Consider the following 71456-nt stretch of genomic DNA (forward strand, 5'->3'; position numbering starts at 1 on the left):
GGAAAATATGTATGGGGGGGACGCTTCCAAATGGGACTCTACGCAAATTTAAAGGGACCTCTCAGTCCCTATGATGGCCGGGCTGTCTCTTTAAGAGAGCTGAAGATGTCTCATGGGCTCGGAGACCCTGTGATTGTGATACGAGAGGCGCTCTCCCCAGAGCTGTCTGTAGTTAACGCACCGTCTGGCTCCGCGCCATAGTGGGATCCATGCTTTCATCCAGTGTGGGGGGGGGGTTAGAGGCCCCTAACAGAGAGAGAGATTCTGTAACCCCTTACCAGTCCTGCTCAATGGTTGAAGCGTTGAGCTCCTAGGAGCCGGTGTGCGAGACCTAAAATAGTCTAAAAACCGCCCCCAATCTTATAAAAATAATAAATGTTCAAAATCTCTCAGATTAGAACATTTTGGGTTGTTTTCTCCTCCTTCTCATATATATATATATATATATATATCTGTACGGTGTACTTTGTAAGCGATTCTGTCCGTTCCATTGTAAGGGCCACAGTGAGTCAGAATTTATATGTTCTGGAGTCGCACTCTTCAAAGGGATTTGTGACCTCTTCCCAATTTAGAAGGCCTCCAAGAGGGCCAGACGGAGATCAAAGGGGTTAATAATACCTTCAATATGTGTCTGGCATGAATTCCTGATATTGCAAAATACAATCTCGTGGACGGTTGGCTGCGTTCACCAAACGCTATAATTTTTATTATTAGATGAAAAATAGGTTTTTACAAAAATATCGCTCTGTTTTCTTTTTTTACCCCAGTTGCCATTTTTGCCCCGTGATATGTTTTCAGGTAGCTGCATATCAGCCATTTGTATGATTCTCGCTCTGTTATCTGATCCCCAATCTACTAACCCCCCCGACTCCTTATCATACTGCCTGTGGGGAACGATAGAATGGCTCAGTCTTAATCACCCAGCCGGACTCTCTGACTAATGAAAGTCTATGGAGAACAGACTTCATTAGCATCGCCATAAAGAAACCAATAGCCTTCTTCGTAGGGACACTTATCAAAGCCTCCATACCTGATGATGTGAGACAAGGCTTTGTAAGCCTGGGCCGCGCAGGGACTGTTTAGTTTTTTGCCCTTAAGTCTATATTTAATGATCTCTTATATTTTTCTAAGCAATCATTTGTCATAATATATTCCCATCTGTGTCACTTCCTGTCATTAGCTCTGTCACTTCCTGTCCTCAACTGTGAGAAAATACATCACATCCTGCATGTGGATACAGTAACAATTAGAGGTCATTTGACAAGGTCAACGCTATATCTTGCTGGCTATAGGACTTTTATCCAAACAAACATGATGATGTCATGGTTTGCCGTCGTTCGCAAATTCTCTGCAAATCAGAAATGAATTGTTTTAAAAAATATAAACAAACACAATGAAAAAAAAATATATACATATATTTAAAATGTTTATTTTAAAAAATATATATAATTATTCATTTTTATTAAAACATTTTCTTGATTTGAAATTTTTACTACATATTGAATAAAATTGTAGAAATGCTAAATAATTGTGCAGTATTTCATTAAAACAATAAATAACCATATTGTAACATGATGGTTAATTCAATACGTTTTGGGGAACATAGAGTTAAATATAGTTTTCTGTATATAGTCTCTTCCTCCCAAGAGATAAAAGTTCAGGTTGTGCCCTCAAAAACACAGCTCTGCATCCGCTTACGTGTTCACCAGAACATAAATACTTAAAAAAATGATACATATTTAGATTTTCTTTGTTTTAATCATTTTTAAAGAGGTTTGATGAATTCTGAAATAAAATTTTAAAAATCTAAATACAAATACTTCATTTTCAGACGGATAAAAATACCGGTATATATTACTTGTAACGGAAGAAGTATCACAAATTCCTCAAATTTCACCATAGTTCTTCAAGTTTGACCGAAATCAAAATTCCTAAAATTGTATCAAATCAAAATTCTTAACATTTGGCCAAAATCAAAATTCCTGACGTTTGGTCAAATCAAAATTCTTAACATTTGGCCAAAATCAAAATTCCTGACGTTTGGTCAAATCAAAATTCTTAACATTTGGCCAAAATCAAAATTCCTGACGTTTGGTCAAATCAAAATTCTTAACATTTGGCTAAATAGTAAAACCCTTAGATTGTAAAACGTTTCACCCCGAAAAAAACCTTTTACATTAGAACATGAAAAATGTACCTTACGTTACAGCGTGAAGAACGAAATTGATTGAATCCAAGTTTTTTATCTTATAAATAATGATCTGTGATAATAGCAGATCAACACCAATCTGGTGTTAAATTTCAAGATCTCACTTCTAATAATTGTACAAAATTATTTCCATTATGTAATAACTTTTAGGCAATTTTTTCTTAAAATAATTCAGTAAATACATTTCTACACCTGTAATTTTTTTTAATAATATCCTTAAAAATTCCATACATCACGGGGAAAATATAAAAAAAAATGACATTATGAGATCATGGAAACATTGTGTCTGTATTTAATATTTTAATCCACGCAATTTTTCATCATTTTTATAACTGGATATTTCTGGAATATTCTACGAAATTATCTTCTCCCTGAAATATGTGAAATTTGCCCCGTTTTCGTGTGCTTGAGGGTTAAGTTGTTTTTCTGTTGTGTCCTTGGGGTGGATTTCTTTCTCTGCCCGCAGATGGTTACGCTTGTCTTACTCTACCCAACTCTTCCCTTATTCCTCCCCATTGATATTCCATCGAATTTACTCAGACCTCAGCCTCCAGCAGAAGGTGATCCGGGTGAAACTCTCCCTCCCTGCAGTCTATGTTACTCTCCCCTCCATCTACTGCCGACAACAGGGGGTTCAAACGTCGCAGAATTCAGGAATTAGAGAATAAATATTTGTGTTACAGAATTCAAAGGAGTCAAATTCACCTTACCAACTTTTGCTTGGGTATAAATCCAGGCGCTGTATTCAGTAATGTCGGTCGGTGACAAAAACCTGGTTTTATCTCATTTTTCCCCAATAATCTCCCTTTATCTGCAGACCTGGAGCCGCCGTTGCCGTCGGTCATGGGATAGTTTGGGGGACTTTCCCGGCTTAAACACCGCACTGAGCTGATGCTTTATGGCGATGCTAATGAAGTCCGTTCCTCCATAGACTTTTATTAGTCTGAGAGTCTGGCTGGTTGATTAAGACTGAGCCATTCTATTGTTCCCCACAGGCAGTATGACAAGGAGTCGGGGTGTTTAGTAGATCGGGGATCAGATAACAGAGCGAGAATCATACAAATGGCTGATATGCAGCTGCTTTTTGTTTGTCGATCCTGTTACTTTGTTACATCGGAGAACCTTCGTATAAATGCTCTTCGCTTCCGCGAATTCAGAATTTTTTTAGAACCTGATTAAAATGTTTAAAACAAACATATTTTGGGGATTGTGTTTTGGAATCAGGACTTTGTAGAAGAAAGAATTCCTTGAATATCAGCGTCCTCCGGCGCGGGATCCGTCCTGAGCTCTCATCTCCCAATATCCCTGACCGGTGCGTTATTAACCCCCAGACTCCCATATCTTATCCAGGCAGAGCCTCTGCCGTTGGCCGGTAGATTTTCGATCATCGTTAAGACCAGGAATGTCGGCCACGATTAATTACCGAGCTCCGAGGTTGTACAAGGACTTCGACCGAGGTTCCTACCCCTCTACCCCTGAGAATCTTAAAATGTTAACCCTTTAATAGCCCCATCACAAAGATCCTATTCATGACTTGTGAAGATATTCTGAATGAAGTCACCTGTGTTCAAACAGGGATTCCAAGGAGAATATGAAGGAGCCTCGATAATAATCGTAATAATGGAGACAAGCCGAGATATGGGCATCGGTTTCCAGTTAGTTGATAAATGGATATTGGCCCAAAGTGGTCTTATCGCTATAGCAACAAATGGAATACAACGATCCGCAGGAACATTCCGTTGGAAGTCCAGCTTTCCAATACTTCACCAAACACTGGCACCGAGCCTACTGGGTCCGGTGGCCCAATCCGCAAGGACAGGACCCTGGAGAAGTGTTATTGTGGGGCTCTCCGGTTTAACCCTTGGGTTTCCTTACTCCTTGGCATGCAGAAAGCCGCGTTGTCGTCTATCGGATGAGTTCCATGCCCTGCCAGCTTTAGTCCCCCCCGTTACTATGGTGGGTATGCTGGGCTTTAGTGGACCATGATGGGAGATTCCTAGGATAAGTCTCTATAGAGTGAACCTCATAGGTCTCTCTAAACTTCAAACTCAACTCAGTAGAGTGAGATCCTTCTGAGTTGGGCATCCGATTTGGACCTTAGAGAAAAACGTTTGGGTTCTCGTTGGCTTGTTTGCCTTGTCTTTCCAAAAACATATTTTGTTACATTATATCAGAGGCTTTAGTGCAATGTAAGGAAGATTTACTTTACTGAGTGGGTGGTAGATAAGTGGAACAGCCTCCTAGCAGAGGTGGTAGAGGGTAATACAGTGAGGGTATTAAACATGCATGGGATAGACATACGGCTCCTGAATCTAAGACGAGACCAACGTTTTTTACAGCAGAAGAAACGAGGGGCTAGTCGGGGGCCGGATGGGGTTGGTGAATATTGAAAGATTCTAAACTATTCTCATTTCGTCTTTTGTTTTTTTTGCCGAGAAGGATCAGGAATTTGGTTTGTTTTTGGAAGTCGGACGCAGTTTGCATGTAAATTTGGTTGCATCCCCGGGGGCCGCAGCGTGTCTCGTCTGATACGTTGCGTAACAGGCAGGGTTTTGTGTGAATTCGGTGAAGTGGCACAGATTGAGGTTTCCGTGGCGCGGATTGCAATTGTTAGGGATTTGGAGTCCGCGCTGTGCCCCGCAGCATGGAATTGGCCGGAACGGGGTCGTCGGGGCACAGAGAAGTATTTGGCAGAGACGGTCGTTCCAATTCCGAACTCCGAGAACCAGGAACCGAGACACGTTAACACCGCGGGGCCTGTCCGCGAAGCCGTCTGACCGTCGGAAATCTGATTCACGTCCAAGAGCTCATTGGGAAGAATCAAATAGAATGCAAATGGACCTTATCAAATATAGAGGCACACATGCCTCCCAACTATCCCGCGTTATGCAGGACAGTCCTGCGGGGGCAGTTGGGGTCATGAGATATTTTTTTTCTTTCTTTGTACTTGAGGCGTTCTGATAATGTCTTCACTTCAGGAGCCGTATGCCCATGCATGTTTAAATGCCCTCACTGTATTAGCCTCTACCACTTCTGCTGGGAAGCTTATCTTTTTGGTCGGCGTCGGCGACTGACACTTTTTCTTTCTTGCCGCAGGGGAGCAGGGGCGCCGGCACATGCTGACACGATGACCGTGAGACGGACGGCAGAGGTGACCAGGAATAAGGGCCGCTCGTTGCATCAGTCCAGCCGCAGGTATGCCGCATCTTGGCTACGGTTTTGGGTGTTCGTGGCGGGGTTCTGGGTTACCTAATGATATCACCGCGACCTTCACGCCACATTTCGGGGTCCCTTCAATCTCTCAGCTGTAACTCAGAAATACGCTTACATGAGGTGCCCCGATTGTCCAATTTTTACCATGCTTAAAAAATGCATCATTCGGGGCAGACATATGGTTTTTGTGAATGCTGCTAATTTAGGGCTTTTGGATGAAGCAGTGAAATATTCTGACCCCCCCACCTCGTTACTGTCCATCATGTTAATCCCTGAGGATTTTTAAAAAGCCTACCCCGCCAGAGGTGTATTTACTATGGGCCCTGACCCAAGGAAGCTCCCCAGCAGCCCCGTCCGAGTCTGCTGTCCTCACGGTGGAGCGCTGACATATGACATCATATCCTAGCGCCCCGTGACATAAAACCGTCTATGGAGGCTCAGTCTCCATACTGTGAATGGGCTGTGTGGGGAGATCAGAGACCCCAGTTGTCACCAACCCAGCGAGCAGCGACACGCGAAAGAGGGTCCGATTGCCCAAAAAAGGGGCAATCGGACCCTTTCGTGACGGGGCGACTGCCGCCTTAGGCTTAGGACGCCGCTGCACCCTTTTTTCATCCAGAATATCCAACCGGCACTGAAAGGGTTACAGATTTCCGTTCACGGCCCCACCGGACTGCGCGTATCTGGGTGGCGGGAGCTCTGATCGCTGCTGGCCGTGCCTGTGGCTTGCGTTTTTTTATGTTTTTTGTCTTTTTTTTTTCTTCCTTTTTCCACTTTGTCCGCGGGTTTCGTGCCAGGAGATCCGGATCCACTTTCTTCCGAGCGCTTTGTGCGGCTTCGTTGGGGATTTTCTTTAATGCTGACTCACAAGGAGTGAAACTTAACTTAGCGTGCGACGGACACTCCGTCCTCTGCGAGTTCTGGAATAACTTCTCGAAGAACTTTCGTTTTCCCGTAGAAGGGACAGGAAGTCTTGGGAAAAAGAGGACTCTATCCATAGATCGCAAGCTCCTGCTTTGTGGGAGAATAATTTTAAGAGGACAATTAACCTTTTCACTGCATTAGGGCGTTGAGTGGCGCATGTACCTCTGTAAAATGGGTTGAAAGTGACACTTTTCATTAATCATTACGGTCACTCTTCCCAAAATCCTACAGTTCCTGGCATGGGTGGCCCAAGGATAGCAGGAGTGACCACCCTTGCACCACTTTTTTTGATCTTCAACCCCACCATGAACCACAAAATCGTAGTCGCATTAAGTATTATTTTTCTTTTTCCACTTCTTTCAATTTCAAAACAAGGTTACGCATTTGGGAAGCTGGGTTTCCTTTGGAATGTTTGAAACTACAGCAGCGTATAAACTTAAGGTGACTTCTAATTTTTTTTTCTACTTCGCAGGGCAAAACTTGAAGGAAAAGAGAACTTTGCGGCTCTGGGAAAACTTGAAGTTTCTTTTCCTGGAAAAAGCGAAGGAGATAATATTTTTGTGACTGTGCAGGAGAACCGAGAGGGGCCTCTAAGGAACCGCTCCCTGGAAGGTCTGGAGAACCTTCAAGACGAATCGGACCCGGAACGTCTAGAACGGAACATGCTTAGTCGCAAAATGTTCATCAATGAACCGGTCATGGATCTGAATGTGAAGGAACACGGGCATATCCTTAAGAAACAACTGGGGGGCACGCAGATACCCCAAAAGGTCACACTGAAGAAGACCTCGAGCATCAAGGACAAGATTTCTGAGTGGGAAGGTAAGAAGGAGACTCATTCTCCCGTTCTCAGCAGGAAGGAGTCCATGCATGTGAAGCGCCAGGACTCGGTGGCACTTTCTCCCGGAGATGCGGTCGGAGCGGATGGAAAGCTTCGGCAAAAGGGAAGCGTTAAAAGGATGTTCAGCCGAGAGAATGAAAGCAAAGAGACGGACAAGAAAGAGACCTCAAAGGTGGAGAAAAAGACAGAAAAAGAAGCCGATCCAAGTAGAGAGAGACTCCAAGATCAGGTGGCTCCATCTTCTAAGAAGGACCAGGTGATAGTCTTGAGTCAGGTGAAAAAGTTTGAAAAGTCCTCCAAAGAAGGATCGGTAGAGATGCAACCGCAGCTGCCGGGCACCTATTACTCGCCACAGTGTCTCGAGACCGATAACCAGGAGCACAGAGCGGGGTCCAAGCAAAAATGGGGCTCGGACTCTGAAAACACCGAACCTATCTTTGGGACGGTGGGGGAGGGCAGAATATCTAGAAGGACAAGCAATGCTGAGAATGTCTATACGGAACCCGGGGCGCCAGAGAAGAAGTTGCCAATTAACCCACTGCCCAAACCTAGAAGAACGTTCCGGCACGAAGGAGAAGGGGAGATGGGGACGCGTAGGCCAGGTGGACTCCGTAAAATCGATCGGGATTTGCCCCCACTTCCTTGTATATCTCCCCCTCCTCTCCCCTCGTCGCCACCTCCTGCGGCCGTCAGCAGAAGGCTTTGGAACAGCAAACACAAGAATAACGGAGACCACAGGTATTATTTAGCAATTTATTCAATGAATTCTAATTGAATCCTTGTCTGTGCTGAACAAATTAAATTTATATATGAGATTCCTAATGAAATGAGGGCCATCTGCGGTTGACTTCATCGTCCACTTTCAGTTGGCTAAGCGTGATGGGAGTGGTATTTTCAGCAGATCCGGTACCAGCATTTACTTTGCAGTCAGTCCAACCAGAAGTGCCACATTTCACGGGTTTAACCAAAAAAGTCATAAGAAGAGTGAATATTAGCCCCCCAAGTTATTCCGTCGAAGTTGGGCCAATAAATGATCACTTGTGATGTCATGGTCATTCACCTCTGAGTGGGTTAAGGTAACTTTACATCGTTCCTGTGTTGGCCTGATACAATGTATCAACTTCCCGTAAAAAATGTAGCTTTTGGCCGTCAGCGGCACTTTGTATAATCAGCCGGCTGCTGGCCTTAAAGTGCCAGGGGCGCCCTGTCATAGCCAGTCTGACAATGCATGGCTGGCTCTCAGGGGCCAAAAAGACCCTTTCAGGTTTATTCTCCAAGCTGATCATAGGCTACTTTCCAGCCTTCCCAGCTATGTTGTACTCGGGGATAATCCTTGGGTTCTTTGAGGATCTAGTAAAAAAAATAAATCCATGTTTTACTAACTATCTGTAATTTGTGGACCAAAATTATAATTTTGGCATTTGTTGTGATAAATTGGATATTTTGTTACCTGGAACCAGTATAATAAACAAAGTATTATTTTGAAGATCAGCTTCACGGGTGTCCTATAATATCTCCCGCTCCGGCTATAAATCTGTCCATCAGGAAGGAAACTTGTAGGTTTATTTTGGTTTCCGGCCCCAGATGGTTATTACATGCAAACATCCCCATACAAGAATATTCCGTGGCGCTTTGAAGAGCTTGCCAGCACTTTAACCCTTTCCAGAGGTTGTGATAAATTGTAACAAAAAAATAAATAAATCTTTTTTTTTGGTGTTGTGTTGTTTTGGAACTAAAAGGGTTAAGAAAGAAAATTCCTAAAATAGTGAATTTTAAGAATTTTCAAAATTCTTCCATCGGTTGCTACCTCCAGAGCAGATAATAATTACCCCCTAGGTTGCTCTGATTTGAAGATTTTGGGGCCATAACTAAGATTTGAATCTTTGAGCTGATTCTTCATGGCAAAGCTAATGAAGTCAGAGTGTGCAGCTGGGTGATTGAGACTGAGACATTCGGTGCAGTTCCTTTTGGGAAATACTAGATGTTTACCTTTGTTTTTGGGGCAAACGGGCCAATTGTCATCCAACTGCTATGAACTGTAAAAAAATGTAAAAATAATTATTATTAATATTACTAACAATTAAATAATAATATATTATTATATTCATATTATGATTATTGTTACTAGTACTATAATACTATATCTAATATTAACTTAAAATATTATACATCACTCCTGTGTTCCAATGGCCCTTTATCACTCCCATCACTCCTGTGTTCCAATGGCCCTTTATCACTCCCATCACTCCTGTGTCCCAATGGCCCTTTATCACTCCCATTACTCCTGTGTTCCAATGGCCCTTTATCACTCCCATCACTCCTGTGTTCCAATGGCCCTTTATCACTCCCATCACTCCTGTGTCCCAATGGCCCTTTATCACTCCCATTACTCCTGTGTTCCAATGGCCCTTTATCACTCCCATCACTCCTGTGTTCCGATGGCCCTTTATCACTCCCATCACTCCTGTGTTCCAATGGCCCTTTTATCACTCCCATCACTCCTGTGTCCCAATGGCCCTTTATCACTCCCATCACTCCTGTGTTCCGATGGCCCTTTATCACTCCCATCACTCCTGTGTTCCAGTGGCCCTTTATCACTCCCATCACTCCTGTGTTCCAACGGCCCTTTATCACTCCCATCACTCCTGTGTTCCAATGGCCCTTTATCACTCCCATCACTCCTGTGTTCCAATGGCCCTTTATCACTCCCATCACTCCTGTGTCCCAATGGCCCTTTATCACTCCCATCACTCCTGTGTTCCAATGGCTCGTTGTGTTCGCGGATCCCAGTTTAAGTTTAAAAGGCTAATTGATGGTTAGAAAACACTTTTTGCAATTATGTTACAGCCAGAAATGTCCTTGTTTTCCATGAAAAGTGGCCCAAGCTTTTAAATGGTAATGATAGATTACATATCTAAAGCATCATAAAAATTAGAAATAAAAAATAGGAAAAATATAATAAATATCTATATAAAAGTTAACAATAAGCAAACTGATGTGGGTTTTTCTGTTACTGGCCCAAATACACACAAACTCTTTTTATTGGCAGGATGTTGCAGGAAACTAAACAGCTTCTTCTTCCGGTCACCTGATCGCTTTTGTGTAATAATTACTCCGTGATAATAACAACGTATTGTGTTCCTTGCTTCCATTGTCTGTTACAAAGTAACACATTTTCTATTTCTGCAGAACCTTCCATTTTTACAATGGTTTCCATATTCAATAAATGCCCTGTGTTTGCCTTGTTCTCATAACTGAGTTAACGTTCCGGGTCTGGGAGTGTGGTAGATATGTGGAACAGCCTCCCAGCAGAGGTGGTAGAGGCTAATACAGCGAAGGGAATTTAAACATGCATGGGCTAGGCATATGGCCCTGATTGAGGATTGAGTCTTTAAAGCAGATTCCGTGTTGATAACCGTCTTTCTGTTTCTGGTTTTGTGCGCCAGGAAGTCTTATGAATTTGAGGACCTTCTGCAGTCGTCGGAGAGCGGCAGAGTGGACTGGTATGCTCAGACCAAGCTGGCCCTCACACGCACTTTATCAGAGGAAAACGTCTACGAGGACATCCTGGGTAAGGCGTCCAGGGAGTCCTCACCTGTCCTACACAGATCCGATGGCTAGGGTGACCTGACTTACCCTTTAAAGACAAACTGCTACTGTCACAGCTTTCAGCGTAGAACCAGGGGTCAGCGTCTAAAACTAGAGGATCAGAGGCTTTGATGGACATTAAGGTAGATAAGTGTAACAGCCTCCCAGCAGAAGTGGTAGAGCCTAATATAGTGAGAGAATTTAAACTTGCTGTATACGGTAATGTCGGTCGGCATTGGCAAACAACCTGGTTTTATCTCATTTTGTTCCAATAAACCCCCTTTATCTGCAGACCTGGAGCCGCCGTTGCTGTCAGTCATGTGATATTTTGGGTGATTTTCCCGGCTCAAACACCACACTGAGCTGATGCTTTATGGCGATGCTAATGAAGTCCCTTCCTCCATAGACTTTCATTAGTATGAGAGTCCTACTGGGTGCTTAAGACTGAGCCGTTCTATTATTTCCCACTGGCAGTATGATAAGGAGTCGGGGGGGGGGGTTGTCTAGTAGTTTGGGCTCAGTTAACAGAGCGAGAATCATACAAATGGCTGATTTGGAAACATTATATTATGGGGGCAAAAATACAACCGGGGTAATAAAGAAAACAGAACAATATTTTTGAAGAAGTATTTTTAATCCGATATGAATAAAACACTGTGAGAGTTCCTACTTTAAGGAGGTTTTCTTTCCAAATGCAAATTTAAATGTCTGTCTGGCTAAGGAAGATGGGAATCGCTTCTGTCTGGATAGGAAAGAACTATATTTCTTAGCACGTGGAAGTGACTTAATTGTATTATTTGCCTTTTATTGTTTCTTTTAACGTTTTTCCTCCTCCGCTTTCCCCGCCCCTATCTGGTTGCTCTCCCCACTTCTATGTTTTTTCCCCTCCTCGATAGAATCAGCCTCCCTGGAAACTTCTCTTCCTTTGAACTGGAATAGAATTATCCTTGAGATGCATGATGTCAGAGCGAGCTTTCCTTAATCTCTTGTGGCTGAACCCGCATTAAGCTGTGGGAAGGAAACGTGACCTTTGGTTAAAGGGACAGCCCGACTTTAAAACATATCCGAGTATCCCGCTTCCTCCGCTCAGCACTTTGCACGTTCTTTGCACCGTTACTGATACCTAAAACCTTACAGCAAATAATTCTTTAATCGCGTAAAATTTGGTCCCATTGATCATGTTTGCCAGGAAGACTTAATGGTCATGTGATACAAAAGGAGGTATGGATTGGTTGTTGCCATATAAAAGTTTCAGTGTAGTTTTTAATCTGATTATTTAACATACTTAAGAGTGTGATGTTAATGAGCGTGTTTTGTGTCTGAAAAATATTTTCCTCCTTGAGCATAACCTCCAGCGCTGTATATAATCCCGAGCGCTGAATACAGTCCAACCCCCCAGCGCTGTATACAGTAATATAACCCCCAGCGCTGTATACAGTAATATAACCCCCAGCGCTGTATACAGTAATATAACCCCCAGCGCTGTATACAGTAATATAACCCCCAGCGCTGTATACATTAATATAACCCCCCAGCGCTGTATACAGTAATATAACCCCCCAGCACTGTATACAGTAATATAACCCCCAGCGCTATATACAGTAATATAACCCCCAGCGCTGTATACATTAATATAACCCCCAGCGCTGTATACAGTAATATAACACCCAGCGCTGTATACAGTAATATAACACCCAGCGCTGTATACAGTAATATACCCCCCAGCGCTGTATACAGTAATATAACCCCCAGCGCTGTATACAGTAATATAACCCCCAGCGCTGTATACAGTAATATAACCCCCAGCGCTGTATACATTAATATAACCCCCCAGCGCTGTATACATTAATATAACCCCCCAGCACTGTATACAGTAATATAACCCCCAGCGCTGTATACAGTAATATAACCCCCAGCGCTGTATACATTAATATAACCCCCCAGCACTGTATACAGTAATATAACCCCCAGCGCTGTATACAGTAATATAACCCCCAGCGCTGTATACAGTAATATAACCCCCAGCGCTGTATACAGTAATATAACCCCCAGCACTGTATACAGTAATATAACCCCCAGCACTGTATACTGTAATATAACCCCAGTGCTGTATACAGTAATATAACCCCCAGCGCTGTATACAGTAATATAACCCCAGCTATATACTTGTTATTATTGTCTCCGCAGACACCCCTTCCAAAGAAAATCCTTACGAAGATATTGAGACAGACAATCGTTGTCTTGGGAAGAAGTGCGTCCCGGCTTTTCCAAGCTCGATCCCCACCATTCCCGGAACTCCCACCAAGGTGAAAAGCGGACATATAGTTCGATTTTAGATTAAATTATTTACTATTAGTATGAAGTATGTAATATTATGCCTTTTTATTAAAAAAAATATTTTTATATAATTTACCAACTTAAAATCTCTTATTGAAATGGTTCTGCATGTGTAACTTTTAAGCTGTTTGCTACAAAGTATCACAAGAAAAAGATATTTTTTATATATTTGTTATCATTATTCTAGTATCAATTAAAAAATATTAAATGAGAAAATATTCTTTAGTGTTAATGTTTTTAAAATCTGCCAGTGGCAGCCATGATCAGGATGCGGCAGCCATACTGAAGATACCAGCATCGCAGGGTCCTTTATTAACCCTTCCCCTGTTTCTGAAGGTTTCCCAGAAGTCCCCCTTTTTTAGACAAAACTCGGAACGTCGGAGCTTCAAACTGTTAGACCTTCGGAAGTTGGGACGAGATGGAGTAGCCTCTCCCAGTAAACTAAGTCCTCCGTCCTCTCCGAGCAGCCCCGATGATTCTTTTTTCGGCACGGGGGACCCTCCGAACGGACGGAAGAGGCGAAAAATCCCAAAGGTAGGTCTGGCCTTAAATTCTCATTAATACATATAGTGCCGGCCCGGACTGGACATCGGGGGGGGGGGGGGGGCTTGCCTCCTGCTCTTGATCTGCCCCTCCAGTGGCAGATTGGGTGCACCCTCTGGATATGCTAATAAACGCGTATCCAGCCATCAGCCAGACATTAGGCCATTAAGCGCCCGCTGGCCTTAAAGTGCCGGGACCGCCAATCAGGTCCTGGCGTAATAATCCACCTTTTATTATTTCTTTTTAAACATTTGCCTTCTGTGCAGCTGGTGATCAGAATCAATGCAATTTTTGAAGCCCGGCGAGGGAAAAAGAGAGTGAAGAGGCTGTCACAGTCCACGGAGAATAATTCAGGCAGAGGTAATTCTTTTGTCTGCTTTGTCGTTTCCAAGATTGTGTGAAGTTCTTCCACTTATAGGAGACGTCGATAGTCCTCGGTTGGGTGTTGAGGAGACGTGAATCGTAACGAATTGAAAGTGATTTTAATTACACAGCGTACTCTTCAGTCTGGGTGACCCCGCAGCGTTGAGCTCGAGGCTATCCGGGGCAGATACTGGGTAGCTTGGAGCTCATTAGCCAGCGTTTAGGCCGTGCGTGTCTTAGACATCTACAGACGCCATGCTGTCTAATGCACCGTGCATAGGCAGTACTTTTATACTGGGACAGACCTGTACTTGATGGGACAGGGCTCAGAAAACGGAACTGTCCCGGGAAATTGGGGACTGTTGGCAGGTATGACACAGCAGTTTTAGTGCTGAGGACCTGGAGGCGTGACATAGTTACTCTGAGCGAAGCGGCCTGCATTTTATCTTTATAAACATAAAGTGTGAATGGAAACCTCCTCATTTACCCAGCAATAACCTGGATCCCCTCTGTTATTATCTGTGGAGGTTCCTCGCAGGGGCCAATCCAGAGCCTGATCTCAGGAGGGGAACACACGCTAACACACCCAGACACTCACACACCCAGACACTAACACACCCAGACACTAACACACCCAGACACTAACACACCCAGACACTCACACACCCAGACACTAACACACCCAGACACTCACACACCCAGACACTCACACACCCAGACACTCACACACCCAGACACTAACACACCCAGACACTCACACACCCAGACTCTAACACACCCAGACACTCACACACCCAGACACTCACACACTCACACACCCAGACACTAACACACCCAGACACTAACACACCCAGACACTCACACACCCAGACTCTAACACACCCAGACACTCACACACCCAGACACTCACACACCCAGACACTAACACACCCAGACACTCACACACCCAGACACTCACACACCCAGACACTAACACACCCAGACACTCACACACCCAGACACCCACACACCCAGACTCTAACACACCCAGACACTCACACACCCAGACACTCACACACCCAGACACTCACACACCCAGACTCTAACACACCCAGACACTCACACACCCAGACACTCACACACCCAGACACTAACACACCCAGACACTCACACACCCAGACTCTAACACACCCAGACACTCACACACCCAGACACTCACACACCCAGACACTCACACACCCAGACACTCACACACCCAGACACTCACAAACCCAGACACTCACACACCCAGACACTCACACACCCAGACACTAACACACCCAGACACTCACACACCCAGACACTCACACACCCAGACACTCACACACCCAGACACTCACACACCCAGACACTCACACACCCAGACACTCACACACCCAGACACTCACACACCCAGACTCTAACACACCCAGACACTCACACACCCAGACACTCACACACCCAGACACTCACACACCCAGACACTCACACACCCAGACACTCACACACCCAGACTCTAACACACCCAGACACTCACACACCCAGACACTCACACACCCAGACACTCACACACCCAGACACTCACACACCCAGACACTAACACACCCAGACACTCACACACCCAGACACTCACACACCCAGACACTCACACACCCAGACACTCACACACCCAGACACTCACACACCCAGACACCCACACACCCAGACTCTAACACACCCAGACACTCACACACCCAGACACTCACACACCCAGACACTCACACACCCAGACACTCACACACCCAGACACTCACACACCCAGACTCTAACACACCCAGACACTCACACACCCAGACACTCACACACCCAGACACTCACACACCCAGACACTCACACACCCAGACTCTCACACACCCAGACACTCACACACCCAGACACTCACACACCCAGACACTCACACACCCAGACACTCACACACCCAGACACTCACAAACCCAGACACTCACACACCCAGACACTCACACACCCAGACACTCACACACCCAGACACTAACACACCCAGACACTAACACACCCAGACACTCACACACCCAGACACTCACACACCCAGACACTCACACACCCAGACACTCACACACCCAGGCACTCACACACCCAGGCACTCACACACCCAGACACTCACACACCCAGACTCTAACACACCCAGACTCTAACACACCCAGACACTCACACACCCAGACACTCACACACCCAGACACTCACACACCCAGACACTCACACACCCAGACACTCACACACCCAGACACTCACACACCCAGACACTCACACACCCAGACACTAACACACCCAGACACTCACACATTAAGTTCCATGCACACAGACAGACACACTAACACGATCACACAGACATTCACACTAACACCCACATCTGGACACTCACACTAACACTCATGCACACAGACAGACACACGCTAACACACCCACTAACGTATCCACACACAAACGTCCTTGTGGATTTAGTCAGTCCCTCTATTGTCACCCTCTCTCTCTTATTTCAGTTACAGACGATAACAGCGAATCAGACAGCGACACAGAGGAGAAAATCAGAGGTAAAATATATTATTATAGATTCTGAGTCGTGTCCCTCGGAGGGTTGGCATCAATTATCTCTGGGAAAAAAACGGGGAGATTTCAGAGGAAGAGGTTATAATCTAAAACTAAAGGTCAGAGGGTTAGACGGAAGAAAATTTTACTCTGCTGAAGTGGAACGGCTTCCCAGCAGAAGTGGTAGAGGGTAATACAGTGAGGGGATTAAACATGCATGTGATAGACATACGGCTCCTGAATCCAAGACGAGACCAATGACTGATTAAGGTTTGACGGGGGGCCAAATTGTTCTTAATTAATATTATATATATATATATTGTATCTCTTTGTAATTCTTCTGAAGCTCACAGCCAGAGGCTGGTCCACGTGAAATCCCGAATGAGCCTCACGCCGCGGTATCACACCCTGGAGCGAGATCTCATCGAGTACCAAGAACGCCAACTCTTCGAATACTTTGTGGTCGTCTCTCTGCACAAGAAGCCGGCCGGGAACATCTACATCCCCGAGGTCACCCAGCAGTTCCCCTTGAAGGTAGATTCATTGTAATACATCACGCGGGATCTCGCCACATTAGAGCGTCCGTGATTGTTTCAGACGACGCGCTTACAAGCCAATGAATTTCTTATAGCTGGAGAGATCGTTCAAATTTATGCGAGAAGCCGAGGACCAACTTAAAGCAATCCCCCAGTTCTGTTTCCCCGACGCTAAGGACTGGTCCCCCGTCGGCCAGTTTGTAAGGTAAGGCGAGGGACAGGTATTTAAAATCCAGATATTTATTTGTTAACATATTTAATGCCAATTTATTTATTTTTTTTATTCACTTTTTTTATTTTATTATATTTTTGCTGAGAATATTTTCCTAAAATTGCTCCAATGTCTCTAGCTGTCATTAAAGATCTTTAGGACCCTCATCGTGCCGCGTTCCTTTCTATTTCCATAGCGAAACCTTCTCGTTTGTCTTGACCGGGGAGGACGGCAGCCGGCGTTTCGGTTACTGCAGGCGGCTCCTGGTAACTAACCTTTGCTTTTCATCTTGCCCCATCTTTGAAGAATCCCTCTTTCTCTTTACTCTTCAACCCCCGTTACCCCCAGAATTCACAAATATTTATTGAACGGGGACCTTTTAGCCTCTAATTTTAACCCCTTGATTATTAAGGCTACGCGGGATCTACAGACTCTTTTAATGTTTTATATCTTTTATTTTCTCATTCGCTCATTAATGATGCATAGATCCCCCCCCCCCCGTGGGTCACGATGCGTTAAACATGTGTCCGGATCTCTGTTTTCTCTCCATTATGCTTCTACAGCCCAGCGGGAAGGGCAAACGCCTCCCTGAAGTGTATTGTATCGTGAGCCGGCTGGGCTGCTTCAACCTCTTCTCCAAGGTACGTCCGGCCAGGAAACAAAGTAACCAATTCCACCGCGATGGAGCGGGGTCATACATTTACACGATGGGGCAAACGAGAGAGGAGGAATGAGGTTGGGGAGCCCGGGTCTCACGCTGGGTTCTTCTCTTGTAGATTCTGGATGAGGTGGAGAAGAGAAGAGGCATCTCGCCGGCCCTGGTCCAACCATTTATGAGGAGTATTATGGAAGCGCCGTTCCCCGCTCTGGGCAGGAAGATCTCGGTCAAGAACTTCCTTCCGGGATCAGGAACCGAGGTACGCGGGAGACGACGGGACTTCCGGGATTATAGAACCTGCTGGCGGTTCAGCCCCGCTTGGCCCGTCTAGTCTGCTGTAGAGACTCAAACCTTAATCGGTCGTTGGTCTCGTCTTAGATTCAGGAGCCGTATGCATGTTTAAATACCCTCACTGTATTACCCTCTACCACTTCTGCCGGGAGGCTGCTCCACTTATCTACCACACTCAAACATTGTATCTGGCCAGTTATAACATGTCGGTTCTGATTTTAAAGGTCATCGAACTTTGCCGGCCCCTGGATTCCCGACTGGAGCACGTGGATTTTGAATCGCTCTTCAACACACTAAGCGTTCGGCACGTGATACAAATCTTTGCCTCTCTCCTGCTTGAAAGAAGAGTCATTTTCATGGCAGACACCCTCAGGTACCGACCAATTCTTGGCTTACCTGCTGCACTAGTGTTTTTTTAGGAGTTTTTATTTTTCCCCCCACCTTTCATCCTTTAAAGAGAATGCTGAGCATGATGGGAGTTGTTTTCCAGTACAGCTAGAATGCCATTAATGACACATCACGCGGCAGAATTTTTTTGACATCATAACTGTTTCCAAGTCCCATTCTGGGATTTATTTATTAATTTTTTTGTATTTTTGCGGCATCATCGGGGTTAATTCTCGTCCGGCCAAGTTGAACTTTACATCAAAAAAAATGCCTTGCATTCCCCTCTGCGAACTTCCTGCTTAAATACGGAGAGAGGGGGTTAATGAGACAGCACGCTTGGCTCGCTTCCTGTTTGTGTTGCCACGGAAACAGAGGTAAACACAGCCAATTAGCGCTGATCTCACCCCTTGTGTAAATCTTGGCAAGGTTCCAGCATCTGTTCCAAAAATGGAGGGGAAAAAAACTGCAGTTGTCTAAAAATGGGCCGTCTAAGCCTTTTTTTTTTTTTTACAGAGGCGGACGCTTTACATTGGGGGGGGTGAAAGTTTTTAAGAATCTTAACCGTTTGAGTGCCAGGGTTGACGCCGATGCATAACATTTCCAGAACGTTAATGAATCTAAAAAATAATAATAATAATCTACTTTGTTCGTTTACTTTTATATAAGTAAAAAAATGTATTTCTTTCAAAGGGATCTCTCAGCACTTTTTTATTCCTAGTACGAGATTAAAAATGTATTTAAAAAAAATTCCACTTTTTTTTTTTTTACCCGTGGTTTTTGCCCCATAATATAAAGTTTTCAGGCAGCTGCATATCAGCCATTTGTATGATTCTCGCTCTGTTATCTGATCCCCGATCTACTAACCCCCCCCGACTCCTTATCATACTGCCTGTGGGGAACAATAGAATGGCTCGGTCTTAATCATCCAGTCTGACTCTGGAGTTATTACTGTATACAGCGCTCTCTAAAAGTAAAGTTCGTCCTCTAATAAGACCTTCCGTTCCTGAGGTGGAGGATGGCTGATGTTTTACTGAGACCTGTTTTTATTTTCGGCTTTCAGTACCCTGTCCAAGTGCTGCCACGCTATGGTTGCCCTGATTTACCCCTTCGCCTGGCAACACACCTACATCCCAGTGCTGCCGCCATCCATGATCGACATTGTCTGCTCTCCCACCCCGTTCCTCATCGGTCTTCTCTCCAGCTCCCTGCCTCGTCTGAAGGAGCTTCCAGTGGAAGAGGTGAGGAACTTCTGGCTGTCCTGCGGGACAGAGGTATAGAATGGCAAAATCGGGACTTTCCCCCGCAAAACAGGATAGTTGGGAGGCCAATCCTAATTTCCCTCAATAATACATTAGACTACTGTGTAGAACACTGTATTTGATGCATAAAGGAGAATATATCTGACCCCTGTAAAATTACCCCTGCTTCATTCCCCACAACCATAATTGCCCCTGCATGAGCATCGCATCACCATACGCAGGCAGGAGGTTCCTCTGCTCTCACGATTAACGGTTATCGAGATTCCGAGGGCCCCATCATCCTCCGCATATAACAGATATGTAGATTGTTTGTATGACATCTACCCCCCCGGGGGCATCCGACCATCTGCTGAACAGATACTGGAGCAGAGCTCATTGTATCAGATTTTTTTTGGCCAATTTCCACGCGCGGGGAAAAATGATTCTAATTAACTAACGGTTTCCGGAGGAGGAGGAAAAACATGGATTTATTGGCCAAAAATAGCACCATTTAAATTACAAGCTACAGTAGCCAACCGCAAAGGAACGGAACGAGCTGACGTCACACGCACGCACGCACTCATACACGCACGCATGCACGCACGCACACACTCATACACGCACGCACGCACACACTCATACACGCACGCATGCACGCACGCACACACTCATACACGCACGCATGTACGCACGCACACACTCATACACGCACGCATGCACGCACGCACACACTCATACACGCACGCATGCACGCACGCACACACTCATACACGCACGCATGCACGCACGCACACACTCATACACGCACGCACGCACACACTCATACACGCACGCATGCACGCACGCACACACTCATACACGCACGCACACACTCATACACGCACGCATGCACGCACGCACACACTCATACACGCACGCACGCACGCACACACTCATACACGCACGCACACACTCATACACGCACGCATGCACGCACGCACACACACACTCATACACGCACGCACGCACACACTCACACAGGCACTCACACACACTCACACACGCACACACGCGAACCCCTTGTCCTGTACCTGTGATACAATGTTACAAACATTTCAAAAACATACATTGGTACACTTCCTGTTTCCTGTGGCCTTCTCCTCCTGATTGGCTCCTCCTGGTTGGCTCCTCACTTTGTATCAGTTGAAATATATATCTTTGTTTAGCTAAGGCATCTATTAAGCCATAGTTGCCAACAGTCCTGACTTATTTTTTCTGCCGCCACGATTGTTTCTCCTGCTGTAACGACTCGAACCTTAATCAGTCGTTGATCTCGTCTTAGATTCAGGAGCCGGATATCTATCCAATGCATGTTTCAACCCCCTCACTGGATTAGCCTCTACCACGTCTGCTGGTCGGCCGTTCCATTTTACGATGGAAGGTTGTTCTATTTCCCGTGCAAACAAACGGTCTTTATTTGCTGTCAGAACCCACGTTTCCAGATAGCGGCGGTTTCCGTGCGGCTGGTTCGTGGCATTTTCCGTTTCGTGGAGCGATACGGCCCCCGGTCGCTTCTTTTGTAGCAGCCGATACAAGGCGATGGCTGAGTTATCGTTGGACGCCGTCCAGCAGAATCTGTCATTTCTGGTCAGACGCAGGGAAACCTCAAGCCGCGGCTGAGGATGTGAGAGCAGCCGGCAGTACCGATGCCAGGCTTCTGGGCGATCGCCCCCCCCCCCAGCATGCCGGAGCTGACCCCCGGCACGCAGGCCATTAAAGACGTCTGTCTTTGCTTCTTCCCTGCAGGTTCTGCTGGTCGACCTCGTGAACAATCGCTTCCTCAGACAGGTGAGTGAGATGACTTTCCGTGAATGGGTTAGCACAAGTCGCATAAGCTGCCGAGGGACCTCGGAGGTCTCCTCTTTAGATGGAAAGAAGATGAGACTTCCGAACACCTTTTTTCTATGTTGGCCCAATAAACCTGCTCTGAAGACTCCATAGACTCTTGGACTTTTATCCCATCTCCTGGGGATTGTAGGAGTGAGCTTGGGGGGGGGGGGCTATAGAACATGAATCACATTTAACCCCTTAAGGACAATGGGTTGTGAGCCCGTACATGTACATGGCTTTGTCGTGAAAGGGGTTAAATCCATGAATAAGAATCCAGTGATGTTTTGGGGTAACGTTAACGGAATGTTCTCCGCGCGTTTCAGATAGACGACGAGGACTCTATCCTTCCACGGAAGCTACAAGCGGCTCTGGAGCAGATCCTGGAGCAAAGGAACGAGTTGGCTAGCGAGAAGGAGCCGGGGCAAGCGAACACTCAGCATGGTAAGCATCGCCAGGTCTTCTCCTACTCGGTCCTTTCCCGTCCGGTGTCCCTGAGTTTGGTGTCTCGCGTTCCTCCCAGACGCGACGTCCCTGAACGACGTGGTATCCGAAGCGTTCGTGCGTTTCTTCGTGGAAGTCGTGGGCCACTACTCCCTGTTCCTCGTCCCCGGAGAGCAGGATGAGAAGTCTCTTCTCCGAGATGCTTTTCGCAAGTCTCTCTCTTCCAAGAGCGTCCGTCGGTTCCTGGAGGTGTTCATGGAAACCCAGATGTTTGGTGGCTTCGTTCAGGAGCGGGAGATGCGAAAGCAGGGTACAAAAGGTCAGATTTCCCCGTAATCTTCGTTTCGAACATCTGTTAAGGTTTTTGCAGTCCATGAGTTAGTCCACCCCGGTGATAGTTTCCTTTTTCAGGACGTGTGAATCAAACACTACCGTCCATGTTACATACGAGGGCTGTCGGTCCACAAGCTTTAGACACCTAGAATTTTTGGCCAATTACCTGGTAATGGCCTCAAGAGGGCAAATCAGACAGGCCTTATTTATGTCATAATTCCACGTGTCCATATCTGGAAGATTCCATTGTTTCCAGTCGTATTATATTTGGTGGCTTTCCCGGCTTAAACACCACACCGAGCTGATGCTTTATGGCAATGTTAATGAAGTCCGTTCCTCCATAGACTTTCATTAGTCAGAGAGTCCGGCTGGGTGCTTAGGACTGAGACATTCTATTGTTCCCCACGGGCAGTATGACAAGGAGTCGGGGGGTTTAGTAGATCGGGGATCAGATAACAGAGCGAGAATCATACAAACGGCTGATATGCAGCTGCCTGAAAACTTTATATTATGGGGCAAAAACTACAACTGGGGTAAAAAAGAAAAATAATGTGAATGAAATGTTTAATCTGATACTAGGATCTGGATCATGCAGGCGTTCTCTGCGTTACCCCTTAGCTGGAACGTGGTGAACATTCCATTTGGTTAATGTATTTATTTAGACGCAGATGCACACAGAGCCCCCCCGACCGATGCTTGTCCAGCTGCGAAGCTCTTTCTCTCGGCGAGGGTGTGTGCGGACGGCACGAAACGCTGACCACCCCATTTGTTTGTAAAGCTGCTTGTTTACCCACAGGTCTGTTTGAGGTCCGAGCGCAGGAGTATCTGGAGACCCTCCCGTGTGGGGAGCAGAGCGGGGTCAACAAATTTCTCAACAGAATAGGTAAGAGGGACCAGCTGCGCGTCTATGTGCGTGTATTGGACGTACATGCATTGTGCACATGGGTGGGTTCATGAAGCTAAAGATGCTTTTAACCCAAAGTTTCCTATTTCCCATGTATCTGGATCTCCCTTTACATATCGCGAATGCTGCTACAATGTAACAAAAAGATGTTGTATTAGCCACTTCTGGCGAGAGGCTGTTCCACTTATCTACCACCCTCTCTGTAAAGAAAAGCTTCTCTCCGTTCCATCTAAACCTCTGATTATAATACTATAGGAAAATTGTATTATTGATTATATTCATTCATTGATACATAATAATAATAATGACAATAATAATTATTATTATTATCCATAACCTGTATATATGCTTTTTTCTTCTCCCTAAATATTATAACTAGTTGTGTCTACAGGTATAAAAAACTGTGATTTTTCAGTAACATGTTTATTTACCTAAATCATCCCTAAAAGTTACTTAAATTGTATATATTTTTAATATTTAAATTTTATTAATAGTAATATTTTAATATTAATATATATTTTATTTTGTATTTTTATTTAGGTAACAAAATGCGATTCCTGCACAAGAAGTAGGGATGCGGATAAGCGACCGTGTGGATTTCTATTAAGTTATTAACAAGCTTTCTTAGCTAAAAGATAACCCATTGAGCGGGAGGATCTCCTTCCGCTACACGCTACCGTATGCACAGAAGGCGAGGGGGCCGCGGAGGAACGGTCAGCTTTGGACAGGATCGGGTTAATGCCCCCGCGCATGGCCAATGAAGAAATACTTGTGAGGTTGCGCAATCCTTGTGCACTGGACCGGCATCCGATAAGCTCAACGCTGTCACATGGACCTAGGCGTTTTTTTTTTTTTTTTTTTTTTTTTTTTTAAATCTTCTATTTATGATAGGGTTAAAAAATTTTGGGATGGAGTTAAATATGAAAATTTTTTTTTTCTACCTCTGAGAATTCAGAGGATCGTGAATCACTTGTACAGAAAATCTATCTGTGAATAGGGGATAACGGGACGTGACTATGGCCGACAGATCGGGACAAGGAGTGCAGAGGATAGACATCGCCAATCCCAGTTCCTCTACAAAGAAAAAATAATATTAAATACGTTAAGCTAAGGCATGGGTGGGGCATACATCCAGCCACACCCATTTACCACCCACTTCAGTCTCTGAACCGATAGCACTCTAAGCAGCTGCACGATGTACCTCATGGGAGGTCCTTCCCTGATGATGGAATATGATTGGTCAGTGGGCGTGGCTATGTTCAGTTAAAGTTCTGGGAATTCCACTAATCATTAATATTCTGCATCTTTAAGTCAGACCAGACTGTCCTGTTTTATAGGTGTCTATGTAGATATGTTATGTTTTGTCTGATCAATACCACAAGCTGTGACCACTGATAATATAGCACATCATATTGTGATAAGCTGCTGTTGTGTTTTTATTGATCCATGTCTGGTACTGAATGGGTTACTGAAATTACCTATTGGCAAGCAAGGGGGGGGGGCTCCAGCTTCCAAGAGACTGGCTGAGCATCATGGGAGGTGTAGGCCACTGAATCTGGAATACCATAAGCTACCTGTTCCTCTTTACCTGCCCCAGGTGGGTGTACGTAGGAGAAGAGCGAAACATGGTTTGTTGAGGGTGCGAGAAACTATTGCCAGCCCCCACCTCTTAACCGGCACAAATCAGCTGTGTTGTGTGGTTGAGATAGGGTTAACAAGTCCATTGTGGTAGGGATGGTCAATGTGCACCAATGGGAAATAAGGATTGTCATATATTTAACCCTTTCAGTTACAGCTGATTTTTATTTCTATTATGAGTTGCACAGAGCTCGTAAATTAAATGGTTAATCCACAATCCAAGCAGTTGCCATGGGGGGGGCTTAGATGTAATGGATGGAAGTTTTACTTTACTGAGAGGGACGTATATAAGTGGAACAGCCGCCCAGCAGAAGTGGTAGAGGGTAATACACTGAGTGTATTAAACACGCATGGGATAGGCATACGGCTCCTGAATCTAAGACGAGACCAACGACTGATTAAGGTTTGAGTCTTTACAGCAGGAGAACCAGGCAGACTAGACGGGGGCCGAATGGGGGCCGATCTGCCGGCAGGTTCTATAGGAAATAAAGTGCAGCTCGTTAGCGCCCTCTATGGGAACCACAAACAGCTGCTACTTTTCCATCCATAGAACTTTGTTTTTACTCTTTGTCTTTTCTTATTTTGTAAACTGGATAGAAAGTTAATTCCTTTTCACGTGGTTTTTTTTTTATACAGGCTTTAAAATTTCTATGGTTCGGGAATTTCTAAATTTTTATCAACCAAAATGATTTGTTTTCAGGAATTGTTACGCTTTATAACCAATGGGAACGCAGAAAAAGGAAACGCGGAAATCCCGTTTTATTTCTTTTTTTTTTAACTCCGGTGTCCCAGCTCGCTAGATTTCTTTCCATCGACTAACAATTAGAGCCCAATCTCGGTGCATCCAACAAAAACCAGAGTGTGTCACAGACAAAAATAATCTGTGAAAAGATAAAAGATTAATAAAAAATAAAAATATCAAGAAAAAATAAAAGTAATATAATAAAGTATTTATTTATTTAGACCAATGAAATGGTGGCGATGGTCGATTTGTTGTAGATGCAGGTTGACAAGCTGTTTCCCACAATAGCATTCTGCTTTATGACTGCGTTTGACCTTTAACCTCTCAAAGTATTACCCAGAATCCCCTGCTGTCCGTAGCCCGTGTCTATCTGGTTTCAGGATCTCTCTGTACATTCTGGTCGAACAGACCTAGAAGTGAAGCAGAAGAAGACAATGCAGGCCAGCCAAGACACATCGTAGATCCATATGTCCCAAGTGTCCCTCTTTAGGATGACCAGTCCCTCCACTGAAGCCCCTCTTTTAAAGGCGCTCAGAATGTTTGCCGGGCATGAGGGTATCGCAGGGTTCTACAGCCCTAAAAGCCCCGATAATGTGTATAGAATTTAAAATGCATAAATAAACGAGCCGCCAATCAGTAAAATGGCAAAACCGATTTTCTTTAATAAAATATTTCCTGTTCTAAATATTTGCCTTACCTGTTCTTCTAGATACCCCTTTGAATTGGCACTGGCCCGGCGGCACCCTGCATGTGAATAGCCCCAGGCAACCTCCGCAATCTGACGGCTTCTGGCAGGAGCGGCCGGCGATGACATCACAGGATGACTAAGAGAGTCATAACAGGCACATCGCATAAATATTTAGAAGGCTGACAGTTCAATCAGCCAGTTACATTTTATAAAGTATTTTGGTCACCATGGCAACCAATAGAAGGTTCCTTATTAATGGACCATTCCATTGGTTGCTATGGTGATAAGACCAATTCTCAATACGGTACCGGGGCGGCTCTTTAATAACCTCCTTCTTAATGTATTGATGGGAGCTGATACATTGTAACGAGTTCAGATGGAGGAATAAGAATGGTGGACGTGAGAAAACCACCAGAGAGCGAATAATTATACATGATTTGCCATAAAATAGTCAACAACATCTAAAAAAATACCTGGAAAACTGTTACGTTGGTCAAAAGTGAAATACAAAGTATCCCCGAATCAAGGGATAGCCGTAAATTTCAATCAGGGGTTCCCCAGTTTCTTACCGTGTCCATGTTGAACTCTCCATGGGATCTCGCAAGTTGGATGGACTCTGAGACCTTCTCCTTAGAAGATCCCCGTTCTTCCAAAACACTCAGCACCCTCGGCCCTTGCTTCTCCCCGTTTGTGGTCTCCCAACCGACGTCATCATCTTCGTCGTCTGCTTCCCACCAGCCATTCGCTGGTGACCTCTTCTTGACCATCTGGGCAAACGTTCCAGATCCTCCTGCCTGTCTAAACCTCTCCTGACCATTCCAGGAAGCCACCGGCCTCCCGTCTGCCCTCGCCCCAGCCTTGGCCGTTACAGCAACCGCCGTCACTAATATGGATGCCCGCAGGAGGGACACAAAATTCATGTTTTTCTACAATATTCTACAATCCGGTTCCAAAATTTGCAAGTTCTGTTGAGCTCTACCCAAGTAAGGGTTGGTCTTGTACCTCTTATTTATATAATGCTTGGATTTTGGGCCTCCACCCTTACCTGTCAATGACTGCAGAATTTCGGCCATCCCCTCTAACACACCTTTGCCCCTCGCATGGAAAATGTTCTCCCATCCTGACGTCACCCTTACAATGCACGGGATTTTTCCTACCTATCCATAAGTGCAAAAGGAGACGTTTAATCTCTCGCGGACACCTGTCTGGGTTACTCACGCACCACAAAGCAAACAGAGAAACCCGAAAGGAAACTCATCGAGACACAAGTTTGTGTAAGTCTCTCCATGAACAGAAAAACCCAGGATCAGATCGGCCCCATCCGGCCCCCGTCTAGTCTACCCGTTTCTCCTGCTGTAAAGACTCAAACCTTAATCAGTCGTTGGTCTCGTTTTAGATTCAGGAGCCGTATGTCTATCCCACGCATGTTTCATAAGGCTTCGAGACCGTCTGAGGAAGAGACCTTTGAGGTCCTGAAAGCCTATGTAACTTTACATCTTTTTCTATGCTGATTCAATAAAAGCTATCAATTTCTGAAAAAAAGACTCCATTTTCTCTTGGGCTAAAACGGTTCTATCCATTTTTTTATTTATCAAGATCCTAGACGTGTCATTGGTCAGCTGGACTGGTAAGTACAAACCAGTGCGTGGATCTCTCCGACGTCCAGATTCACGAGACTCCCAAATCATGAGATTGATTGGACAGTTTTATTGTCAGCAATGAAGTTACAAGAACACGGAGAGCTAAATGTATCCAGACGATGAAACGTTAGCCTTCCTCTGCTCCAAGTGTGTCTGGGTATGACATCATAAGATCGCTTTCTTGACATCATTAACTTAAAAAGTGAGAATACTTAAAATATTCCCTGATCTTCCATCGCATTGACATTGATGGCTCCGTTGGGAGTCCAGGTCATCATGCAGAAGTATTTAACTCAACAAACCCAAGTTTTTATGATATTTTGTGCACTGATTTCCCTGCTTTTGCTTGACATTGTGTTTAATAGGCAACCATCTTTCCAATATGATGCATTTGATGCCTTCAATCGCAGTGGTATAGAAAAAAAATCAAATGGAAACAAGTTGCAGGTCTGTGATGTCACAAATTTAAAGAGCCCTATATGGTGATGTCATAGCCGTGATTTTCCTTCTTGACATTTCGATGGGACTGGGCGGGTTTTGTTATCGGATTGGATTCCTCCAAATTTTAGGGCAAAAGGAATGTGCTACTGGGAAGATAGATACAATGTATCAGGTCCTAGTAGACAAGTAGTGGGGGGTCTACGACGTACCATGAGATCCTCGTGAGATGCGCCCTCATCAGGAAAGGCATATTGGGAATTTTATATTCCTCTACTAGACATGAAGGGTCTGGCGTTCATGAATGTAAAATATGTAGAAAGAAATATTATTTTACATGAGATCTTTCATATCACATGAGCTTGAGGTGTCCACCCAGTCCTGTCTCACAGATGTCCTCCTTAGGACTGTTGTTGGTGTCTGGAGGTGAGAAACGTCTTTCCGTCAGATGGACGAATTCTCCATACTCTGGGGTTAGGCCAGATCATGGCCTCAACCTGCTGCGGGCTGACTGTGGAGGGTGAGATGAGCCGCGATATCGGGCCACGGGATTGGAGGGAGAGACGCGCGGCCAGGAGACCCATCCGAACGCAGGTGTCTGTGTTTAATCCCGAAAGAGCCCCACAGAGGAGTCCGGCCATGAGGCTAATGGGAAGGAAGTGAAGTTTACAGTTTACACAAAGCAAGGAATCTATACCAGCCCAACCTCTTCATACCCCAAAGCACAAGGTTACCAAGTGGTGTAAAATTACCTGTCACCGGCGCCAGATACGTTGATGATGTCCTTTGGAGAAATTGGAGCGGCGGGGTAATGCAAGGCACATGGATCTCCACGGCGTACCTAACAGGAATGCATGAATTTAAAAACAAATGCAGCCGTATAATACAATGGCAACATCCCATGGGTTTTATTTAGATGTACAATCAACCAGAAGACGCTTGAACCCAACATTTTTTAAAGTGTATGATGTCATTAGTCTTTGGCGTGGAAAGAAACAGACCTTTGCTCGTTTTTCTTTGGTAAAGAAACCTCTTCAAGGATCGACCTCAGTACTGGAAACAGGGGCATGAAATACCCACCTTGGTTTTAGGACACAGGGACAAGGTCCCCTCATTGCTGAGACCACACAAGAGCACCCCATGGGCTCCTAAAGTCACTATCACAACGTGCAAATACTCCAGTAACGGTAGAGAGAGGGTAATGGCGGCGTCAATAACATCATCTAATTCCGATGGAACATCTAGAGGAAGAAAACATCAAAGGATCAAGTTAACTTGTGGGTCTACAATACAATGTATATTCCAAAGCCACCCAACACTCTCGTCGTAGGAGAAGGACATCGGTGACCACAAGAACGAGGATAAGATAATCAGACCAACCAGCACGCAAAATGTTCAGATCCATTCCCTTCCTTGTGGATATGGGAAGGAAGAGGGTCAGCCATCTATCCAAACTCAAATACTCAAAGTCTTACCAAAGGGCACTGGGCACCCCAGAGTCACGTTGATGGAGATCAGCTCTTTGAGGTTTGGGGAGATATAGGTCAGAGCTTTCCAGCTGTCGGAGAGAAAAGGTTTTGAAGCTTTGTCTACGTCTGTTGGCTCGTAACAAACTGTAAAGCAATAAGACATCAAATCCGTTACGAGAGCCAATGAAACATCTGAGGAATTTTAGTATAAAAAAAAAAACAACATGCGCAAAAGGGTTAAAATGAACTGTATGGGGTTTGGTGAGCCTATAGAATTCCCGAAGTTACGATCTTTACTCCAGAGTGGTTCCTCGATAACGATCCTGGGGGTCTGCAGATATTTTGACCAGGGTACAAAACATAGAATGCTTTAGGAAAGGTTGCCCCAGCCCCGCAGAGCTTACAGTCTACACGAACCGGGACTCGGGGCCCTAAGTCTGAGTGGACGCTGACCTGGCACGGAGTTTTTCCGGGCGAGATCACAGACATACTGGATGGTGGACACCGGTACATTCCCATCAATACACAACAGCGGGGTCTGCCGGAGACTGTCGGCAAACTGAGACACCTAAAAGAAGACAGCGATAAGAGGATAATTGGTTAAATTGGTACAAACTTACTTATTATCAATGGGCTGGAGGGTCCATTGAGCTGTGGGTTGGAATGTCAGTCAGCATTAACAAAAACCTGCTTTTTATCTAATTTTGCCCCAATAATCTCCCTTTATCTGCAGACCTGGAGCCGCCGTTGCTGTCAGTCATGTGATATTTTGGGTGACTTTCCCGGCTCAAACCCCACACTGAGCTGATGCTTTATGGCAATGCTAATGAAGTCCGTTCCTCCATAGACTTTCATTAGTCAGAGAGTCCGACTGGGTGATTGAGACTGAGCCATTCTATTGTTCCCCACAGACAGTATGATAAGGAGTCGGGGGGTTTAGTAGAACCCGAAATGGCAAACATGCAGCTGCCTGAAAACATTATATTATAGGGGCAAAAATACTAAAACCGGTTAAAAAAAGAAATAATAAATAATTCAATATTTAGATATTATAACCTTGTATTTCAGAAGACATTTCAGAACTTCCCATCCTTGGTCTCGTGCTGGAGGGATGACCTCCCAGACTCTCTCACAATTTCCATCCCGTTTTGGAGTGTGAGTGACGTTTCCAAAGCACGGGGATCACCCTGTCATCAAGGGGCTTTTCTCAGATTTTAAACATAGCAACAAATAAGTATGTATTGGGGAGATTGGCTCATCGAGTGCGCTCATCCTGGGTGTCGGATCCGCTCTGGATGATCTCTTCAAAGATAACAGATCCCTTCTTAATCTGCTTAACCCAACAGCATCAGTGCTTGAATTCAGGTTTACATGACATTAGACTCCATACTATTTCTTTTTTCTTTTTTTAATTAGTAGACCCCTCACCAGAAAAATAAAACTTCGGATTAATCGCTACAAAAAAGTTTGTCAAATATATATATTTTTAATTATTTTAATGGAATAAAAAGTTAGAAAATTACAAAAAAATTTATTTCACTAAATTTCTGTTTCAGCTCCTAGAACATAATATTTCTAACTGGACTCTTCTGCTGGGCTATGGCTCACTTATAATACCTTAATATATCATCTACTGGTGCAGGACTCGGGTAACAGATACGTAACGACTGTCATGGTGGGTTGATTTAAATGGGATATGCTTTATGGTGAGAAGAATATAATTAAAATTGGTTGTTTTCTCAAATTAATTTAAATAAACATGGAGGCAACCCCACAACATTTTAAATTATTAAACAATTATATATATATATTAATAATAATTATTAATATATATAAATAAAATAATGATAATAAAAACAACAATTACTATAACAATAATATATATAAATAAGACAAATAACTATTATTTAATACTATTACTACTACTAATTATTATTATATATAAATAAAATAATGATAATAATAACGATTACTATAACAATAATATATATAAATAAGACAAATAATTATTATTTAATACTATTACTACTACTAATTAATATTATATATAAATAAAATAATGATAATAATAATAATAATAATAATTACTATAATAATAATAATAATTATATATAAATAAGACTAATAATAATCATTATTATTAGTAGTATTAAATAATAATAATAATAATTGTTCTAAAAAGCCTCTTTTCATTAGGATTATTGAAGTGGGGTCACGATTCTTACATAGGTCTCGGTTATACGCTGATGGATATCCATGTCCCCGAGACCGAGGCTCAGCTCCCCGCTGTCTGTGATCACCGCGCAGTACGTGGCTGTATTGTGGCCCTTCAGCTGCGCTACGCCGCGCATGTCCTGCGACAGAAAAAGAACATACAGTTTGTGCCGCGTAAAAAGGGCATTAAATGGAAAAATGAAGACTCAGGTGACATAACTGACGTTTGTGTAGAATAATTTCACATGGTGAATTTAAAATGATGCATTTTGGAGGACTTGGGTTGATCCGTTGTCTATACGTCTATGGGCCCGATGAGTGGTGGGGATGACCCAGTAATGGCAGACTCACCATGTGGGAGCAGAACCGGATCACCGAGTCAGCGTGGTCATCCTGCCCCAGAGCCGAGATAAAGAGCGGCTTCTCTCCAAGGCGGCTCAGACAGTCTGCAGGAGGACAGAAAATGCACGCAGTCGTCAGTAAATAGAACCGGCTTACACTTACACAGCAGCCGGCCTTATCATACTGCCTGTGGGGAACAATAGAATGGCTCAGTCTTAATCACCCAGCTGGACTCTCTGACTAATGAAAGTCTATGGAGGGACGGACTTCATTAGCATCGCCATAAAGCATCAGCTCAGTGTGGTGTTTGAGCCGGGAAAGTGTGTGTACATATGTGTGCCAGTGCGTATGCTGAGGGCCAAGGGGCCGGAAGGTGCTCAAGGAGAACATTTCTTTTTTCCATTTGACTCACCTGCCAAATTCCTGCCGACTCCTCCAAAAGACTGATGAACCCGGCCAGGATTGGTCTGACCCCCGAACTACAAAAGACATCTCAGAATAAAACACAGCAGAAAACAATTAAGCAGCTTTTTTTTCTGCTGCTATGGCAACAAATGTTCACCTTATCAATAGACTCTGATTAGTAATTACGTCTTACCACCATCTTGTCATTAGCTGACTTTGCGATGAAATCGACATTGATGCCTCCGATCACAACCTGGGGAGGAAAAAAAAAGACAATTTGATTGTGGAAAATAAAATTAAACTGCATTTCTTAATGATACTTCCCATGTGTCCCTGTTTAGTCTGATCAGTCCCATTTTTTCCTCCCCTGATGCCCCTCTTTTCTAGGAGGTCAGAGTGTTTGCTGGGTATGAGGGTATACTATTAATGCAATACTGAAAGGGTTACGGCGCTTACCGGTGACATTAACCTGCCTGGTAAAAGACTTACAGGTTTGGAGTCAGCGGGAGGTTTTTCGCGTCTTTCAGGACACGGAGGGCTCTTCCTCGCTCCCCGTTTAGGGCTCCAGATCTCACTGAGAGCGACCGCGATGCGGCTGCCCACCTTGGCGTTGTTTTTAATGAGCGCGATATCTGGGCAGGGGTGATGTGAGGAAACATCGTCCACCTAGTAGCTCAGTCCGTATGTGGCCCCTGCCCTGACAACGGGGTCCACTGAAGTCCTAAAAAGTCTGAGAGTCACTCCAGATACCCCCTTTCTGATACCACCTTGCAGGGGCAGTTCCTGGAAAATGTGGCAGATCATGTGGCTGGGTGGTCAGGATCCTTTCGATCCACCAAATACCCCCCGACCTTCTCCATAACACCCCCCCATCCCGTTACCTGCCTACATCTATCAAAGGATACTGGATCGCAAGGATTTGCCTCCTGTCAGCTCATTGACCCTCCGCAGCACAAACGGCGTCACCTCCTTTCCCACAATCCCCTGCAGCCTAATGGGGGGAAAATGCATGTTTTGCAACTATGCATGGGGAGTCCTGTATACAGTAATAACCCCCAGCGCTGTATACAGTAATATAACCCCCCAGCGCTGTATACAGTAATATAACGCCCCAGTGCTGTATACAGTAATATAACGCCCCAGCGCTGTATACAGTAATATAACCCCCCAGCGCTGTATACAGTAATATAACCCCCAGCGCTGTATACAGTAATATAACCCCCAGCGCTGTATACAGTAATATAACCCCCAGCGCTGTATACAGTAATAACCCCCAGCGCTGTATACAGTAATATAACCCCCAGCGCTGTATACAGTAATATAACCCCCCAGCGCTGTATACAGTAATATAACCCCCCAGCGCTGTATACAGTAATATAACCCCCCAGCGCTGTATACAGTAATATAACCCCCCAGCGCTGTATACAGTAATATAACCCCCAGCGCTGTATACAGTAATACCCCCCAGCACTGTATACAGTAATATAACCCCCCAGCGCTGTATACAGTAATATAACCCCCAGCGCTGTATACAGTAATATACCCCCAGCGCTGTATACAGTAATATAACCCCCAGCGCTGTATACAGTAATATAACCCCCAGCGCTGTATACAGTAATATACCCCCCCAGCGCTGTATACAGTAATATAACCCCCCAGTGCTGTATACAGTAATAATTCCCCAGTATATAGTAAAAGCCAGCTGTCATTGGTCAGAGAGTCCAAGCAGTCATTAAGACTGAGCCATTCTATTGTTCCCCACAGGCAGTATGATAAGGAGTCGGGGGGTTTAGTAGATCGGGGATCAGATAACAGAGCGAGAATCATACAAATGGCTGATATGCAGCTGCCTAAAAACTTTATATTATGGGGCAAAAACTACAACTGGGGTAAAACAGAAAATAGCTGGAAATTTTAGATACATATTTTGAATCTGATAGAGGAATAGAAAACAAAAAATGGTAGGGGCTCATCTGTAAGAATCGTGGTCTGCACACATCTGTACACAGCATGAGGTGGCACGTACGTGGCTTCCGTGAGGGCCTGTTGGATGGCTTCTTCTATCTCCTGTCCAGAGGACGAGTGCTCAGAAGGAATGGGAACGGCTATCAGGACTCCACTTCTCAATCTAATCTCCAGGGACCTGGCTGGCAGGAGGAAAGGTCATTGGTGAAGCTTGGAGATGACAGATAGCAAATACCGAAGCGTAAAACCCGTTTTGGTTATTTTGACGGAACGTCTCAGGGGGAAATATATTTATTCCAGGATTATTATTTGGGTTCCTTATTAAAAAAAATAAACAGTTCTTTCTGATTCATTTCCAAAGTTGCCGTTTCCAAACAGGACTTTACTTCAACGTCTTACCAATGAGCTGTGCAGCTTCTACCTCGTTCCGGACATGACAAGGAGCCTGGAACCCACAGCGTGGGGTAAAAAAGGACGGGAAATCTCTAGAATCACCAAACGTAGAAACGCAGACTCCTTCTGTTTCCTAGCATGAAATTAAGAAGACATCAAGTGTAAGAAGAGTTCTGTATAACAGTTGTCCAACTCGAGACCTATAGGATATGGTCAGTAAGGACTCGCCCATAACCAACAAATGCATAATAAGAGGTCACCTCTGTGGTCTACAAGGAGTTATCAACAAGGTCTCTTCTCTGGTCTACATGGTCTACTCTGTGGTCTACAATGTGTTACTAATAATGTTTTCTCTGTGGTCTACAAAGTGTCATCAACAAGGTCTTCTCTATGGTCTACAAGGAGTTATCAACAAAGTCTCCTTTTCTGTAGTCTACAAGGAGCTATCAAGAAGATCTCCTCTATGGTCTACAAGGAGTTATCAACAAAGTCTCCTCTGTGGTCTACAAGGAGTTATCAACAAAGTCTCCTCTGTGGTCTACAAGGAGTTATCAAGAAGATCTCCTCTATGGTCTACAAGGAGTTATAAATATGGTCTTCTCGATAGTCCACAAGGAGTTATCAACAAGGTCTCCTCGATAGTCTACAAGATGTTATTTACAAGGTCTACTCTTCGTCCTTGACCTACAGGCTTGTTACGTTCCACATGGATCTTTATACATTACCATTTTCATGGGGTCCACTCTCCAGATTTTTATAACTTATTCCACAAAAAAACTTGGATAACACCAGTCTACCTCACCGAAAAAAACAACTTGGTTCTCATCAAGAACACAAATCAAATTCTACTTTTTACCAGATACTCCAGAGTACGGCCAATGTCTAGGATAGACTTCACTCCGGCTGATACCACCGCCACCGGCGTTCTTCCTAATTCCGTCAGATCCGCGCTGATATCCATGGCTAAGGCAGAAGAGAAAGGATCTTTGATGATCTTTTATGTAACTTTTTTATGTAATATTTAATATTTTTTACAATTCATATTGTTAATTGGTTTAAATATGTTTCCAAACAACAAACATTCAAAAAACTAAAAAGAACCTACTGGATGGTAAATTGCATTAATATTATTTATACAGCCCAAGGCTTAGCTGTAAAGCCGCGTTTCTTACTTTTCTCCCCATCGCGATGAACGCCTCCTATGCCGCCGGTCACAAACACAGGAATTCCAGCGTGATGAGCGGCTATCATGGTCCCAGACACAGTACTTCCCCCAGACATCCCCTGGGGATAAGAAGGACAAGGAGAAAAAAAAGGAGAAAGAGAAAAAGGAGAAAGAAGAAAGAGAAAAAGGAGAAAGAAGAAAGAGAAAAGGGAGAAAGAAGAAAGAGAAAAGGGAGAAAGAGAAAAAGGAGAAAGAGAAAAAGGAGGAGAACGAGAAAAAGGATAACAAGGAAAAGGAGAAAGAGAAAAAGGAGAAAGAGAAAAAGGAGAAAGAAGAAAGAGGAGAAAGAGAAGAAAGAGAAAGAGAAAAAAGAGAAAAAGGAGAAGAAGATTTAACAAGTAATTCATTGGCATTTATCTGCTGTAATAGTCCAATCAGCGCTGTTTTATGTTCCGTGTCTTCTCCAGGAATGCGATGGAGATGTCTTCATATCTATAGATAATTCTCATGCAGAAATACCTGGCTTAGAACATACGGAAGATCCCTTCGCGAAACCTTAACGCACTCTTTGCTTTTGGCCAGAAAGAGCAGCTCTTCTTCGCAAAGACCGACGTGGACTTTGCCCTTTAAGATCCCCACCGTCGCCGGCACCGACCCGTTCGTCCGCACGACGTCCTCTACTTCTTTAGCCATGCTGGGAATTACAGTAAACAGAACGTCCGTCCTTCTCACATCTAATGTTCCGTCTAGACGGGGCAAAAACCTAGCACCCCCCTCACCCATAATACAACATAACGTGGAGCATTCCAAGGGTGTCATCATGACATCATCATCAAAGCATCATCACATATGTCATTGAGAATAAAATTTTCCAACGTTCCTGGTGGTTGTTCCTGAACGATTACTGTGAGTTCTAGTTCTAGAGCAGCTAGAACGCGTCAACTGTCTACTGATGCCCCACGATGGTCTGTACGTAATACGGCGCCTGTAACTATTTTATTGAATTTTAGGCTCGGAAGGTCTCCTGGTTGATTAAAGGACCCAACGTTTAGAACAAACCTGATGTTGTGTGGATAAGGCATCCCGTGCGTTATAATTGTACTCTCTAGAGCCACGACCGGCCTCCCGTCAGCCAAAGCCTGCCTCACGCCGGGGTGAATCCTGAAGGAAGAATCTGGACAGAAAAATCCCAGAGCTGGATTTAGCGGTTATGCGCCTCATAGACGTACAGAAACCGCCAACCAGTACAGCTGTCCTATCCGGGTTCATTTAGACCTTTGGGGATAATTTACACCCTTTGGAGCAAATCGGCCCGGATTTTTACCCCCATAATGAGCTAGAGTAGTTTACAAAATAATCCTATAGTGTCTATCTCTGACTGCCCGCCGGTATTCTGATACACCGGAAATACTCAATGGCTGATCACTCCCATTGGTTGTTAAAAACTTATTTCTTCCCCCCTTTCAAAGACAAAAAGGCAATTAATCTAAAACTAGAGGGTGAGAGGCTGAGATGGAATCGAAAGAAGTTTTACTTTACTGAGAGGGTGGTAGATTAGTGGAACGGCCTCCCAGCAGAAGTGGTAGAGGCTAATACAACAAGAGCATTTGAACATGCATGGGATAGACATTTTGCCCTTAAACTTAAGATTCGGTAAAATTTACAAATTTGCTTGAAATCGTTTTTTATTTAGATTCACTTACTGTGACAAAGTCTCTGTCCAATCGCGGCTCCTCCTGGCCGACCTGCGGAGCTTCGCACTCCGGAGCCGCATCGTCTCAGCGCAGAGAATAGCATCGCAGTCCGACTGAAATTATTACAAACAGGAGAAAAACCGGCGAATCGTCAGAAATGTTCATAAAAAAAAAAATTCCTCCTTTAAATTCCAAATTCTGCTTAAAAAATGACGAATTAAAGCAAAGCGCGGATTTAAAATAGATTTATGGGTCTCTGCTGCGTTAGAGGTCCCGCCAGGGTACCTCCCAACCTCCACCCTCTGGCGAATCAGGAAGACAGGGGGGCGGGGCTTGGGAGGCAGCGCAGTATAAATTGAAATCGGGGTTCCGCGGGATTGTTGTCCTCAATCCCGCCGAGCTCTGCCTCTGTTCCGAAAGGCGGGATAGAGTGACAAAATCGGGACTGTCCCGCGCTAAGCAGGACAGATGGGGGCATGTTAATGTTCACCCCAAGCAGTGGGCCCTGAGAGACCCCGGGGGGACACCGCAATTCCGGCAGTGAATAGACATCCGGCGGGTTTACGTTTACCGTATTCGCTGGTTCTGTGCCCCCCCTGACATTACAAGCCGGTGAACGACCCAAGAAGAAAGCCCCCATTAGTAACACGACCGGGGAGTTTAGGAGCAGAAGAAAGCTGAAGCGTTTCAGGCTCTCCTCCTTACCTCTACGAGCTGAAGAGGGGTTTCAGAGCGAAAATCTGTGTTCCTGGGTAGTTAGGCCCTGGGGAAGGTTGGGAGGGGGAGGGGGTTTAGAGGGGGGAGAGGAGGGTAATTCTCCTCCTCAAGCTCCAGTGATCATTAACTCCAAAGGCAGTTAGAAGAAGGGGGAGGTGCAGAGGGGGGATCCCTGCCTGCTTCCCAAAAAGGGAGGGGAGGGGGCAGTTATGGGCTGCTGGACCCCGGCCAGGAATCCCAAACAGCCCCAGAAATGAATGGACTTTGCATCTTCAGCGCTTCGGTCCTGTCGTGGGGGGTTTTACGCCAGCCGCGTGGTCTTTGAGGGCATCACAGGGTTCTACAGCCCTAACAGCCCCGATAATGTGTATAGAAACAGCAGGAAACGGCTTTATACATTAAAGGGACGCCCCAATGTCCTACAACCCCCCCCCCCGGACAATCAATGCATATTCAAAATACAAATGTACTTACCTTAGGGAGAAGCTGCAGCTAAGGAGTTGCAGCGTCCCTCCTTCTTGGTGGTCCAGTGTTTTTAATGCCACTGATTGGCTGCTTGAAACAGCCAATCAGTGGCAGGAAAGTGCTCCCTTTGAATTGAATGAGAGTACGTTGTACACGCGCACAGGGAGGTCTCGTTAGGCCCCTGCTCGGAGTGTTTCCCAAACCTGCCGCTGAGTATATTGCTGTTTCCTTTTTCAGGTCATTTGGTTTCACCGACTCCTGCAGCCTCACCAACAAATAACGTACATTAAAGTTTTTCAATACGCATTATTTATCTGTAAAAAAATACCACGTCTGGGAGAAGCTGCAATGCACCAACTCCTCCAGGTCCTGATTTTGTCCACTAACTTACTGTGAAGATTCTATGTAGCGAAATATGTTACGCTAATGGCTCTAATACCATGAAAACCTTCACATATAACTGAGGCACCTGCATTCAAGCAGGGATATCAACCATAACAAACTGGGAGCAAAAGCACCAACTGGGAGTCTTATATATGATCAGAGGAGGGGGGGAAAGGAGGGAGATCAAGACTGTGTGACCCCGAGAATCTGCCCCCTCACCTGGGATTGGGGCAAAAACCCTGAGACTCCGTGGCAAACCCTAAGAGTCCCCGCTATGCACATGAGCATTGGTGTTTGGCTCGCTAGCCAAGGAACTGGGGGGGGGGGGGCAGATTCATAGAGAGGGACAGGGACAGGATCCTCAATCTTCAGACCCTAGCCTAGTCTACCACTTCTGCTCAGAAACGCTTCCACGTATCAACCACCTTGTCAGTAAAATAAAACTGAAACCACTATCTATAAATGAAACTATAGCTGGGGTAAATGGATGTCCTTATCATAGAAAGAGACCTGGTATGATTTGTTTTTTTTTTAAGGTTAAATTGCCTGATTATTACCTTATTTTCCCAGCTGTTTTTTTGGACCCAGCGGCAGATTCAGACTCGGACACTGCTGCCCCCTGGTGGACAAAAAATACAATTAAAAGCTTTAAATAACTGCAAAGCAAACTGACACATTTAAAAAAAAAATAATAATTTATTATGTTTCCTATAAATAATTCCAGAGCCATTCCCATGAATGCATACAGTAATAGCAGAGGATCGCTGACTTATTATATATATTATAGAAATATGTATATTTATAAATTATAATTATTATTATATTATTTTATAGAAGGATCTGGTGTATGTTGAACGTTTTGTTCTAATTGCAGAGATTTTTTCATATATTATAACATATTATAATAATCTGCAAAAAACCCGGTAACAATCAGCGCCTCTCATACTATGTAAAGAATATAAATGGTGCCTGATGTCTGCGGTCTCCGTCAGGATATATAGAAAGGTTACTTAGGGCCAATAAAAAATAAAACAAAAAATAATAAAAACCATTTTTGGGGTGCCTGGCAGCGCCCACATTCAGGGGCAGGCTGGTCCAGGGGGGGGGGAGTAGTCAAGCAATTTCCTCCAGGGCCGGTCCGAAAGCCCACAAAGAGCATGGCTGCTCACATAAATATGATATAGGAGTATATAATAATATATACAATAAATAATTATAATAAATGTATGTTTTTATTATAGCGATTATCACTATGGAAGCTGCTTTCTGTAACGTTGCGTCTCTTCTCTTTCAGCCTGCGGTCAGCGTCCGCTCGTCTCGGAATTCGGCAGCTCGAGGATTGTCGGAGGAGTTGATGCCCGGCCCGGCGCCTGGCCGTGGCTGGTGAGCATTCAGGTGCCTTCTGGCAAAGGTCATCGCCACTCTTGTGGAGGCACATTACTCGATCAGCAATGGGTCCTGACAGCGGCCCATTGCCTTAAAACCATGAAAAGGTAGGGATGGGTGGCGATGGGGTAAGAATGGCGGCTGGGGGGCTACCTTATCTGAGGGGGGTGAAAAGGTACGGTTTATCTTACCCAGTAAAACGATTATCTGTTACGTTGTAAACGTTTGCCTGGTTACTATTGCGAGGTTACTGTTTATGTATCTATTATTATGTGTAAAATTATGTTTATTAAATAGCGATTTTGGGACAAATTGCTGACATCCTATAACTTATTTCTGTACTTCGAGATTTTTGCCCCAGAATTACTCTTTGTGAATAGGGCCCAATATACGAGCCGCATGTCCGCTAATGTCTGTCTCTTTATAATAACTCAGGCTTGTACCAAAATGGCAAATTGTCCTTGGCGGACACCAACTCTCGGATCCCTCGGCCAGCGACGTCCAGATCAGATCCATCGGGTCTTACCTTCAACATGCGCATTACAACCCCCGTACTGAAAGGAACGACCTGGCGCTGATCCAGCTCAACGAGTCGGTCACATTCAGCGACTTCGTGCAGCCGGCCTGCCTGCCGAGCGCCAGCATGGAGATCAGCGCCTTGGATCCGTGTTACATCAGCGGCTGGGGGGTCACTCAGGACAAATGGGAACAAACTACACTGAAACCTACACTCCACACTCAGCTGCAGACACTCCGCACTCAGCCGCAGACACTCCGCACTCAGACACACCGCACTCAGACACGCCACTCAGACACGCCGCACTCAGCCACAGACACTCCGTACTCAGCACTCAACCACAGACACTCCGCACTCAGCCGCAGACACTCCGCACTCAGCCGCAGACACTCCGCACTCAGCCGCAGACACACTCAGACACGCCACACTCCGCACTCAGCCGCAGACACACCGCACTCCACCACAGACACTCCGCGCTCGGCCGCAGACGCTCCGCGCTCGGCCGCAGACGCTCCGCGCTCGGCCGCAGACGCTCCGCGCTCGGCCTCAGACGCTCCGCGCTCGGCCTCAGACCCTCCGCGCTCGGCCTCAGACACTCCGCGCTCGGCCTCAGACACTCCACACTCAGACACACCGTACTCAGACACACCGCACTCAGACACACCGCACTCAGACACACCGCACTCAGACACAGACACTCCGCACTCAGCACTCAACCACAGACACTCCGTGCTCGGCCTAAGATACTCCGCACTCGGCCTCAGACACAGACACTCCGCGCTCGGCCGCAGACGCTCCGCACTCAGACACACCGCACTCAGACACAGACACTCCGCGCTCGGCCGCAGACCCTCCGCACTGATTAACGGACTCCATGATCAGTTTACTTGCCTTCTACCCATGGCTGGCGTCCGCGCGTCTCGCAGCCAGCGATATTCATTTGTTGAATCTTTGATGTCTCGGCAGCCATCCAAACAGCGGATATCCTGCAAGAGGCCCGGGTGAAGCCGATAGACCTGCAGAAGTGTAACGGCTCCACGTGGCATAACGGCAACGTCCACGATTATAACCTGTGTGCCGGTTACGAAGAAGGCGGAATTGATAGCTGCCAGGTAAGGAAACAAATCGAAATGTCCGAAACCGTATCCGTGCGTTAAAGTTGATATCGAGCCGATGTCTTCTTCTCGGGAACATGCGTCGCCGGGGCCGAGGGAGAACCTGTGCCATGAAGGCCATGAAGACCTTGTGTCTTTGGAGGAAGACGGGTTACAATGTATACAGCGGATGTCACCGTTCCTTATAAGCCAAGTAAAGACGCCATTAACCTTCTTCTATCCTTTACCCCCGTAGGGTGACAGCGGAGGGCCACTGATGTGCATGAACCCGAGAGCTCCACGTACCATGTAATCGGAGTGACAAGCTGGGGCCAGGGCTGCGCCAAGTCAAAGAGGCCAGGAATCTATTCCAACACACAGCACTACCTGGAGTGGATCCTGAGTCACATTGGAGCCCCGACTCCCAAGCAGACTAAAGCAGCCGTCACCCCGAGCTTGGTCCGCGTTTCTGCACCCACACCACGGCCAGCCACCGCTGCCTCTTTATTGCCTCCACTGCCCCGCCAACAACCCCAGCCGGAGAAGCCTAAATCCAAGGGGCAGCCGCCAAAGAAGGGGGGTAAACTCAAGAACATCATCTCTCAGCTTAAGGAGCACTTTGCCAAGAAGACCTCCACCCAACGGCAGCCAAAAGCTCTCCGCAAGATATTTGGCGGCAAACGCCTTTCTTCTTAAGATGGAAGCAGCTGTTGAACGGATTGTTCGACGGCCACTAAGTTAGGAGATAGTTGTTAGTTATAAGATAGTTAGATAGTTAGTTAGATAAGTGACCGGCGTGACGCATTTACCAAAACCGGATTCCATCGCGGTAAATCATTGCGGCTCCGGTTCAATGAAATGGAATTAAACATCTTTCCATTCACGTCTTGCGTGGTCGGTGTCATCATTCATGGGGTGGGGGGGCGGGGGGGTTGTAAAGAAAAAGTTTTCTGGTTGTCCAGGGAGCATGGATATGTGTGAGTGTGAGTGTTAGTGGGAGAGCGAATGTGTGTGTGTCTATATGTGTATGTGTGCGTTAACATGAGTGTGTATGTGTTTGGGAGGGCAAGATGCTGGGGGGCAAACACTAGTTACCCATTAATAGGAAAAATGACGACCGGTAGTAGTAGTAGTTACAGACCCGCAGGTACCTGTGCAACATGAAAACTTTTGTTTACAATAGCTGTTGTGGTAAAGATTAGCAACAACTACCGGAATCTAGATTGTGAGCTCTTGGGAGCAGGACCCACTTGTGTGCAATTTTAAATGATTTTACTGTAACATCACTACGGCATCTGCTGGCGCTATATAAATGCCACTCTGCCACTCTGCCCATGCGGCCACTTCCTGTCTACCAGAGTAAAGGTGAGGAGACCAAACCACTCTGAGAGCGGAGGGGTGCACAGAATGAAATAAAAGCTTTTTATTATAATTAGGTGGACATTGCCCCTGTTTATATTTGGATTTGCCCACCGAGTGCAGCTGTTTTCCCCTCTTTTACTGTTTAAAATAATATAAGGGCGTTGGTTGACAAGCGGGTTTCTGGCATTGCAGCCACGAATGAGTTAAATTGACATGCATGCTAGGGGGCGTGGTTAAGCGGCGGCACTCATTCAGTTACATTGTAGCAGCCTTTGGAACGTTACCGCTCTCAGGCTAAGGATGTTGCTTGTATTCGCGTGGGAACCCCCCCCCGTGTGCTGACGTCAGAGGTAACCGGTGATTGGCACAGAGGCGATCGATGTCCCAGGGGTAGAAAGCCGGTCTGCCTCGGTCTGGGGGTAACAGGGGAATGACGGGCCATGTATGAATGAGATCGCATAGACATGCTATGCGGAGAGCTCGGAATGTAAACAGGATATCTTTGGCATAACAAGGAAGACATTTTTTTTTTACCTCCGGGGACAATGCCATTGGTCACCTTGCCCGCAAGAGCTTGGCCCTCCTTGTGCCATGTACGAATTTACCCCAGGAGGGGCACATGGCTTTTTTTACAATGGAGAAACCTTGGAACCCAGAATTCAAGATGCGCATGGAGGTTCTGCAAGGCCCAGGCTTTGGCAAAGGTCACTTTGATGTGTTGGGGCTTTAAACACGTGGCACCTATAGCTTTTTGCGAGAAGCTGCACGGAAAGGAAGCTCCCTGTGAAATGGTTGTGAATTTTGACCATCGGAATCGGCCAGAAAGTTTACTAAGTAAAGTCAATTTTATCGTCTTATTAGGGATCCGCGCTTGCATTCTCTTCCTAAAATTTGGGCCTCTTCTCTTAGTGTACCCTCTCACGTTCCTCTCTACCACCCTTGGAACGCTTTGGCTTAAACTACTCCTGAAGGCTACTGAAAGCTCTGGTCCCGCTTGCATTAAATTGGGCCAGTGGGCTAGCACTCGACGAGACCTTTTCTCTGAAGAGTTTTGTGTTCTGTTTTCCAAGCTTCACGTCAAGGTGACCCCTCACCCATGGGATTATACCGAGCGCTGCCTGAGAAGATCATTTGGAGATGACTGGGGCCGTCAATTGAGGTTCCAGAGTCGAGAACCCATTGGTTCCGGGTGCGTGGCGCAGGTCTACAAGGCCTATGCCGACCTCTCCAATATTCGCGAGCTGCTTCCTCAAACCCGGATCGAGACCTTTGATCAGGAGCCGTCGTACGAAGCCTGGGAAGTTCTGGGCCTGTCTGGGATTTTTCGACGTTTTAGGAGATGGAGACAACCTTTCAACTCAACGGAAAAACAAGGACCTGCCTTGGAAGGAATGTCCGGTACCCAGCCTGGACTGTCTGATACCCTTTCTGCCCCTAAAGGTTCAGATGCCAATCCTTTAACACCAGTTGCTATAAAAGTAAGAACTAATGGTGCATGTTACACTCTGACATGAATCCATACACATCACGTATATCTCTTTTTATCTATATACAGGCCAAGATAAAAAGTAAAATCAGTTCCAAAAGCTTTTGGTACCTCCGAGGTCTCATCTTCAGGAGGAATGGAGAGACCTCTGAAGTCCCAAATGCTAATAGAGAACCCAGAGAACATTTATTATGATCTTGATTCCTGTAACATATTCGGGGATGGACCCAGTTCTTAGTTCCTATATAATTATGAAATGTGGTCTGGTGTCCCCCCAGTCTGGGTCTTGTTCCCAATGCTGTCCTAATAAGTCCTGGTTCCAAACTTGGCTGATAAATTTGACTCCGGGCAGGGGTTCCTGGATCTTCGGATCAGGGTTTCTCTCTGGTTCTCTCTGTTCCTACCATATTATTAAAGACACATCCAGACTTTGAGATGAGCTGCAGGTAAAGATTAGGAAGGACGTCCAGCAATCCATTTTGTTTCCACCAAACCTCATCTCGGTTTACCAGGTCCTTCACCCAGGCCTTCGTCAGGAGGTGAGAATGGACCTTCTACTCATGAAGACCTGGAGTCGCTTGCTTGGCCTCATCCCAGGCTTCAGGTGGCTAAGCCTGACCGAAATCGTTGAGGAATTCGAAAAGCTCATGACCCAGCAAGTGAGTTTGTTCTCCTTCTTTCTCCCATCATCATTCAATCCTAAGGGTCTACAGCTTGAGGTCTGCTGACTGATGCAGTCCTGGAATCTACTGACTAACCTTGTCTTTTTTTTTCTTTAAGATCGACCTGCGCTTTGAGGCCAGAAATTTAGAGCTTTTTCGAGATAGGTTTGAGAAAATAGATTTTATAAGGTTTCCAACTCCTCTCCGACCCTTTGTCACCAGAAACATTCTGGTGGAGACATTTGAGGTAGGTCTTAAGCATCGTCTTATGTATGCGATGTGCTTTTTGGAGAACCGTAAGGTGTTCCTTTCCAGACTATTTCTATAGGAAAGCGACTCTACTGGTTCTAATGGGGAGTTAACGACACCCAAAGTATGGACTATGTAGTCTTGAAGGTCCATTCCATTTACTCAACCGAGAAGCTGAGCTCAGGGACATCTTGGTAGGACCAGGTCCTCAAGTTAATCCGGTCAGAGGTTTGGCTCTGGAGGGAAAAGTTCATGTCATGCGATCTTGTGGTGGGAACATATCATTGAGGCTTCATTACCACTGCATGTTGACTTGTAACATTGTAACACTTTTTGTCTACTTAAAGGAAGGAGACTCTCTGTCTACCTACCAACACGATGGAGAGAATTCCCAGATGAAGAAGAGGATCGCTGCGATGGGCATTGACATGTTACTAAAAATGGTATTTCACACAAAAACCCTGTCTTTTTTTAATACAATTTTAAAATTGGTCTAAAATACGTAACAGTCAAACATATTTCCAGATGTTTCAGATACAGATGAACCATAAGTGTGTCTTGAATTGTAGGTTTTCGTGGATAATTTTGTCCACGCCGACCTTCACCCTGGTAACATACTAGTGCAGGGAGCGCAACAATTTATCGCGAGCCACGTGGACCAAACCACTCTAGTGGACATGTGTGACACCCTGGTGGTCGATGTCCGTCCGAGCCGCTGCCCCCTCAGACTGGTGCTTTTAGACGCCGGGATCGTGGCTAGGCTTCAGGAGAGGGATCTTCAGAACTTCCGTGCGGTGTTCACAGCTGTGGTTTTGGGGCAGGTGAGGCTTTGAAGCTCCTGCAGCACCTGGTACCGGCAGGTATCCTACAGATACATTGTATATAAACTGGAACCTCATTTACTGTTACTTCAATCCATTCATGTTTATCGACAAGGGAGAAAAAGTAGCTGAATTGATCGTTCACCACGCGAGAGCCAATCAGTGCAAAGACGTGGAGGCGTTCAAGTCGCAGATGGCGGAGCTGGTGAACGAGGCTCGGAGGAACACCGTCTCGCTGGGGAAGGTGAGGCTGTCCGGTATGATTGTGATGAGGGAAGAACCATATCGGTGGAAAGTGTTACGTTTTACTGGGCCAGCTTAGAAAATGATGTAAAATCGCATACTGTAAGATTTTGGAACCTCAGAGGTCTCATCTTTATTACGTCCGAAGAAAAGACTTTGTGGTGCTAAAAGCTTACACCTTCTACTGGGTTGGCCCAATAAAACTATCACCTTTGGCTAAAAAAGTAAATAAAAATCAATTGTAAAAAACTTTGGTCAATGCGAGTGAAGACAGAGGTTCAGTCTGCTTATTGGCTGCTTTCAACTTATGTAAACAGAATTTACAGGTATATATATATATATATATATATATATATATTTTTTTTTTTTATTATTATTATTATTTTTTTTAACCATGTTGGAGTTTTTTTCTTTATTTTCAGCTCCAGGTTGGCGTTTTGCTTTCTCAAGTTTTCCGACTTCTCATGACTCACAAGGTAATAATAAATTTAGATAAAAGTTTAAAGACCGGCTGCTCTTCTGGCCAATGGTATTGTGATGCCTGTGTGTGTAATAAATATATATATATATAATTTATACATCATTCCAAAATGTTGATGCAAATAGTTCGTTACTGCTTTATGCTGAAAACACAATTATTTGCGGGATTCCGCGCAGACATTAACTACCTTTATTTCCAGGTAAAGCTGGAAAGCAACTTTGCGTCCATTGTGTTCGCCATCTTGGTTCTAGAAGGCCTTGGACGGTCACTAGACCCTCACATAGACATTCTGGAGGCAGCCAGGCCGCTCTTGGTGAAGAACGCAGCTTCTCTCATGTAAAATGGATAATAACCCCGACCGCTGCATTTACAGATATCCACGACGCCATTCGGACATTTACCACGTTGGCATTTTGTGATATTGGCTACGTGATCGATGCATGCTGGAATTTAAATTTTATTATTTCCTCCATCATTTTTGTACATTCCCCCCCCCCCTTTTTTTCCCCCAAGAGCCCCAGCGTTCTTCAATGTCAAATTTACATAGAACGGCCTGTATTGAATGTCGAGGATCAAATCTTTTTTATGGTTTCCTGGGTTCCAAACAGAACTATAGGAGAAATACATTTTGTGGGGGAAAAAAAATGTTAAGAATTTGTCAATGTAAATTTTATTTGAGGTTAAAAAAGGGAAATTTAAAATTTTGCAACATAGATGTTTTTTAAGTGTATCAGTCAGGTCCTAATATATTTCTTTGATACCGTGCTATGTTATGCCATAAAAATTCTTTTTTTAAGCTTGAGAATTGTACGTTCACCCAAAAAAGTAAAATAATAAAAATATATATATATATTAGCTAAGCTGTACATGGAAGTTTGCGTATAAAATATTTGCATAATTTTAATATCAGAATGATTCATTTTGTTTTCTTTTCTAATTTTTGCTGGGAGGTCATTAATTATCACATGACACAAAAGCAGGCACTGATAGGTTGTTGCCATAGAACTGAAAAAGTTAATGCTGTTTTTATGCGATTAAACGTACAGAGTAAAGAATAAAAGGACGGATCCCTTAAGGTTTAATTGCTTAATACACACGAGTGCAATTAATGTTATAACTAAGTGAAACAGATTTATTCTCTTACTTTATTGGAATTGATAGAAACCCAGAATTTCTTATATATATATATATATATATATATATATATATATATATATATAATATGATTTAATATATAATATTATTAAATATAATATATATAATATGATTTAATATATAATCTTATTAAAAATAATACATTTTAAGATTATATATACATATAATATGATTTAATATATAATCTTATTAAATATGATATATATATATATAATAATATTATATATAATATGATTTAATATATAATTTTATTAAATATATATATATTTTTAATATCCTTACCCTTTCTTATAATGCCGCAGACCTCAAATTTAGAATTTAATGAATTGTATTATAGAAATATTATACAACTAGGATTTTAAAAAGAAAAAAAACAGTGTATACATAATTGGTATAAAATTACAATAGTATCTATTTTTAGGAATCGAGTTAATATAATACACTGTAGTAAAATCTAAGCATGTTTCCAAAAAAAAAAGACTGGTTTTGGGGTAAAAAAGAAATTTGGGTTTTTCCTTTGTTGTACTAAGCATTATGATGTGTTTGCCGAAGGCATTTGATGTTAATGCTGATAATGAATTTTGAAAAGTGACCCCCCCCGCCCCAATATCAAGTAGAAGGGAAAAAAAGGCAAAATGGAGGAATGTGGAGCACGGTCGAAAAAATAAAATAATAAAAATGTACTACATTTATTGATATAGCGCCAGCAGATTCCGTAGCGATGTGAGTGTATACACGACCCTAATGTCGGTCTGATATCCCTCTATACAAAGGCATATAAAACTTTTATGGAAGCTTGGCGGAACGTAAAGCTTGGAGGTTGCGTTCCTTCAGATATTCGTGGAGTTCCCTGTCTTTTTGGGTTTCCCGCTCGACCTGCTGGTAAAATTGTTCCAGACGTTTCGAAACGCTCCTCTTAGATGTCTCCGGCAGCTGCTGGCGCCGGTGCCGACCGTGAACGTCTCCGTTTCTCTCCCTCATTCGCTCTTTCATTCGGTTCTGCTGCAGTTCCTAAACACAAAGCAGACCTACCAGGTAAGTTTTCGGGTCTTAATTTTCATTGGATAGTAAACCTAGACTTAAATAATATAATGTAATAATATATTAATATATATACGAATTCATTTTGGACAAGAACTGGTTATATGTTTAGAAAACGGTGCAAAATGAAACGTATAAAACGATCAGTTGAAAATTGTTGAAAAAACTTTGAAAAAGGTCTCAGGAGCGAGAAGAAGACAAAGCCCCCGGCAGTTTAATAACATCATTATGGTTTGGAATTCAGGCAATAAGAACCACATTGAGTCGCCCCGGGGTTGTATGAACATCACCTTTCTCTCCTCCTCCTCCCGGTGGCTTCTCTGGATCTGTATCATGTCTTGTAATTCTCTCTCTTTCCGACGCTCGGTCCAGAACTGGACCCTTTGGTGATCTTTCAGCAGTTCCTCCTGCGCAGCCTGCTTCTGTTTTAAGTAGCGCTCCTCGGCAGCTGCTCTCCTGGCCTCTGCTTGCTGAGCCTCTAAGCCTTCTCGATCCAGCCTCCGCTCCAGGTCGAGCTGGATTCGTTGGTCCGATTTCAGCCTGCGAAGACATCAGAAAGTCAGGACTATGATACACAACCCAGTTTCAGCAGAAATAATAATAATAATAAAAATAACTTCTAAATAATAATAGTTTCATAGAAGACCTCCCACCTTCTGCTCTCCTGCAGCATGTGTTCCCTCTCCTCCATCTCTTGGACCTTCTCCTGCTTTCTCTTCTCTCTCTCTTCCGACTGCATCCCCCAAAGGTTTACTTTTGTTGCTTCCTTCTGAATCTTGAGCTCTTGCGATTTCCGTGCTTTAAGTTCATGGCTCTATTAAAAGTTTAAATATTTTCAGACGTTAAAGTGTGAGGATGACCCGCGGGGTCCTTGGTTTAATGGAAAATATGTTGGTGAGATCTGAGGTCTGAGTTTTGATAACTTGTATCCAAACTACATCAAAGCCTTCCCCACCCGGGTGTCCACCATCCATCGAAAGGCCATTTCCACCCAACGCATGTCCCATTTGGAACCTGGATACAGTTTGTTGTTGATTTAACAAAGAAAATAAGGAATAAGAAAACAATAGAATAGACGCCTAGAACAACCTAGAAGAATTTTGGTAACATTAGGAAGTACATCTTGTAGATGCACAGAATCAGATTTGGGTGTTGAGCTCAAGTGATATTAAACACATTAAACCTACGAGGGTTAATGAGGCCGTGCGAGGTCTGCTCTGACGGATCGCTGCCTCCATAGCCAAGCGGTCTTCCTTCATTGCCTTCTCGATACAGTGTAATGTTTTCTGGAGATGCGTCGTGTCACCCCTGCTGGTTGGTGGCCCTCTGTACGATGAACCCATTGTGCAGTCTTAAAGGAATAACAACACAGTTGTTTGAATGTTATGGTTATATATATATATATATATATATATATATATATATAATATTTATAATTTATTATTTTAATAAATATTGTGTAATGTAACTCTCTAATGTAACTCTCCGTTTTGTGAATAAACCCCATAAACCTGTTTGCTCGTCTGTGTTCTATCGTTGACGCTTTAATACTTACCACTTGCTGCTGCTTTTATCTCAGATTGGGTTGGTGTGCATTGAGTGCCAGCGTGTTTTTTCTTCTGTTTTTCTTCATAACACAAGAGATATTCCTCCTGAGAGTCCTACAAGATAAAAATACGGTAATAACATTAAATCAACATTATAAACAGAAGAAAATACAATGAATATCCTCTATCAGTAAACACACCGAAGGACTTCCCACTCTCTGTTTCTCTCTCGATGACGTTGCTCCTCTCTTCTTCTTGTCAGCTTTTCTTTCTCTGTGATGGGTCACCTCGGGTCGGCCTTCCTGCTTCTTGCTCTTCCGTTCATCCTTCTCTTTGGCTGTTTTCTCTTTTATCGATGACATCATGCTGATGAGGCTCAGTGACTTCATGAGGGTAGATAACTCTTCTTTGGGTAAGTGGCATCTTTGGCAAAGACCATGATCTGGACTACAGTACAGGCAGACACATGAGCCACCACTACTGGTTGGCCGTGGAACCTCTCGAACCTCGCAAGGAGAAGATCTGTGGAATCCAAAGCAGGAGTCAACAAGCTTCTTCCGAGCCTCCAGGGGTATGTGGAGCTCCAGACTGATGCGGTCGTACACCTGCTGCGGGATCCATACAGCAAGCCCCGGAGAGATCCTCTTGGTCTTCCCATTCCAGAAGGTCACTAGAACCCCACTGCTCTCAAAGTCTGGAGGATAAAAGAAACGGTTATATGAATGCAAAATGCCAAGAATGAGAGCGTTGGGAATTTGGATTTCCATTCAAAATGCATTGTGGGATTGCAACAGATGCGTTATGGGAAAATATGCATGAGTGCCACCCCCTCCCCAAATCTATAGGATCAAATGCTCTTTGGCATCGCTCTTAGTCAGTTGGGTACCTAAGCTCCGCTCCCTTCTTTCTGCCCCTTGCAGGACGATCCCTGGTCCATACTGCTGGGCGTTGGACTCCAGTGGAGCTAAGACGCGGTCACCGGAGGACAACGGTCTCCACCTGGCATCTTCATAGTGGATGATGTCACAGATGGGGGTCTCCTGCATACGGAACTGACCTTTGCCCTTTAAGGAGCGACATTTCTCGAACTCAATTAGGAAGTGATCTTTGGAGCCCTAAAAATGGCAAAAAAGGGGTTAGTGTTGGTGTTATGGGACGTCCAGCACTTAGCACGCTGCTGTTTCTCAGCGTGATAGCCTATTGGTTGTTCGACCTTTGCACAACCAATGAAAACCCTTCAATCAAAGTGAAGTTTGCCCTTGGGCACCAGCGGGGTATTTTGGTGACCAGTCATCAGTACTCGAGGGGCGGAGGTCCAAAGAAAATTCGGAGGAGAATTTTATTTGACAACAAACTCACCTCCACCTCCCGGGCGATGTGGCCCAGGTAGTAAAAGCCGTCCGTCTCTCTCCGTGCCAGGACCCTGGCTCCTCGTAACACACTTGGGGCTTCGGGAGCACAATGAACGGTGTGGTGGGCCACGGGACCGGTCGCCGAATGTATTGGCAAAGAGGTGTTACAGCTCAGGGTCGGCCCCCTGTGGGAATGTAATTACCAGGACACGGTCAGGGATAAGTCCAGCCCGGAACAAAAGTGGACACAGACAGTACCACCAAAAAATGAAATATTACTAATTAATCTATTTATTCTGGCTTCATAATGTGTAATTATTTTTATTTATTCAGTTTGTATACTAAAATACTTTATTTTAGGCACCTGCCTGCTTGCTGCCATTTTGGGACAGTTAGAGGCATTGACTGTCCCCCGGCCAATGTCATCACAGCACTTCCACCTCACTTTATGTCTGTGGTGTCAAAGACTTGATAATGAAGCTCGTTTTCAGCATCTGAGACCCATTAAGGTCACTGCGTGAGTCGGGGAACTAGTAACTAGTGAAGGGTGGGGCTTATCACATCATGATGTCACTCAGCACTTAAGCTCCACCCAGCTAACGGCAGACCGTAAAGCGAGGCCTGCTGAAGATGCAGCATCGTGGGAAATAATCCATGAAATCCATAGAGGAATTTCTTATAGCCCGATACGTACCCAGATTCGTGACACGCGAGAGGGGAAAGACCGCAGAGCGATGGTGACCTGGAGCCCTGACAGCTGCTGGAACTGGAAACCTAAAAACAAAGAGAAGTTAATGAAAATAAAAATATATATTTTTTAATAAATTTTAATTAATTTTTTAGGCATCCTAAATCTGGAGCTGATTCTTTATGGCAATGCTAATGAAGTCCTGTTTATGCTAATGAAGTCCCTTTCCCTATAGACCTTCATTCGTCAGAGGGTCACTCTTCACGATTAAGACCGAGACATTCTATTTTTTCCCACGAGGCAGTATGAGAAGGACTTAGCGGGCTTGTCTAGAAGATCGGGCCACGGTGACAGACCTCGATCCACACAAAATAGCTGCTACCTTGTTAAATTTTAAAGAAGCGCCATTGAATTAAAAGGATTTGTGTTGAGTTTATAAACTCTCAGTGATACAAATTAAATTACCGGTATTCTATTGTTTCCTATTGTGCAGTAGGTTATGGACAGTTTAATGTAGCAGACTGAGATACATGAGGGGTTATAGAATGAATGACCAGAGCCATATAATTTACCCCCTTTGAAGATCCTGAAGGTTGCAGATTAATCATCTTGAAGGACCCCTCCACCTGGTTATCTGATGGTTCCCTCAGAAGGTAGACCAAATTCACCGAGCAGACGTCGTGGTGTCTCCCAAACCAGCTGTAGATATCCTGAAGTTCTGCGCCGGGCAGCGAATCGATCACAAGGTGGACAGTCTGGCAGTCTGGATCCTCGATCGCGACCGTCAGGGCACCGGTGGGGGTGTCCCCAGGTCTAAACGGCAGGGTCTGGACCCACAAGGTAGCTTCAGCGACCGTGTCCGGGACACACCTCACCATACGGTCGCACCATTTGGTAACCTAACAATTAAAGTGCATTCAATAAACCAAAGTTTAGAATTTCCTCAAAATATTGCCTTCCCTGAAGATACAGAATAGAACCTCCCGGCGGATCGGCCCCATCCGGCCCCCGTCTAGTCGCCCGTTTCTCCTGCTGTAAAGACTCAAACCTTAATCAGTCGTTGGTCTCGTCTTAGATTCAGGAGCCGTATGTCTATCCCATGCATGTTTAATCCCCTCACTGTATTACCCGCTACCGCTTCTGCTGGGAGGCTGTTCCACTTATCTACCACCCTCTCAGCAAAGCAAAAATTCCTTACATTACACTGATCTAGAACACGGACAATCTGAGGAATGGAACCTCGGTGATTTGGCATTAAAGAATCCTCTAGATTGGAAGCTTGTTTGAGCAGGAACCTCCTTACCTGTTGTTATACTACTTGTTATGTCCTGCTTACCCATTGTACAGCGCTACAGACTATGATGGCGCTATATAAAAAGATAAATAATTAAAACAATAATTAAAGGAACACGCACCTGAGAGGTGAAGTAAATGACATTAAACGAAGAGACTGCCGAGCTTCTAAGCAAGTTACGCAAAGCCTTGGTGACGTAATTCTTCAAAGCATTCAGCTTCAGGGGGTCTCCATCCAACGTGCCGATGACAAAAGTCACACCGTTGCCATGGCGATGAGGAACCGAGGGGAGAGAACATACCGAGTGGTGGAGAGGAGGCATGGTCGCCTAAACAGAGGACACACGGAAAGATCAGGCGTGTAACATTGTAATCATGCTTCCTGACATCAACACTGTTTCTATGTATATAAGGATTGAGTAACGTATCCGGTTCCTTTAGGGCTACAAAAAAATGTAAAGAACAAAGAATAAAATGTAAAGAAATTTCAATAATTGAATTTTTCAAAGAATCTGTCATTTATTCTAAAAACTTAATTTTTTAGCTGCTGAATCTTCAGAATTACATTAGATTTTTTTTGGATCTAACAAAAAAAGAGTGTCCATTGTATGACATGTCCTATAGATTGTAAACTCACAAGACCAGAACAAAATACTATACAATCAGCAGTCTGCAACACTCCAGCTGCTAAAGACTACAATTCCTAGCATGCTTTGCCATCCAAAAAGTCTAGCGACACCATAACCATAAGCCAAAGGTAACCATGAGCCCCTTGCGCAACTCTAAAGCATTCTAAGAGTTAAAATGACTTTAAACTAACTTCTGACAGCACTTTCCCTGTGGACTATAATCCCTAGCATTCTCTGAGCATGCTGGGAATTGTAGTCAATAGCAACCACTGTTACAGAAGTTCTTTCTATTAAGATATTCTGACATTCTAAGTAAATTGTAACATATTATGATATACATTAATGTTGTATGTAATTATTCTTTGAATTCTTACTAATAATAATGGCTGCTTGGCCATAACACCCCCCCCCCCGTCCTGTTAAACCCACCTGTTGAAGTTCCCCTCTCTTTCAGTACTTGGATGGACCCAGAACATGTGTACAGTGAAACCATGACAACGGCAAGTACCATTACCGACCATTACTGACAGAGGGGAGAAGGAAATACATATGAGCTAAACGGGTTATCTGGTAATGACATTAAGATGTAACTTTATTTAAATACAAAACAAAAAACATCCAACGTGTCCATATTAATGTAACACATATAAAATCCCCATAAATGGGAATGGTAGAGTCCATGGGGAGACGTGAATTGGTTTCTTCTCAGGGTTTCCATGAATATTAATGGGAAAATATACAAATTATTGGCGGAAAAATCTACTTTCATACATTAGTAAAAGGTTGTTTGTTCTCTGGGTATCTCTGTTGGTGGATTTTATGGTGGTGCTAGAATTATTCCTCCCATACTTTGATGGATCATTCCAATGCTGTCGTAATCTCGCGCTGTCTTATCCCTCAAGAACCAATCAGACTATCGCCTCTTCATTGTGCTAGCCTGTCAGGGAGGTCTGCGTGAATTCAGTAGCCAATCAGCGTTGTCTGCAGCTTGCAGGCGGAAGGTGACATTGTGCCCGGCTGTGGCGGTGACATGTCTTCTCTGGTCCGCATTGGAGGCGTCCTGAGGGCCGGGAGCCGGCTTCTGGGGGGTGTCGGGCGGTCGAGACCCGGAGTTCGCAAGTGAGTGAGCGGCAGGGAGTGTGACTGGGCCCTGTAACTTCAGAGTGGAGGGGTGCTGGGGTTATGTGTGACTGGGCCATGGAGGTGGGGGGTCTGAGGGTATGTGTGACTGGGCTAGTAGGTATGTGTGGTTTCAGGTGAGGGGGGTAACTGGGGGTATTTATGACTGGAGGTGGGGGCACCGGGGGTATGTGTGACTGGGGCACTGGGGGTATGTGTGACTGGGGCAGGGGGTATGTGGGGCTGGGAGTTGACTAAATACCAGAGACTGTGCCTACCTACTGGGGCATTATATGTAAGTGGCTACCAGACATCTTGTCACTACAAGTGACTGGAAGGGGTTAAAGCTGCTGTATTTAGTACTATTATAACTAAATGCATAGCGCTGAACGCCTAGATCCTTCCCAGAAAGTTATTTAATCATTTACATTTGTGTCATCCTATTTAAACCGTTATTATTAGTATTACGTGACACAACAATAGCCGCTGATAGGTTGTTGCTATAGAAGCAGAATGTTTTTTTTTTTAATCTGCATTGTTTTTATGTGATTTACCCTTCACAAGGAGGAATACAATGACAGATCTGCTGAGGTTTAGTATGAGAGAGTGTCGAGTGTAGCAGTGGGACCTGGAACTTTAATACGCAGGGGGGGGGTAGGCGTTATAACTGCGCAGTAGATGTAATACATGTTCTGTCTTCTCTTCCAGTGCTGGCGGAGGCGTTCACATAGAACCTCGCTACAGGCAGTTCCCGGAACTGACGAAGTCTCAGTGCCGGCAGGCAGAGTTTCTCAGCGGCTTCATGTGGTTCTGGATCCTTTGGCATTTGTGGCACGACGTGGACGCCGTGCTGGTGAGGCTTCCGGCTCCGTTAGGTTTCACTTCAGCTTATTCTGAGTTGGATTCTGATCCAGTGCTCATGATGAAAGGATGGAGCAGTTCTGAGGAACGGTGGAACAGTCCCCGTAGCGTAATACATTTTCACGTTTACAACGGCATGGAATTGTGCTCGAGCGCCAGTCTCTAGGGAATGTGGGCTGGCGGCTGCCATGGATGCTGGCAGTGTGATTGAAGCAGGCACAGATGCAGTAATATTCACAAAGGGTCTAAAAAAATGGAAATGCGTTTTGTACAACTTGTGGAATTTACCGGCTGCACCAGTAGCCCATTTTGGGTTTATTTTATTGCAATGTGTTGTAATTCTCTGATATCGCTACCAGTGTTGGGAGTGAACGTCAGGATTTGTCAAGACTCAAACCTTAATCAGTCGTTGGTCTCGACTTAGGTTCAGGAGCCGTATGTCTATCCCATGCATGTTTAATACCCTTGCTGTATTACCCTCTACCACTTCTGCTGGGAGGCTGTTCCACTCATCTACCACCCTCTGGGTAAAGTAAAACCTCGCCTCCTGAATATCTAAACCCTGATTATAGTCCCAACTAAATTCTAGGGAGAAAGCTCAGCCTTGTAGTCTGGACAATATGGTATTCAACATGTGCCTGCGAGGTTTTGCTTTGGATGTTTCTTCTCTGGTTCACTGAAAACAGATGTAAAAACACGATAAGGTCTCCTGCATTTACCGTCTTTTATTGCGTCAGATGGACGGATCTCTGCCATACCCGTCCTTATGTGTATTTGTATTCTTCTTAGGGTCACTTCGAGTACCCTGACCCCTCAAAGTGGACAGATGAGGAGCTGGGAATCCCTTCCGAAGATCAATAATCTCTCTATTGGTTTTGGTAAGTGTGACCCAGGAATTCCGTTTCTGAAATGCATTTTCCGGTGAAAAAGAATCCAAAATATATACATTAGACGTGCGTTCAGATTTGTACAAATTCAATTTAATTTTGACATAATCTGCTTATTTTAATCATTCAAATGGCTGCAAACGAGGAGGGACTCCCAAAGGGGAAGCAGAGAGCTCCAAATTTTAATTTGCCTTTTCCTTGCTTTTTCAGTCTCTCTCACACTCTCCACCGTTTTTTTTTTCTTAATAAAATTGAATTTAAGCCTCTTTGTCAGTCTAAATAACACGTTTTTGCTTTTGTTTTCCAGGGCAGATGAATCGTATCTGGGAACGTCCGTTCTTTACATATTGTAAATAAAGCTGAGGAAACGCTGCCAATGTCTGCTGAGATTTATTTTGTGATTGACCCGGCTTCCTTTCCGTTCGGGATAATAGTATTTATAATAGTATTTATGTCAACCGCGACTTAAAGCGATCTACAAATAAAAAAAAAAATTAATAATTCATATAAATGACTTCAGAAGTCAACTTAAAAGTGTAATATTTTCCTTTACCAAGTGTTTTCATAGGTACGTTCTGTATATTGAAAGCCACTCATAACTCCCATCAGCTGAAGTTGTGAATAACCCTGCAAGGATTTCTGTTCTTCAAATTATTACATTTATTTAGCGGTTCTTTTTGAGAAGTTAAGGAATAGCCCAATCCGCAGACGCAGGATTACGTCTGAAATCGATCACTTATGTTATGTTATCACCGTAGTTCAGTGAGTTAATAGCATTTCACTTGGCCGTAACGTCCCCCTGCAATCCCTTTTCTGCAGGTAAAACCAGAGAATCTAGAATTTGGAGACATGTTAGCCCTGTCTGGTTTAATGTATTTAGGGTTTAAACAGTTTTTGTAGTTCCCACCATGTTTTTATTCCTAGCATCAGATTAACTTTACGTTTTTTGTTTTTTTTTTATGCAGTTCTCAGTTTTTGGCCCTGTAATATTTTCAGGCAGCTGCATATCAGCCATTTGTATGATTCTTGCTCCGTTATCTGAGCCCCGATCTACTAAACACCCCGACTCCTTATCATACTGCCTGTGGGAAACAATAGAATGGCTCAGTCTAAATCGCCTGGTCAGACTCTCTGACTAATGAAAGTCTATGGAGGTACTGACTTCATTAGCATTGCCATAAAGCATCAGCTCAGTGTGGTGTTTGAGCTGGGAAAGTCACCCAAAATATCACATGACTGACAGCAACGGCGGCTCCAGGTCTGCAGATAAAGGGAGTTTATTGGGGCAAAATGAGATGAATCCAGATTTTCTTCAATGTTAATCTACATACCTGTATACAGTGCTGGGGGAGGGGTTATTACTGTATACAGCGCCAGGGGGGCTGTTGTGTACAGCGCTGGGAGGGTTATTACTGTGTACGGCACAGGGTTTGCCACCTGTGAAAATGCTTCATATTTACAGTGAGAAAAAAAACCTGCAGCTTTAGGACATGGAGTTCTGTTGTCTACTACAAGGTAATGAGATAAGGACTCTGTTTATTTATTTAACGGGTTAGGATAAGATAACGGTTTTAAAACAAATACAAAGCTGTCAAAATCATTGCGTATGATTTACTCATTAAAATACATAAGCGGTAGTCGTGCTTTTAAGCATTAATCTGGGTGCCTTCCGGCCCGTGATCGGCATCTTCCCGCAGCCAAATCTGGATGCAAATTGTGGAAATAAGAGGGGGGACAATACTCTGTTTTTTTAGTTATGTTTTTTTGACCGGTAAAGAATGCATATAAAGTAGTTATGGCTTAGGGCTACTATACAACTCGGACATCCACAAATAATTATTTAATGAGTGACATTTCATAGTTTTTGCTGGCATCACATGAGCTGGCGCCGATAACTCGTCTGACAAGGAATTTATTCTCTTAACATTCTAGAACGCTGGTTTCCATGGTGATGGAACCAGGCTTAACACATTAAGTGTAAAATGGGTACAATCTTGGTTGAAGTTGATGTCATGTCGGTGAGGGTATCTTTAGCCCCCCCTACAGTCACCCTAAAACATGATGCTCTCGGCACCCGCATTATCTGTCTCGTTGGGAATAAGGCTTCCTGGTCTGGACTCGCACGTTCTTACTTTTCATCGGTCCTCTTGTCTTGTTAGTGAGCCGACTCACCTTACTATTAGGATCTCTTAAATGTGTATATATATATGTAATACCTATAGGACGGTGATATCTTTCCTGCCGTTCATTACATTAAAAGGAGCTTCTGTTTAGAATAATATCTTCTAGTACATTTTGTTATTCATCACTTGTCTTGGTTAGATATTATATTCATTGTGAGACGGAAGCCGTTTTGTTTTCACCATCATTTATTGAAGATCTTAACAGATGATAACAAAAATTATGCGCAGAAAAGTTAAAAGGGCATTCATTTATCATGTAAATAAAAGCTAAATTACCATCTTATAAGGTTTTCTATGTGTAATTAAAGATATTCTTGAGTGATCCAAGTTCTTTGGGCTGTGAGGGGCAGTTTTCCCTGGGTTACCCGCTTCTCTCACAGGACTGGTAAGACCAGCGTCTGTCCCTGTATTGAAGTAAAGGAAAGACATTGGTCAGAGAGCGCTGATCAGTGACAGGTCGTGCCAGACCGGTGACTATTCATTTTTGGGATGGGTTTGGAGGAGTAATGACTGAAGGACATCGTGGTCTTTCCATGAGCTCTCTGCCGGACCACGGTGAGTACAGAACCTCAGTGACATCACGCGTGCCGTAATACATCATAATACAAGTGGGAAGCGTAGGCTGACATAATGCTGAGTGACTGAGCTGATACCTTTTCCTTGAGATCATTTCCAGAAATCAATGAACTGAAGGATTTGCAATAAATATTAGTTGTATTCGGCTAAATGTTGAAACCACCCAAGACCCATTAAGGCACCGGCAGCACTCTAGAGAACATTAAGAGACGCACATAGGGTCACCTTTATCAAAGGTGTCGCCTTTGGGGTCAGCGTTATACTTACTCTCTGTGGTTGTCGTGGTAACTTTGGGCCCCCACCAGGTGGTGATTAGGTGGGGCGTCCCATCGCAGGTACTGATCAAAGTCGTTGACGTAGTCGCTCCATCTGCAGTTGCGAGTTACGGGAACTTCTCCCTGACAGCATAAGAATTTCCACCTGGGGACAAACCAGACGGGGGAGACGTGAGAAGTAATGGCCGGCGAGCCAAAGGGAATGATTAAACCATTTAGTGACCCTGTAAAATTTTCATTTGCTTCCTGATCGCCATGTTTTTTAATGGAGTAAATAAGAATTGAGGGTTGTTTGATCGTATGGAGTAACTGTATATGGGTTTTGAGTCTTGGCTTAAGAATCAAGACCCTGATCAAGACTGTTAACGTATTACCTGGATCTTATGTAGGAAGCGTGATACGTACCTTCTATCCTCCCTATGGTTGTCATGGTAACTGTCCATGCCGCTCAGGACTGAACCAAAAGGACAGGTGAATGTCATTTGTTCATCAAAATTATTGACATAATTGGTCCAGGTGCAGGTCCCAGGACGGCTGAATGTGTTTTGGCAGCTGAAGTCCCACATGCGATCCTCTCTGCCATTGTCATGGATACTGAGAAAAATCATGAATAAGACGAGGTTGCAGAAAATTATATGGAAATGACAGCACGAAAATACATAACCGAGCTAAATGAGCCTTGGGGGGATGGGAAACTTTGATGCTCTTCAAACTTAGAATGTTGATAACGGAATCCTTCATGGTCAGAACATGATACAAAGTTTCTAAACACTGTAATAGGACGCAAGTAAGACTTCTTTTGTTGGTGAGACATCCCGCGGTGTACGGACAGCAGTCTCCTAACTTATGGTCCTTCAATACATAGTTTATAATATCTGACGGCAAACTAAAGGTTGTAGCTATGGATAATTGACTGCTGGAGAAGGGACATAAGAGTAAGGAGGTTGATGTGGGTCCCCAATGTAAGGCAAGAGAGGCTCATAACTACCCACCTCGGAGTTGGGTCTCCAGGTGGGATCTTTACCTATCTGCCTACCAAGGCTTCATCCAATTCACCCCCCAAGACTTTTATCCCTTTTTTTAGCCCCGTCTTATCTCTTTCTCATCTTATCTACTTATAGATTTTCTGTACCTTATGATTAGGTTGATGCTCTGGTGATTTTGACATTGGAAGAACAGAGGTTGGTCGTAGCCATTCACCCATCTTTCCTCTTTTCTTCCTGCAAATATATTAATAAAAACAAAATTAGATTATTTTATGAAGACCCTCAAACAAGGTCAGACGTATATGATGACACAGCGTATGTATTAATAAAACAACCTTCAGGTCCAGCTATTTGTCTGTATACCACATTCTACGCGACCATCAGTTGAACCGTAATTAAAACCTTCTCTGGTTGTGAAAGGATAGCTGTGATTAAGTTGTATGTTAGGTAGACATGGCTAGTCCTGAATTAGATTTAAAAGACCAGGACTATAAGTAGAAAATCAAGAACAATGTCAGTATTACCTTCTGGAGCAGCAAAAACAGCGGTCAGGCCCAATAATAGAACCAACGCCACCTGCATCTCGAGAGGATCGGAGGTCTGAACTTCAGTAGAATTCTGAAGACGTTGTACTGAACCTGGGATACTAAGTATCGGCGTGGGTTTTATAGAGTTCTGTGCTGCTGCCCGGCCACGCCGTCAAATATTAACCAGACATCTGTTAGATAATGTCCCCCTTTAATCGCAACTGAAGGTCGACACTCGAAAACCGGAGCAAATGCTAATCTTTGAGTGTAACTCTGTGTTGTATAATTAGAAAGGTGCAGATGTATTTTTTAGAATGTTTGTAATATATATGGAGATACATTTTATTCAAAAACAATAGACCAAAATAATTCATTTAAATGCAGTGCTAGATATTTAATCAAAGTTGGAAAGGAAAGACAAATTGCATTTTTACAATTCAATAATTCATTCAAAACTACAAGGTGATATTTTAATAGTTAGTGTGTTGGGGTTGACTCGGCTGATAAAGAGCAATTCAGCTTTTCATTATGGTGGACTGGACGGTCCCCCTTAACCACAGCTAAAGTCAACTTGGCTTAGGTTGACCTTACTGCTGGCCGGCAGCGAGTTTTGTGGCAAATCATCTCTTCACAGAAAGTAGACTTTGGTCAAGATGGCTCCTGAGTGGAGGAGAGACTCCAACATGACAAAGTCAACTTGACTCTTCAGTAGAAGACGAGTTGACTCACAATTCCACTAAACTAAACGGGAATGAAAGACGCGATGACTGACTTGATTGACAACTTGCATGAGTGACCGAACCTGACCATTAACTCAAAAGCAGTCAAGCACTCAGTGTCAACCCAACGTAATGGTAAACTCACAAGGTCTAATTTGGCTCTTTAATAGATGAGGTGATGTTTGAGTCGCTTCCGTTGGGTGCTGTCCAGGGAAAACTGGAACCTTCAGTAGGGCTTTTTCCGGTGGCAATAATCAGATGGTTTCTTTGTAGAGACGTAAACTGTGATTATGGGGTCTAAGTCGCTCAGCGTACTGAACTCCTGGATGAAGAGATGACGGGAAGGTTAAGACAATGAAGATGGCAGAGTCAGGTGTCTATGGGAGTTCAGTTCAGGCATCAAAATTACCAGGTCTCAGATATAGCAATATAGACCCGTACTTCTGAGATTTCAATACCCAGGAGGGGTAAAGGGACCAGGGTGTCTTACACGTTGGGGTTTATTTACTAAAGAGGCATTGGTAGGAGACACAATGACCCTCTGCTCCAACGATAGCTTAGGTGGCCCTGTATTAGCAGGACCTTACTGATTGAACTATACATTGTGCCGGGCCAACCAAGCCCTTCTTGCAGAGAACGTGCCAGAGACAACTCTTAATATATTGTGAATTCAAGGGGTTCAAAACCACAACGACCCTGCTAATTTCTTATTTAGCGAATAAATCCCTATCTGGGTTCTCTTATGTAACAAACTGCAAAATCCTTAAAGCAACAGATGGGATCGGCGGTGATTGCAGAGCTCGCTGCACAATCTCTTACAAACATTAAATATCTGGTTTTTAACCTTGGACCTTGTTATTTTCTTGTTACTGTTACCGTGAACCCAAGGAGAGTCACACAGTATCTACTCACATGGACCAGGATCGTGACCACAGAAGGACAGACTGTGTTTGTAGGTTTGGAAGACAGAGCAGAGCCTGCAGGGTGTTCGTGTTCCCACACGTTGCTATAAGGACTTTATATATGTGTTATTTAACTTAACCCTCGAGCTGAGCTTCATCCAGGACCCCGGTGGCATAGAAGCTAAATAGACGTGGTGGTCTTCACATAAAGATGTTTGTGGGTAACTACGGGTCCATCCATGAATAAAGTCAACTGTTACTCGTTTACAGTAAAGCAATCCTTCCAAGCTGCGTGTTAATGGATGTTTGGGAAATAATGGGCCTCGCCTGGCAGTGTTTGTATTTCTCATCATTATTATTATTGAAATGGGTTAGGCAGGTTATGGGTCATGGAAAAGAACGATAGAAGCTGCACAATTGCGCGTATCTAAAAGAATCAGAAAACAAAGGAGGCGAGCAGGAGGCCAACTGAGAGAGAGGTTTAAGACCCTCCGCCGTCAGATGAGAGCGGATCCCTGAGCCCATGGTAGAGGAAGGCGTTGGGAAAAGATCACCACCAATCCCAGGAGGGAAATCAGGGTTGTCTCGAACTGATGTCAGGGGTGAGGGAATAGAAGAGAGCCGTGTCGTCTGGACAACCCGCAGCCAGGCATCCAGGGCGGCCCGAACGAAGGGGTGGGGCAAAGCGAGGGCACGAGCCGTGTCTGTCGAGAGCCAGGGCAGGACCTTCATAGGGAGGCCCAGTAAAGCTGCCTCGATTCCCACCCATTGTTTACTGACAGGGCTATGGGACCAAATCCAACACTTGTAAGAGAAGACAGGCCCTGTAATAAGTGCGGGGGCAGGGCGAGACCCCCCCTGGTTCTGGGGAGGACCAACGTGGTTAAGCGGACCAAAGGAGTCCGGCCGCCCAAGACAAAGCGCAAAAAGACAGACCGGAGTGAGGCGAAAAAGGAGGGGGGACAGAGATGGGGAGAGTCTGGAACAAGCACAAAATGGCATAACATTCATCTTGATCGTATTTATGTGACCCAGGGAGGCAGAATGGCATATCTGGGGGAGTCAGAGTGGTGTATAGGGGAGGTAGAGTGGTGTATGGGGGGTATAATGAATTTCAGAGTCGCATATCTGGGGGAGGCAGAGTGGTGAATCAGGGAGAATTTCAGGGTGGTGCAGGGCATTTATGGGGAGCGGAGTGGCATATCAGGGTGCACAGTGGCATATAGGGAGGTATAAGGCATAAATGGGGGCGAGTGGCATATTGGAAGTTATAAGGCATATCAGGGGGGCATAAGGCATATCTGGGGGTAAAAGGTATATCAGGGGGCTCAGTTGGATATCACTGGCATATAAGGAGTATAAGGCATATCGGGGCCACAGTGGCATATGAGGGGCACAGTGGAATCTCTGGCATATAAGAGGTATAAGGCATATATGGGGCAGAGTGGCAAGCTGGGGGTCAGATGTGCATAACTGGGGGCAGTTTGGTAAATAAAAGAAAATATAAACAAGGCTTTTTTCTCAGTTTTTATTAAATATGAAAAATAGTTAACATATGAATTAATATTTACTAATAACTTTGTATTAAAACCTAGTTTGAGAAACACTGTGTTTGGGTTCTTGTAGCTTTTATTATTATGTCAGTAAAATAAGAAGGTGAATAGAGAGAGGCCATTGCAACAAAGAGATGAAAGTGTAAATTGTACGTTTTTTATTACATTATTTTAAATTTAAAAAAAATTGCATTTTTTATCCGATTAATCGAAAAAATAATCGGCCAACTAATCGATTATTAAAATAATTGTTAGTTGCAGCCCACCTGGAGACCACAGATGTTTGGGTTCAGCTGGACCGCCTGGAGGAAAGGCTCAAGGGAAAGCACGAACAACAGCGGGGAAACCACGAACAACAGCGGGGAAAGTCAGCGTGGACATCAGAAAAGATCAATCCACCCTGTCAAAGGCCTTTTCAGCATCCGTGGACAATGAGATGAGGAGTGTTTCGCGAAGTGCATCAGCATGAGTGCCCGAATAGTGCTGTCCCTGGCTTCCCTGCCGGGAACCAAGCGCGTCTGATCCGGAACATTGTGATATTTGAGCATTCCAATATACTGGGCCATTCTGTTGGTTGTTATGGTAATAGAACCATCTCAACTGTCAGTTGAGTCGTATTTAACACCTTGATGGTACATTTTAGGATGGACGTAGGCAATAATGGTCAAGCTGGGTATAACTTGGTCAAAACGGATGGCATGGACATGAGCGGGCGAGGGTATCTTTAAGCCCATCACCTCCAACAGAGACCCTAAAAATGCTAGGAAGATATCATCAATATATTGGATTAGGGCTTCTCTGGTCTTGATTCACCTTTGTTTTTGAGAAGTCCTCTTGTCCTGGCAGTGAGTGCCCTCACTTACTATTAGGATTCCCTAAAAACATATTAGTAACATAGTGATGTCTCTCATTTCCAAAAAAGGGTCTTAGGTCTAGAACAATAGCATCTCCTGGTACATTTTTTTATTCATCACTTATCTTTGTTAGATATTACCGTATATATTCACTGTGAGACGGACGCCATTTTGTTTCTGCATCATTTATTAAAGGTCTTAACAGATGATAACAACAAAAAAATACGCACAGAACAGTAAATTAGCGTGGCCTAAATTCATGTTTGAAATACAAGCTAAATTACCATCTTATAAGGTTTTTTATGTGTAATTAAAGATATTCTTGAGTGATCCAAGTTCTTTGGGCTGCGAGGGGCAGTTTTCCCTGGGTTACCCGCTTCTCTCACAGGACTGGTAAGACCAGCGTCTGTCCCTGTATTGAAGTAAAGGAAAGACATTGGTCAGAGAGCGCTGATCAGTGACAGGTCGTGCCAGACCGGTGACTATTCATTTTTGGGACGGGTTTGGAGGAGTAATGACTGAAGGACATCGTGGTCTTTCCATGAGCTCTCTGCCGGACCACGGTGAGTACAGAACCTCAGTGACATCACGCGTGCCGTAATACATCATAATACAAGTGGGAAGCGTAGGCTGACATAATGCTGAGTGACTGAGCTGATACCTTTTCCTTGAGATCATTTCCAGAAATCAATGAACTGAAGGATTTGCGATAAATATTAGTTGTATTCGGCTAAATGTTGAAACCACCCAAGACCCAGTAAGGCGCCGGCAGCACTCTAGAGAACATTAAGAGACGCACAAAGGTGTCGCCTTTGGGGTCAGCGTTATACTTACTCTCTGTGGTTGTCGTGGTAACTTTGGGCCCCCACCAGGTGGTGATTAGGTGGGGCGTCCCATCGCAGGTACTGATCAAAGTCGTTGACGTAGTCGCTCCATCTGCAGTTGCGAGTTACGGGAACTTCTCCCTGACAGCATAAGAATTTCCACCTGGGGACAAACCAGACGGGGGAGACGTGAGAAGTAATGGCCGGCGAACCAAAGGGAATGATTAAACCATTTAGTGACCCTGTAAAATTTTCATTTGCTTCCTGATCGCCATGTTTTTTAATGGAGTAAATAAGAATTGAGGGTTGTTTGATCGTATGGAGTAACTGTATATGGGTTTTGAGTCTTCGCTTAAGAATCAAGACCCTGATCAAGACTGTTAACGTATTACCTGGATCTTATGTAGGAAGCGTGATACGTACCTTCTATCCTCCCTATGGTTGTCATGGTAACTGTCCATGCCGCTCAGGACTGAACCAAAAGGACAGGTGAATGTCATTTGTTCATCAAAATTATTGACATAATTGGTCCAGGTGCAGGTCCCAGGACGGCTGAATGTGTTTTGGCAGCTGAAGTCCCACATGCGATCCTCTCTGCCATTGTCATGGATACTGAGAAAAATCATGAATAAGACGAGGTTGCAGAAAATTATATGGAACTGACAGCACGAAAAAACATAACCGAGCTAAATGAGCCTTGGGGGGATGGGAAACTTTGATGCTCTTCAAACTTAGAATGTTGATAACGGAATCCTTCATGGTCAGAACATGATACAAAGTTTCTAAACACTGTAATAGGACGCAAGTAAGACTTCTTTTGTTGGTGAGACATCCCGCGGTGTACGGACAGCAGTCTCCTAACTTATGGTCCTTCAATACATAGTTTATAATATCTGACGGCAAACTAAAGGTTGTAGCTATGGATAATTGACTGCTGGAGAAGGGACATAAGAGTAAGGAGGTTGATGTGGGTCCCCAATGTAAGGCAAGAGAGGCTCATAACTACCCACCTCGGAGTTGGGTCTCCAGGTGGGATCTTTACCTATCTGCCTACCAAGGCTTCATCCAATTCACCTCCCAAGACTTTTATCCCTTTTTTCAGCCCCGTCTTATCTCTCTTTCTCATCTTATCTACTTATAGATTTTCTGTACCTTATGATTAAGTTGATGCTCTGGTGGTTTTGACATTGGAAGAACAGAGGTTGGTCGTAGCCATTCACCCATCTTTCCTCTTTTCTTCCTGCAAATACATTAATAAAAACAAAATTAGATTATTTTATGAAGACCCTCAAACAAGGTCAGACGTATATGATGACACAGCGTATATATTAATAAAACAACCTTCAGGTCCAGCTATTTGTCTCTATACCACATTCTACGCGACCATCAGTTGAACCGTAATTAAAACCTTCTCTGGTTGTGAAAGGATAGCTGTGATTAAGTTGTATGTTAGGTAGACATGGCTAGTCCTGAACTAGATTTAAAAGACCAGGACTATAAGTAGAAAATCAAGAACAATGTCAGTATTACCTTCTGGAGCAGCAAAAACAGCGGTCAGGCCCAATAATAGAACCAACGCCACCTGCATCTCGAGAGGATCGGAGGTCTGAACTTCAGTAGAATTCTGAAGACGTTGTACTGAACCTGGGATACTAAGTATCGGCGTGGGTTTTATAGAGTTCTGTGCTGCTGCCCGGCCACGCCGTCAAATATTAACCAGACATCTGTTAGATAATGTCCCCCTTTAATCGCAACTGAAGGTCGACACTCGAAAACCGGAGCAAATGCTAATCTTTGAGTGTAACTCTGTGTTGTATAATTAGAAAGGTGCAGATGTATTTTGTAATATATATGGAGATAGATTTTATGCAAAAATAGACCAAAATAATTCATTTATATGCAGTGCTAGATATTAAATCAAAGTTGAGTTTAGATAATTTGGATAATTCAATTATTTATTCAAAACTACAAGGTGATATTTCAATAGTGTTTTGGGGTTTTTATTTTTCATTTTACAAAGAGTTGAGTCAAATTGTCGAATTGAGAAGCTCGGGATGACACCACTGACTGATTTTTCATTAGGGTGGACTGGACGGTCCCCCTTAACCACAGCTAAAGTCGACTTGGCTTAGGTTGACCTCTCTGCTGGCCGCAAGCGAGTTTAGGGGAAAATCATCTCTTCGCAGAAAGTAGGCTTTGGTCAAGATGGCTCCCGAGTTCAGGAAATGACAAAATCAACTTGAATCTTCAGTAGAAGACGGGTTGAATCACAATTACACTAAACTCAAAGGGAATGAAAGACTTGACTACTGACTTGATTGACAACTTGCTTGAGTGACTCAACCTGACGATCAACTCAATGTTAACCCAACATAAGAGTATACTCAAAAAGGTCTAGTTTGGCTCCTAAACAGATGAGTTAATGTTTGAGTTGGTTTCGTTGGGCACTGTCCAGAGAAAATTGGAACCTTCGGGGATAGCCCTACTGGTGTCAATAATCAAATGATTTGTTTGTAGATACATAAACTATGAGCATGGGGTCTATTCACAAAGTGTTAAGCTGACGGCCAAGTAGCCCACCGTACTGAACCCTGCAATCCCAAGAAGGTCAAGACAAAGAAGATGGCAGATTCAGGTGTCTATGGGAGTGCAGGTCAGGAAATAACCAGGTCTCACCTATAGCAATATAGACTCGTACTTCTGTAGTACCCAGGAAGAGTAAAGGGTGTCTTACACGTTGGGGTTTATTTACGAAAAAGCAGCATTGGCAGGAGACCCAATGAGCTTCTGCTCCAACAATAGCCTAGCTGGCCCCGTATAAAGCATATTCAAATCGGAAAGGTTTATAGAATGTCACCTCCCTGATTGAACTATGCATTGTCCGGGCCAACCAAGACCTTCTTGCAGGTGTTTAAAAACCACAAAAAACCCTACTCATTTCTTATTTAGTGAATAAATCCCTATGTGGGTTCTCCTTTGTAAAAAACTGCAAAATCCTTAAAGCAACAGATGGGATCGGCAGTGATTGCAGAGCTCGCTGCACAATCTCTTACAAACATTAAATATCTGTTTTTTAACCTTGGACCTTGTTATTTTCTTGTTACTGTTACCGTGAACCCAAGGAGAGTCACACAGTATCTACTCACATGGACCAGGATCGTGACCACAGAAGGACAGACTGTGTTTGTAGGTTTGGAAGACAGAGCAGAGGCTGCAGGGTGTTCGTGTTCACACACGTTGCTATAAGGACTTTATATATGTGTTATATAACTTAACCCTCGAGCTGAGCTTCATCCAGGACCCCGGTGGTATACAAGCTAAATAGACGTGGTGGTCTTCACATAAAGATGTTTGTGGGT

At 44.3% G+C, this 71456-nt stretch overlaps 4 protein-coding genes across 4 annotated transcripts; 3 read left to right on the forward strand and 1 right to left on the reverse strand.

The window, feature by feature from the left end:
* Positions 1-5336: 5336 nt before the first annotated feature.
* On the forward strand, positions 5337-24038 carry LOC149276444 (DENN domain-containing protein 2A-like). Its single transcript, XM_089503625.1, has 19 exons — positions 5337-5404; positions 6819-7925; positions 10634-10758; positions 12963-13081; positions 13449-13646; positions 13922-14015; positions 16553-16603; positions 16945-17132; positions 17230-17339; positions 17542-17611; positions 17909-17986; positions 18122-18262; positions 18519-18667; positions 19742-19919; positions 21705-21746; positions 22112-22229; positions 22309-22548; positions 23359-23445; positions 24007-24038. Exons 1-19 carry the CDS (start codon positions 5337-5339, stop codon positions 24036-24038), a joined length of 3195 nt encoding a protein of 1064 aa, XP_089359751.1.
* A 4975-nt stretch (positions 24039-29013) lies between these two features.
* On the reverse strand, positions 29014-38339 carry LOC149276445 (uncharacterized). Its single transcript, XM_089503638.1, has 18 exons — positions 38269-38339; positions 37625-37726; positions 37085-37259; positions 36573-36684; positions 36257-36363; positions 35407-35533; positions 35069-35189; positions 33948-34033; positions 33532-33674; positions 33236-33295; positions 33050-33116; positions 32647-32741; positions 32307-32435; positions 30535-30649; positions 30088-30225; positions 29674-29853; positions 29365-29440; positions 29014-29257 (listed from the first exon to the last, which is right to left on the reverse strand). The coding sequence occupies exons 1-18, from the start codon at positions 38337-38339 to the stop codon at positions 29014-29016; spliced, it is 2148 nt and encodes a 715-aa protein (XP_089359764.1).
* Positions 38340-44972: 6633 nt separating this feature from the next.
* On the forward strand, positions 44973-48466 carry LOC149276446 (putative aarF domain-containing protein kinase 2). Its single transcript, XM_089503639.1, has 8 exons — positions 44973-45662; positions 46183-46329; positions 46451-46579; positions 46929-47024; positions 47151-47402; positions 47518-47646; positions 48068-48121; positions 48326-48466. The coding sequence occupies exons 1-8, from the start codon at positions 44973-44975 to the stop codon at positions 48464-48466; spliced, it is 1638 nt and encodes a 545-aa protein (XP_089359765.1).
* An 8395-nt stretch (positions 48467-56861) lies between these two features.
* On the forward strand, positions 56862-58672 carry LOC149276447 (NADH dehydrogenase [ubiquinone] 1 beta subcomplex subunit 2, mitochondrial-like). The gene is made up of 3 exons (XM_089503654.1): positions 56862-56950; positions 57659-57803; positions 58601-58672. Exons 1-3 carry the CDS (start codon positions 56862-56864, stop codon positions 58670-58672), a joined length of 306 nt encoding a protein of 101 aa, XP_089359780.1.
* The last annotated feature ends 12784 nt before the right edge of the window (positions 58673-71456 follow it).

The sequence above is a fragment of the Sceloporus occidentalis genome, unplaced genomic scaffold, assembly GCF_023333645.1.
Source record: "Sceloporus occidentalis isolate IW3139 unplaced genomic scaffold, rSceOcc1.0.p SCAF_238, whole genome shotgun sequence".
Taxonomy (NCBI): Eukaryota; Metazoa; Chordata; class Lepidosauria; order Squamata; family Phrynosomatidae; genus Sceloporus; species Sceloporus occidentalis.

What these genes read in the sequence shown, in the direction of transcription:
- LOC149276444 (XM_089503625.1), top strand. Translation starts at nt 5,337, where the DNA reads ATGACCGTGAGACGGACGGCAGAGGTGACCAGGAATAAGGGCCGCTCG. An exon ending in CGTCTACGAGGACATCCTGG is followed by an intron (nt 10,759 to 12,962) that starts GTAAGGCGTCCA and finishes TTGTCTCCGCAG; the next exon opens with ACACCCCTTCCAAAGAAAAT. An exon ending in CCCAGCAGTTCCCCTTGAAG is followed by an intron (nt 17,133 to 17,229) that starts GTAGATTCATTG and finishes AATTTCTTATAG; the next exon opens with CTGGAGAGATCGTTCAAATT.
- LOC149276445 (XM_089503638.1), bottom strand. Translation starts at nt 38,339, where the DNA reads ATGCGGCTCCGGAGTGCGAAGCTCCGCAGGTCGGCCAGGAGGAGCCGC. An exon ending in TCATCGCGATGGGGAGAAAA is followed by an intron (nt 36,364 to 36,572) that starts GTAAGAAACGCG and finishes CTTCTGCCTTAG; the next exon opens with CCATGGATATCAGCGCGGAT. An exon ending in CAGGCCCTCACGGAAGCCAC is followed by an intron (nt 34,034 to 35,068) that starts GTACGTGCCACC and finishes TCCCCCCATTAG; the next exon opens with GCTGCAGGGGATTGTGGGAA.
- LOC149276446 (XM_089503639.1), top strand. Translation starts at nt 44,973, where the DNA reads ATGGTTGTGAATTTTGACCATCGGAATCGGCCAGAAAGTTTACTAAGT. An exon ending in CAGCTGTGGTTTTGGGGCAG is followed by an intron (nt 47,403 to 47,517) that starts GTGAGGCTTTGA and finishes TTTATCGACAAG; the next exon opens with GGAGAAAAAGTAGCTGAATT. An exon ending in GACTTCTCATGACTCACAAG is followed by an intron (nt 48,122 to 48,325) that starts GTAATAATAAAT and finishes CTTTATTTCCAG; the next exon opens with GTAAAGCTGGAAAGCAACTT.
- LOC149276447 (XM_089503654.1), top strand. Translation starts at nt 56,862, where the DNA reads ATGTCTTCTCTGGTCCGCATTGGAGGCGTCCTGAGGGCCGGGAGCCGG. An exon ending in TCGAGACCCGGAGTTCGCAA is followed by an intron (nt 56,951 to 57,658) that starts GTGAGTGAGCGG and finishes CTTCTCTTCCAG; the next exon opens with TGCTGGCGGAGGCGTTCACA. An exon ending in ACGACGTGGACGCCGTGCTG is followed by an intron (nt 57,804 to 58,600) that starts GTGAGGCTTCCG and finishes TATTCTTCTTAG; the next exon opens with GGTCACTTCGAGTACCCTGA.